A 70,663-nucleotide genomic window follows, 5' to 3' on the forward strand; every position below is an offset into this window, starting at 1 on the left:
CCCCAAACTTTTGAACAATAGTGTATATATGGGGGATTGGAAATAATGCAGACAATTACATTGATGGAAGCCACAATCTCTGCAATATTAAAGCTGATCTTGTTTTATTTACATTTTTTTAATTGATGCCCCCCCCCCCCACTTCTAAAACGTTGTACCCCTGTAATGTGTTATCACTGTGCTTCGTCTAATAGCACAACTAAATTACCTGAGATTTCATTAAAAGTACATGGTGCAAGTGATCAATGCTGTTTATGATTTTGCAGATTATTGTGACCTTTCCATTGTAATGGCTGTCGGGAGAGAGAGTAGACCAAGGCGCAGCGGAGTTAGTGTTCATAGAAGTTTAATTTACTAAAGAACACTACACAAGAGAACCGACAGCCAATCAGTCCTGTCAGGTGCAAACACTAAACAGAAACAATTACCCACAAAACCCCAACGAAAAATAGGCACTTGTGTGACTCCCAATCAGTAACAACACTCTACAGCTGTGCCTGATTGGAAGCCACACGGCCAAAATCAATGAAACAAACCAACAGAAAAATGCACATAGAACGCCCACTCAATGTAACACCCTGGCCTAACCAAAATAAAGAACAAAAACCCCTCTACGGCCAGGGCGTTACAATTGTATCTTTGAACATGCACACTTTCTATGATTACATAAGAAGACATTTATAGTTATAGTAACCACTGGTGTAAAAGTACTTAAGTAAAAATACTTTTAAATACTAATTAAGTTTTTTGGGGTATCTGTACTTTACTTTAATATTTATATTTTTGACAGCATTTACTTTTACTCTACTACGTTCCTAAAGAAAATAATGTACTTTTTACTCCATACATTTAACCGACACCCAAAAGTACTCCTTACATTTAGAAGGCTTAGCAGGGCAGGAAAATGGTCTAATTCACGCACTTATCAAGAGAACATCCCTGGTCATCCCTACTGCCTTTGATCTGGCAGATTCACTAAACACAAATGCTTAGTTTGTAAATTGTGTCTGAGTGTTGAACTGTGCCTCTGGCTATCCGTAAATTATAGTAACCTCAAAGTGACCATGGATGTGTTAATAATTTTGAGGTTTAATAAATACTGTCAGACTAGTTTGCAATACAGCCATACCTTTAGGCTATTTACTGTATTAGAAAAGTAATGAATTGTGTTTGGTTGACAACTCAACCAGATATCAACATTTAAAGAATAGAACTAAATAAAATCAGACTTTATTTAAAGTACAATTAAAGTTTATTTGACTTAGATCTATTCTTTAACTTAGATGTTTGGTTGAGACGGAGGTATGAATCCAACATATCAATTATTAATTTGTAGACAAACTGGAATTAAAGCCAGACTAAGTCAGTGGCACAGATGGAACTATCCAAGCAGAAGATACATCCTTTAAATGTTTATTTGGTTGAGTTGACAAGCAAACAATTCAATATCCAGTTTGTCCACAAATGAATCATTGATATGTTGGATTCACATCTCCATCTCAACCAAAAATCTAAGTTAAAGAATAGAACTAAATACAATAAAATCAAACTACACTTTAAATAAAGTTTTAGATTTAGTCCTATTCAATATTGCACAATAATGAGACTGATGCGCCAACAGGATCATCTACTACAAGCTCAATGTATCTTTATTGACAGAAAATTCAGAAAGCAATGGCCCATCTCATCTGCTCATTTTACACCCCATAACCTGGTCAAAGGCAAACAATGACTGTCAAACCCATAGAGATCCTATTCAATTACTAGAGGGACTATGTCATAAACCCTCAAAGTTCCATAATGGGGCAAAATGGCAGCTATCTTGGTCAGGAATAAATCCAAAACCAGTCTAATTGGAATGAATGCTGATGCATTTCCTGCTTTTACATATGTAGGAAAATAAAAGTAAGGCATGTGATGTCATAAATTGTGAAATTAAATTATAGTCAACCTACAATATTGTCATATAATTATAAATAAAGATTATATGGATTTATACCAATTTTCTGCATAAATAGCCTCTAAAATATATGTAAACAGAAAGCTGTGAGTGCCGTTATATGATGCAATAACAGTACTTGTTGCATTTACAACTTGTCTAAGTCCTATCATCAACTGATTTAAGCCAGTGTATGACTGTGGATTGACTGTAGTGTTTGAATGGAATGTTGCCATACTGGCAGTTAATTAGAACACTTCATGGAATCATTCCTCTAAAACTGGCTGGCTAGCTAGCTAACACACATACTGTGCAGATAAATTCATCACATTCATTATTATACACAATATTTTATCACAGCACTGGTAAACCATGGTTAACCAACTCCCTCACCAACATGGCTGACCTTTGGACCATCATAAGAAGGTTATTTTCCATTCTAGTATTCTAATTCCTAATTCTATGGTCAAATCTCTCTTAGCCATTGTTAAAATTAGGACTGTGTGTAAAGGAATACTGACTGAGCCAGTTAAAATGCAGATGGGGGAGGGGGGATTTGTAATTAGGCTTATGCGACCAGGGAAGGGCGATTGATGGAGATAAATGACATTATCTATACAGTCATCACAGATCTGATCTGTCAGGATAGCCTTGGTTCAGACTTCTGAGGGGCAACTATGGGAGGAAACGGAGAGGTCCTTGTACAGAGCCCGGTCCAGATCCACATCCTGTCCCTGGACCTGGATCTTCTCCAGACAGCCCTTCAGGTACTGGATGCTACTGTAGGACACTCCATCACCTGAGAGCGGGAGGAACCACAGAAAGGGGGACGGGGGGATGGAGAGAGGGGAAAAATAAACAACATTTCAAGATTCTACAGCATCAATAAGAGTGTAGACGCCTGGTAGCTGTTAGCTGTAACTTAGGATAAATCTGGCACCTGTCAGAGGAGGCTGGTGGGAGGAGCGATAGGAGGATGGGCTCATTGTAATGGCTGGAATGGAATCAATTGGACGGAGTCAAGCATGTGGTTTCCATGTGTTTGATACCATTCCATTTATTCCATTCCAGCCATTACAATGAACCTGTCCTCCTATAGATCCTCCCACCAGCCTCCTCTGGTACAGGTGTATCCTCAAAACACTTCAAGTATCTCCTCACAAATTCACCTGGAAGCCCCCCAAATGCAAGGATCATCCCCTCTTTCCAGCGTCTAGGAAAGTCAGGTATACTGTCGATCTCAAATGTTAGGTGCGTGTCATCGATGTCCATGTTCACTTGATTCTTCAACAGGGTAAGGGACAGTTTGCTGAAACTCTGTTCGGTGATGGTGTCACGCTTGAGGATGGTCAGTATGACTTTCTGCCACACAAAAGTTGGAAAGCATGGTTGTACATTTGTATCAAATTTGTATTGCACTGGTCAAAGAACCATGATTACGAACTATGATTGTGACTGTTTACATGCTGAAATCCAACATTCATATTGTCCTGAAATTAGAATGGTGGGATTGGTACCTTTGGGCTATTGTTGATTTTCACTGTTACTGTGGGCAATTCCTGCCCAGGGGTCTTCAAGCTCAGAACTGTTCCTTCCATCTTAGTGGAGTCTCCATGGATGTCAATAGTAATCCCACCCTCCTCTGTCTGGTGGCCAGGGAGGTCTACAGGGGGATAGATATGAATAAATCAATCCCAATATTTGAATATACAGATGTAGGATCTTAATTTGAGCCAGTTTGCTACAGCAGGAAAATAATCCTGCAGCAACAGGAAATATTAATTATTATGTGGATTATAATTAATAGGCATTTTGTAGGGGTTAATATATTTTTTTGCAAGGGAAAATCAAGTGAAATTTCAAAGCGAAAATGACAAACTTCAGAAGCCTTTTTAAACCTCAAATACACTACAAGTGTAACATTTCCTGCATTGCGGGAAAGTTCCCCTGCAACAGGGTGATCCAATTAAGATCCTGCATCTGTATATGGACATATACAGGTAAATTGGGTAGACCCAGTACTGTTCAGGCTATGTGTGGCTTCACAACCTGTTCACTACACTATCAGATCTCCTTTGGTATATAGTGCCTGTCTTTACAGAAGATAGAATAGGGATCAGCTCTTTCGCTTCAGTTAAAATTACAAAAGGATGCTGATTGGATCCAAGGTGAGTAGCGTTTTGTTGTTGGCTACTGATTTTGTTTGCTAATTTGTTCTTAGACAGTCACCAGTCTTTATTGTGTGTGCCCCACATTAGTTTCAATATATATGTACCTGTGGTGTTGAATGCAGCCAGCCCAGCTCCGGGGAAATAGCTCCCTGGCTGGATGTTCTGGTAGCAGGGCCAGGGCTCCCCAATCAACTCTGTCTCCCAGGGGGTGCTCAGGTTTAGCCAGTTCCCCTTCTGGATACATCCATCCATCTCTGGCTGGAACTGGAGACCACCCAGACACACAAGTACAGTATTAGGACCGTTTATACGCACACACTTAGCACACTTAGCACACACAAACATTAAAGCTAGCAATTAGACTCATTCACAAGCACGCATGCTCTCACACACACCCATTTTTAAACGAGACCAGTCCATTTCCAAGTTCAGTTAATCAATCCCATCTACACCAAACGACAGACAGATAGCTCCAGCATACCGGGAGGAGCAGCTTGTCCAGGCTGACCAGGATTCCCCCGAGGGCGAGGCGGATCTGGCCTGTCAGAACCTCCATGGTCTCTTTGGACCTCAGTCCCACCACCAACCCCTTCTGGCCGTCCACCTCCAGCACCACAAAATCCCCCTGGCTACTGATCTCCACCTATAGTATGCATGAAGAACCAGAAACAGTACATTATAGCATGTATACCACAGAATAGAAATGTATCATGTCAGCTGTGAATAAGCCTCAAATACATTTGATACACTTGTGTATAACGAATTGAAAGTGATTTCCTTCACATTGCTATAGGCCTTTATAACAGCTCATTGCTCCTCATAACAGCCTCTATAAATGAATTCATAATGCATTACACACAGGTCTATTAGAAGTGACTGGTACACACCTGATTTGACGCCTAGACTTGCGTGCCAGGCTTCTATAGGTTACCCATAATGCAGAGGGAATGTCACCTGGCTTACCAGATGCCACTTGCCGTCGTTGAGTTTGGGTCCCCCTTGAACACTGACGAGGATGTCTGCTTTCCCGATCTGCATCTCAGGGATGCCGTTCCTGAGGATCAGGACAAACCAGTCCTCTCCCTCCTTGGTGTCCCCATAGAACACCACCCCCTCGGGGTCAAACGTCCGGAACTGGAACATGGACTTGATGCTGTAGACCAAAGACATTGGAAAAAACTCTGTATCACTAGTCATTCATGTGTCTTCCTAATTGCTACTTTGACTGATTGTTGCTTAGAGTGAATGTTTTGGTTGTTTCTCCTTGTCAAAATGGATGATTAGCAAAATAGATGGTTAGTAAAAATGGATGGTTAGCAAAATGGATGGTTAGTAAAATGGATGGTTTGTATGATAGAGCACAGAGATGTAGGAAGTATAATTTAAGGAAAGGAAAGTTGGGCTCTCTTTGAGTAAGTATAACATTCAGATGTTATGTATGCATGTAACCCATGCTTACACCTATCCAATCGTCTTTCAACTTTAATAAAGGAAGGAAGGGTGCATGTTAAAAGTATTGGAATGGGGCCTAGTGCTGTTTTTTCCCCTATCATGGTCATGTAAAGCAGACTGACCTTTTGACCTCTGTCAGGTTTTCTCTGGTCTGCATCAGGGGCCACCAGGTGCCTCGTTGTTGTTGGCCAAGGTTGATAGGGCTACTGCCTGATATCTCCTTCTGTGTGTCAAAACATGACACATGTTACAGTATGTACAGTGCAACACATGTTACAGTATGAACAGTACAACACGTTACAGTATGAACAGTACAACACATGTTACAGTATGTACAGTACAACACATGTTACAGTATGTACAGTACAACACATGTTACAGTATGCTCAATATACTGCTCATTCATTCACATACACACCCCTAAGTTTCAATGTTGTCTTCTTATAGGCAGGGAATACGCACAGCACACCGACACTCTTATGCTTGTGCATCTATTGAACATGATGCCAGATGTATGGAAAAAATAGAAATTTGAACATATGGTATTTTCCTTTGTACAATGAGTCATAAATATGTTAGTAAAGTGATACAGCAAAATGTGGGTGAGCTCAAATCAGTGGAGTAGACTTAGGGTGACCTGGCACACTGTTTTCCGCCCACAGACTACTGAGCAAAGTCCCCTCTCTTTCACTGCGCAATTCAAGTTCTCTGTGTTACTGTCAAGGTAATCTAGGTCAGATGTTTACATAATCTCTCAAGGACAGACTAAGGCAATACTACGACCAATATTGTATATTTTCCCTTGGGCCAATCTAATTATCATTTTTATGTTTTATTTAACCTTTATTTAACTAGGAAAGTCAGTTAAGAACAAATCCTTATTTACAATGACGGCCTACCGGGGAACAACTGCCTTGTTCAGGAGCGGAACGACAGATCTTTACCTTGTCAGCTCGGGGATTTGATCTAGCAACCTTTCGGTTACTGGCCCAACGCTATAACCACTAGGCTACCTGCCGCCCCTAAATGAACCACGAAAATCAATTTCATGAGAAAAACACCTTGGTTACATATTAAACCTGTACATTTTCAGAGTGAGAGAATTTTGACGTACCTTGGGGCGTCCGTTCCATTGTCCCTCAGCTCCCCATCCCAGCAAGGTGAGACAAAAACCCAGCAGCAGTCCACCTGACATGGTCTTTAACGAGCCCATTCTTCAGACCCCTGACCCTCAGTAGGCTTACCAGTGTCCAGAACCTCACAGCGGTTGGTCCACTCACTCTGAACTAGCCCTGAGGTACTAGTGGTGGGGCTAATGGTCTACTTTGACACTCTGACGCCTGTTTTGGAGTGAGCCAGAGCTACGTGAGCCCGCCAGAGAGCAAACATGTCGACATCGTCAGCGGTGATTGATTTCCTGGAAAGTTGTTGCTTGTTTTTGTCAAACTGTTTGGGTGTTTGGGAGAAAGAGAGGGAGGAAAGTGCAATGCAGAAAAGGAGAAATAGAGGTGCAGAGGCAAAAGAAAGCGAGAGACCTGCTGTTTCAACTCTCTCTGTCCCTGACCTGCTGTTTTAACTCTCTGTCCTGGACCTGCTGTTTCAACTCTCTCTGTCCCTGACCTGCTGTTTTAACTCTCTGTCCTGGACCTGCTGTTTCAACTCTCTCTCTCCCAGACCTGTTGTTTTAACTCTCTCTGTCCCAGACCTGCTGTTTTAACTCTCTCTCTGTATAGCACTTTATGACAACTGCTGATGTAAAAAGGGCTTTATAAAATACATTTGATTGATTGAAGTTTCTTTAGTGATTAGCAGTTGAGACCACTTCCAGATCAGCACTGTTCTACTCCTGCAGTGCAAATCAAATGCTCTGATTAACATTTTGCGCCAGTCACCTTATGTCCTGTAACCAGACAGACAACCTGGATTCCATAGTTCACCGGAGAAGAGTCCAAGGGTTTAACACTAGAGATAGAATATGTAGCAGTTCCTTCTTGTGCCACCGAGTGTCACTCGTCAGAGCGGATTCAAACAAGAAAATGTTCTGAAAATTAACTTCTGACCTCAAGCAAAACCTTTCACTAACCAGCTAGAAACCCTTTCCTTTCTTGGATTTAACCCAGTATCTCCCTCTAGTGGAAAACTATGCATAATTATGATGAGCTTGTAGTGCAGGGCTGTCCAACCCTCTTCCTGGAGATCCACTGCCCTGTAGGTTTTCAGTCCAACCCTAATTTAACATATCTGATTCAGCTTTTGGTCTTGTTGAGCAGCTAATTAGCAGAATAAGGTGTGTTAAATTAGGGTTGGACTGTAAACCTACAGGACAGTAGATCTCCAGGAAGAGGGTTGGACTGTAAACCTACAGGACAGTAGATCTCCAGGAAGAGGGTTGGACTGTAAACCTACAGGACAGTAGATCTCCAGGAAGAGGGTTGGACTGTAAACCTACAGGACAGTAGATCTCCAGGAAGAGAGTTGGGCTGTAAACCTACAGGACAGTAGATCTCCAGGAAGAGAGTTGGGCTCCCCTGTTGTAGGGGGAGAAGTCATGCATATGCAGTGGTGTAAAGTACTTAAGTAGTTTTTTGGGGGGGGGTATCTTTACTTATTTTTGACAACATCCCTGGTCAACCCTACTGCCTCTGATCTGGAGATATTCAATGATTTATACTTGTACTTTTGATACTTAAGTATATTTAAAACCAAATACTTAGTCTTTTACTCAAGTAGTATTTTACTGAGTGACTTTCACTTGTCATTTTCTATTAAAAGGTATCTTTACTTTTACTGAAGTATGACAATTAGATACTTCTTCCACCACTGTGCATATGTTGATTTATTATGCATAAATCAACCCCCCCCCCCCAGAAGTGTAACAGCTGTATTGCTTGGTGGGGTAGTACAACAACAGCTATTGTTATGTAATATACATGCATAACCAACCCCCACTTTACCTTACGGAACTTTTTATTTCTTGTTGAGGAACAAGTTACATAATTATTGAACAAAAATAACAGCGCATATTGTTTTGTCTCGGAGGAGATATTCAAATCAGACATGAGACTTCCTGTTGGGTCATCAGGTTAATACTTTATTTGTTTGATTGTAGCGAGGAGAAAGAGCGGGAAAGAGGTGAACAAGAGGAAAGTGTTAAAGAAACAAACAAGGGACTTTGGGAGAGCTGTGGCTACAAGCCTTTGTATCAAATCCAGACAAAGTTATCAGGCAACATTAAAACATTTCATATATTTGAAGAAGAAGAAACAAAACAATAACGTATTGGTGGACTCTAAAAACTATGACACAGTATTTACCTAAACAGACACAATACCAAACCGTTTAGCCACACCCCTAGAACTATGACCAGCTTCATAGCACATTAAAGCCACAACCTTTCTCCCGGTTATTTGACATTTTGATAAATTCACCCATGTATCATTTCCATTTCTTAAGCCATAAAAAAGGCACCTTGTCTGAAATCTGGAAGATCCAAACCATTTGAATACAGCTACGTTTAAATATACTGAAGCGGAGGCACAATTCATTTGAACTTACTCGACATAATGGAAATATGTATATCGTCAGCAGAATTCACTATGTCTATTTGCAGGCGTTTGGTCAGTGACTGATCACCATGACGGCAAAAATATGTTAGAAGATTTTATTTTTACGAAACACAAAAACATGTCTATCTAGTGAAATGGCCTCGATGGGTACAGTATGGTGAGTCTTTACAGCTGGGTAGGGACGGGGGCGGACTCTGGAAGGAAACCACTGAAAAAAACAACAAAAAAAACACAGGCTGTCCATATACAGTACCTCGAGGGATATGCTGCTAAGAGGCAGATGCGTTCTGGTTTTCCTTTTTTCCCCACACACACACACACACACACACACATACCAGTGGAGGCTGCTGAGGGGAGGACGGCTCATAACAACGGCTGGAAAGGAGCTGCTGGCATGGCTTTAAACACATGGAACCCATGTGCTCGATGTATTTGATACCATTCCACTTATTCCGCGCCAGCCGTTAACACGAGCCTGTCCTCCCCAATTAAGGTGCCACCAACCTCCTGTGCTACACACAGACACACGCATAGAGACACACACACAGAAATACACACAAAAGGCTTGTAACCACAACCAAGTCGAGGCCGTGAGCCCCTGCAGTTGGTCACTCAGTGTTTTCGTCCTCCTGCCCGAAACGAACAGTGCAGCAGTTTCAGCACACACACACACTCCAAAAAGAGGCTGTGTAAAGTGTGTGCGTTTGGGGAGGAAAGGGGATAATTGGACAGCTCCCATACGGATTGTGAGAAATAAACGTGGCAGCTGCTCTTTTTTTAGGGAGTTATACTGCAGAACAAATACAAACCAAGACAAAACAGAGATGGTGAGCTGAGATAGTGGGGGGGGGGGAAACGACAGAGGATGAGGAGCCACGGGAAGGAAAACGTGAGAGATTTTGGATATCGAGAATAATACAAACTGTTAGGAAGCGAGTGTTGCTCATGCTTTTGTGGATACAGAACCTAAGTTTCTTGACATGTTCCTAGGACTACTGTAAATATGCATACCAGACTCAATAACGGCTCTCCACGTGTTATTTTTCAAGTCGGAAAAACTGAAATCCATCGAACTTTATGCACTTTACCTCTTGACTAAAATGACATTCATATTCATAAGTGTACTCAAAACCCCTTTAATTTGCTGAAGCCACTTCTGTCTCGCTAGCAAAAGGTGATATAAAAGTCAAACAAAACAAATGTAACGTACAGAGAAAGACATTACAGAAAAAGTCCCACACGACATCTGGGAAACTCCGAGCCGCACAACGGATGGTGCTAAGCCCGGCCCTACAACACCAGCTCTGAGGGGCCGGTGACGTCACCCTTCTCTTCTCTGCCCCAGAAGAAGAGAGGAGCTATTGGGAGACGAAAAGCTGTTTTACACAAGCGGGCCCCACTGTGGCGCCATCTGACTCGATTTCCGTTGTCCTTTTCTATGCCCTTTCAGTAAGAGGGGAGGGGTCATTTTGATTTGACCCGGAAGCTTCGTCGAGGGTACCCTGACCTAGGTGCGCCTGGCCTCTGTGATTCTCATTTAAATCTCCCTCGCTCGCTCTTTCCAGATATCACAGGAATTGCCCTGCCCTGATTCCATCCCTCTGTGTTTTCCCTTCCACACTCCCCCTCACTTCAACCCGGCCTAGTAGACGGACTGTGTCTTTGTTGGACACCAGGAGGCATCAGGGGGAGGAAAAAGGCCACCGAAGATTAAAAGATCGACCTATTCTTATTATTTTTTTTCAATCCTTGGAAGAAATGAGATGAGTACAAGGAGAACAGGAAGTGCGTGGTCTACACGAACCTGTGTTTCTCCCCCAGTGGTCAGCTACAGCTAAAGTACATTTACAAATCAGCTACAAGACTTGTCAAGTCTCTTCTCCCCCCCCCCCCCCCCCCCCCTTTTTATAGGAACTTTTTGCAGCTGTTTTGCACAAGGTAAAAGCTAACATGAACCCCTAAGCAAACTCATCTGGCCACTAAAGTAACATAAGCCCACAAGATCTGCCATTGTCTCAAGTACAGACTCTACTCCAGCCATACGGTTCGCTAGCATTGCTACTTTGGGAACTGGTAATAGAAGAACTCCTTCTACTGAACTATGCACTGACATATAAAAGGGCTAGTCTAGTGTTGGAATGCTGCTAACACCTCCGAACCCCCATGGAATGATCAGCACTCGGATGGCAGACTGCAGCCGTACAGCCACTCGCATTCAGACACACCAAACGAACAGAAGCCAACCCCAGCGTGCACAACTGAATAACTCCTACATACAGGTCACGTGCAGCTCCCACAAACACCTGGAGCACACGTTCACATAAGCAAATCACGCGCCACACACTCATTTGATGTCATTTCAAGCTGATCCCTTTCCTTCCCTAAAAAGCGTCCACCTAGAGCGGTGTGTTCATGATCAGTATTACGCAGTCACTATAAAAGGGAAGCAGAGTGAAACATTTTCACACCCTGTTAGCTGTTATTATTATTATTATTATTATTATTATTATTATTATTATTATTATTATTATTATAATAGATATTATCATAACGAGTCGGAGAAGACAATTAACCAAGCGCTAGTGTAGAACTAGTACGACAGAAAGTCATGAGAACAGAAGCCAGAGGAAAGGAGAGGGGGGGATATCCGTCTGTAATGATGAAATGTGTCCTTTCTTTCCTCACTCATCCTCCTCCCATCATCCTCTCTGCCGATTCAACGCTTAGGCTCTGATTGCTACTTTACAAAAGAGAGGACTGTGCGAGTGTACTCAGTAACCGAAGGGGACGATTCCACCCCTTCTTCGACCACAGGCCTGGTCATCCACTTATAAAATAAAATAAAAGTGTCACTTCTCTTTACAACTTCTACGGCTTGCCGTTGCTGCTGTCCCGCTGTTTTTTGCTGCTGCCGCCGCCGCTGTTGTAGAGGCTGGGGTTTGCCACTAGGTGGTGTGGCACCATGCCAGTGTAGGGACCAGCTGCAGCAGCGTAGTTGAAGAGGGCAGGGAGGAAGGGCAGCGGCGCCACCTTGTCGTCCCCAGGGGCCATCATGTTCAGAGCCATGGGCAGGGAGGCCAGGTTGTAGGGGTAGGCCAGCAGCTGTGGCCTGTAGAGCAGATGGTACGGGTCGGGGTAGAAGGGCAGTTTGCCTAGGTCCCCGGTAGGCATCATCTTCCCCAACGGCCCAAAGGCAAGAGGCCCGGTTGGGTAAGACATGAGCAGGTTGTCCTCCTGCTTCTTTCCAGAGCAGTAGCCGCTCTGGACGATGAGGGGCAGGGGGTAGTCCTGCATGGGGTATCCCCTGGCAGTAACCTCCCCTCTGTGAGGGTCTCTGGATGGCACTGGGGAGTGGTCCTGGGGCTCTGCCTCGGACGGTGGGGGGTCCCGTGGGAGCAGTAGGGCGTGGGCCGAGGGGCGGTCGATGCCACCGACCGACCCAGTGGGCAACTGAAGCCTCTCGGGGCCCCGTGTGCCACACATGGACTGGGAAACTTGGCGGTTGGCCTGCATCAGCAGGTCCATGGCAGTGGGGGAGAGGCATGGGGACATGGTGGGCCGCCTCTGCAAGGGAGGGTTGTTAATAGTGGTTTGAATGGGTGTGTGTATAGGGGACATTGCGGGACTAATTGGCTCCTCTTTGGGTACCAGGAGGATCACCTCCTTGTCTCGGAGTTGCTCCTGTGGGGGGTGAGATGCCCCCCTAGTCTGCTGAGCCCGCTCCATTTCCCTTTCTCTCTGCCTCTCCCTTTCCAGCACTCTGTCCATATTCCTCTCCCTCTGTTTCCTCCTTTCCAGCTCTCTCTCCATATCCCTCTCCCATTCTCTCTGCCTTTCCCTCTCCACCTCCCTGGCTAGGATTGAGGACATGGTCAGGTCTTGTGCTTGGTTGGGACTGGGGCTCCTGGACAAGGGTGGGACCCTGACATCTTGGGCCACTGGTGAGTCCTTAAAACCAGCATGATGGAGGAGGCCCATCCCACATCCCTGCCTCAGTCCTTTCTCCACACTATCTTCCTCCCGCTTCACGCCACAGACCCCTCGGAGGGGCACTGTTGTCATGGCAACGGACGGAAGAGCAGCAGTGTGGTTGATTCTCATCTGCGAGGTCAGGTGCATGTTCGGAGAAGCGGTGGGTGGTCCCGTGACAGGTGCAGGGCTGGTCCTCCTGTGGCTCTGCCCCTCCAGACTCCTCTTCCTGGGGGTCCGGTAGTCCAGACATTCAGCTCCACTGCTCATGACCAGCACACCCTGGAGGGCGGAGGTGCAGGAGGAGGGAGAGGGTGTGGGCCTGTTGGAACTGGGGATATCGGCCATGGGGATCTCTGAAGGGGGCTGAATAATCAGTGGACTGGGCTCTCTGTCAGGAACAGGAGTTGTGAGTTCATTGAGTTCAGGGCTGCTGCACAGTGTTGGAATATGGTGCTCTGCTTTCACTTTGCTAGGCTGGCTCGCGCACTGCTGTGCCTCTATGGCCTCGCTACTATGCTGTGGTTCTGGGACAGACTGAACAACGGGAACATGGCCACTCATAGTGTCTAGGTATTTGCTAGCAGTGCTAACTGTACCCTCTGCTGCTGCTTTTGGCTCTGGCTGGGTCTCCTCCCTTTCTCTCTCCGGGGAGCTGCTTAACTCGTGGCGCCTCACGTGGCGGTTTAGCGCCGAGGATGTCTTGCATACCTTATGGCACTGCGGACAGGTGTGTCTTGCCAACGACCTCCTGCTTAGGCGACTTGGACTTCCCTTCCCTAGTATAACCCTCTCCCTGTCTACTTCTGCCAGCTTAGTCTCCCACTCCACGCCCTCATCTCTGGACTGAGGTCCCGCTCGGGGTGGCACGGACAGGGGGTCTGGGGCTTTGGGGTGCCGAGTTCTCTGGTGATCCTCTAGCTGGTCCCTGGAAGGGAAAGGGGCCCTACAAATGAGGCACACAAACTCCAGCAGGTGGCTGAGCTCGTGTTTATCCCGCTTCCTGGAGCTGGAGAACCAGCGGCCACACGTATCGCACTCCGACGCGCTCCCATCGGACCAGGGCCGGCGTTTTGTGTCCATAGGGGAGACTGAGGTAGCCAGAGGGGGTTGGGGAGAAGCCAGGGGAGGATCAGTGGGCTGAAGGTGGGCCTCCTGGATTTCTTCCTCCCCCTCTTTATCTTTTGAAGGTATAGGGGAAATACTGAGGGATTCAGGTACCTCTCCCTTCTCTTGCTCTGTGTGACCTTTCACCTCCCCCTCCACCTCATCCATCGTTTCATCCTCCTCGTCTTGCTCCTCTGCCTCCTTATTTACATGGTCCACGATTCCCTCCGCCCTCTTCATAAGCCGGAGGGAGCGTTTGTAGTGCAGTTTGGCCTGCCAGTTCTTTGCTTTGTGGACGTGCGGGGCCTTCCTCTTGGGTTTGTAGGAGTAGTAGGGCCTCCAGAGGTTGTCCTCATCGTCCTCACTCTCCCCCTGCTTGCGCACCTCCTGGCGGAAGTAGTACTCTCTGACCTTGCCCGGGGCTATGGGACTTTTCTTCCTGCTCTCCCCATCTCCTCCTCTCTCCCCCTCGGCGCCGATGCTCGAGCTGCGATGGGAGCGGTGTTTGTGGTGATGGTGGTGGTGGTGAGAGTGGCGAGGTTCCTTGGTCTCCTGTGGGGAGGGGTATGTCCTTTTGGAAGGAGGAGGGCTCCTGTCCCTCTTGAGGTCCGTCTCGGAGATACTGCGCTTGACCATGGCCTCCTCACCTATCCGCACCGTGATCTGACACAGCGGCCCGGCTCCTTTGCCCTCTGACCCCGTGGACGACTGTTTGGCTGAGGAGCCGTCACTCTTGCTGGACTTATGATGGGACCTACCCGTCTCTGATCTCCTCTCCAACTCCTCTGTGGCGTCTGAATTGTCCACTAATTTAGCTCTCTTCCTATGGCTCTCCGTACTTTCCCTATGCTTTTTAACAGGCTTCGCACTGCTCTTGGCGAGTGTCTGGCTGTTGCTAGGTTCAGGGGAGGGACTGCTCAGGGGGCTTTTCCCACCCCCGGAGGTGACCTGGTTGCTATGGACAATGACGGATGACACTGCTGTGCCGTGCACTATGACTGAGGGCTTGGGGTGGCCGTACGTGATCACGGATGACAAACCCAACTCTGGGCTACCGCTGACCTTGGGAGTTTTAACTCGGTTGCCAACGGATACCTTGGAGCTGCTGCCACGACTACCTACCTTCTTGGACGCTGCCTCTCGGTCAGCTACTCTCCCTAGGGCCATGCCTGTTAGGGAAGGGAGCCGGATCTCTCCCTGCTCTAGAGCTACTGTGAGGGGGAAGCCGGCAGGGAACTCTTCAGGGTCAGGCTTCACACCCTTGGGTAGAGAGCCACTGATGAGGCTGCGCAGGTCACCGGGGTCCAGGGAGTCAGGCAGGCTGCAGTCCAGGGGCAGAGGGACGGGAGAGGGGTCAGAAGGGGGCAGCTGCAGGCCATTGGCCAGGGAGTCACTGTAGGTCTTGTAGGGTCTCTTCTGGGAACGCATGGGGAGCAGGCGGTAGAACTTGAGCGCGTTGACCTTCTGCTTGTAGCCGCCGTTAGCCGTCTTCTCGCTGGAGATGAGGCCCGGGCTGATGCCGTGGAAAGCCTTCTGGTGGGTCTTCAGGTTGTAGTACGTGGCGAAGGCCTCCCAGCAGAAGATGCACTGGTAGCGTCGCTCGCCCGTGTGCCACACCTCGTGCTTGGTGCGGTACTCGGCCAGGGCGAACACCTTGTCGCAGAAGTGGCAGGGGTACTTGCGGCGCCACGAGTGCACGTTGGAGTGGCGCTTGAGGCTGGACAGGGTCATGTAGGAGCGCTCACACACCGAGCAGAAGTAGATGACGTGGCCGTCCACCACCTTGACGAAGTGGTCCTCGTCCCCCACCAGCTCGGACACGTCGCCTTCGTGTCGAACCAGGAGACCTCGCCCTTTCTTCCCTTTGCCAGGCTTCATATCTTCCTCGCCTGCCCCCAGAATCTGTCCACCCTCCACCCTAACCTCCCCTTCCTCCAGGGGCTCCTCTTTTGGCTGGATGGGGAGAAGGGGGAGGCTAGAGGGGATGGCTGGGGTCAGAGCGTGCCTGCAGGAGGCCTCGTGGGACTGCAGTCTCTTGTTGTGGATGAAGGCTTTGCCACAGTGCTGGCAGCTGAGGGCCCGGCCGCCACGGTGCAGCCGCATGTGGGCCGTGAGAGACGAGGCGGAGCTGAAGAGGCGGTGGCACACCCCACATATCAGCTCCGCCTTGGGGCCATCTGGGGGGGTGGAGGAGGAGTGAGGAGGAAGAGGGGGTGGGATGAAAGAGTCAGAGGGGTGAGGAAGAGGAGGAAGGTGGAGGGTGGGCGGGTGGAGGTTTGGTCCAACTTGTGGGCTGCCCACCCTCCCTCCTTGTTTTCCTGTTTTCTCCTTTCTCTCTGTGCCCTGCCTCCCCTGGCTCTGATAGGCCACGGCGCTCAGGTTGAACAGGATCTGTGCAGTGTCTGAGGGGGAGGCTGTGCCATTGGTCAGTCTGTGACCCTCCCCTGGGTAACCCCCTATAGGCCCATTGGAGGACCTGGGGGTGAACCTGTGGAACTGGGAATCCAGACCGGCTTTGAAAAGAGGTGGGGGGGATTTTGTGTCCTTTTTGACCAGTGCGGTAAGATCCATGGGAGAGGAAGAAGAGGAATGGGAGGAGGAGGAAGAGGACGGAGAGCTGTCATGTCGGGGCTGTTTAAACGGCCGCTGTCTGTCCGTGTTGGCGGCGGCGGCCAGTTTCCATGACGACCCCTCATTTGACCCCTTGGAGCCCGAGGAGGAGTGTCGGCAGCGGGAGGAGGACATGGCCGAGGAGGGGCGGTGGTTGTGAACGGTGAGGGCGGCGGGCAGGGCGGCACTGAGGGGGAAGCTGAGGGTGATCTTAGCGTTCTCTGGGCCGTCTGCCCCGTCCTCCATCATGGCCACCCCTCCTCGGCCCTGCCTGCTTTTACCCTTCATCTCCCCTGGTTCCTCCTCCTCTTCTTTAACCAGGTGGGTCAAGAAGGGCACCCCGAGGCTGAGGCCCGCCTCTGAGAGAGGCCTTTTCCCCTTGTAGTCCCGGCGGGGGAAGCGGGAGGTGTAGATGAAGTCGAGCAGGTTGGACAGCACTCTGGACTGGAGGTGAGGCAGCTCCAGGACTCGCTCAGCCCCCCAGAAGAGGGGGTTGATGACGGGTGTCCAATACCGGATCCGAAGGCGGTGGGGAAGACGTCGACAGCAGCAGCTGGCGGAGGTACTGGCTGCAGGCGGTGAACTCGGCGAGGTCGACGTCACAGAAGAGGGTGGGCCCGGCGGCCAGGTGCTGCTTGTTCAGGTGCAGCAGGAAGAGGCTCGCGTGGAGAAGGTCGCACACCTCCGGCTGAGGCACCATGACCAGCCCTCAAAACCTGAGAAACGACAAGAGATGAGTGTTACAGCTAGAATGGATCCCTGCAGGCATTTTTTTGTAAAATGCTGTAGATAACCGCTACAGTTGAATGTATAATACCAGAAAAACTAGATTCTACTTCAAATATTCTGCCACGCTAAGAAAATACTAGAAGTAGCATAAGAAACGCAATAAAACATCAAAACATAATGTTGAATGCGTCGAGCTGTCTGTTTGAACTACTTAGCAAACAGCTCGGACACCCATGCACACCCCACAAAACCTGCCACAAGAGGTCTCTTCACAGTCCCCAGTCCAGAACAGACTATGGGAGGTGTACAGTACTACATAGAGCCATGAGTACATGGAACTCTATTCCACATCAAGTAACTGATGCAAGCAGTAAAATTAGATTTAAAAAACAGATACACACTTTATGGAACAGCGGGGACTGTGAAGCAACACACACATAGGCACAGACACATGCACACACACACACACACACACACACACACACGCATTTTGTACTGTAGATATGTGGTAGTTGTGGAGTAGGGGCCTGAGGGCACACAGTGTGTTGTGAAATCTGTGAATGTAAGTGAATTTATTAATTTTAAAAATGGTATAAGCTGCCTTAATTTAGCTGGACCCCAGGAAGAGTAGATGCTGCCTTGGCAGCAGCTAATGGGGATCCATAATAAATACAAATACAAATTTAAAAAAGGGAATGGCGAGAGAGGGAAAGAGAGCTAGAGGGAGGACTGTGTGGCAATGCTGGTTTAGATTTCAGCACGCAGAGACGGGAAAGGCATTCCAAGGATCCATCTCGGCTGTACCACAACATTCCCGTCGCCTAATTGGAAGGCATTCAGATTTAATCAAGAATCCCCGAAATAGAGTGTTGACTTACATCCCATAGCCCTGCTAACTTAAAATAGGTTCCCATTTGGGGGGGGGGGGGGGGGGGGTGATTCCCATCACAGCCTGCTGGCCCATTCCTGGCAGTGGTCAGAATTTGCTGGCCATGACTCCAACCATTATTTGTGAAAGCAGAGGGAGGGGAGGGAAAGTGGGAGCGGGAGTTTTTTTTTCCTTCCGCCCACTGCATCCGGTTCTGTCGCAGTTAAGCTCGAGAAGACGAGCAACGGTGCGCTTCCCATTTCAACTCTAATTTGAAACGCCGATTGCGGCGGATCCACTCGCCTGCCATCTATTCATATTCAGCTCGCAGATTCGCAATAGGCAATTATTTTGTTATTACATATTTAGTACAGGCCGCTCTATGGACTCCACAGATCGTGGAAGATGGCTGTTGAGGCCTAATGGTGAGGCAAGAAGAAAAACCCTCAGTCATGCTTTTCTGCCTGTGTTTTCAAGCAGCAAGGCAGGCAGGCCTCTGTAAAATTCCACAGGCAGCCCTGAACAGGCAGGAACTAGGTCAGCACTGTTATTGCAGAGGGAAGAGGAGGGAGAGAGAGAAGGGGAGAGAGAAAAATGGCCAGGCTGGAAACAGAAACACAGAAACGCACAGCACACACACACACACACACACACACACACACACAGCAGTACAGACAGGCAGACAAACACAGACACACCCCCATGGGCACAAATGCACGCAACCATACATACAGGCACCAGCAAGCACACACACGGCCACAAAAACAAACTACTGATGTCGCGGATGGCCTCGCTTGTAAAAACACATGCAAAACAATGGGGTGAGGCAGAGGAGTACCCCGCAACAGAGAGTCTGTATAGGTGGAATGAACTGAATTTACAGGACAGAATAAGCAGAGCTTTGAATTAAGTGGATTAAAAGAAAAAAAGAAGAAAAAGCAGGAGAGGGTCACATCACGCACACCCACTAAAATCGGCCCACGTGATACGCAACGAAACAGATAAAGTCGCACAGCTACGCACCACTGCTCTTTATTTACCCAGATACCCAGGCGAACACGGTGACTACGCGGATTAGCAGGGAGTGTGCACATAGCTAAACGTAGATACCCTGGATGTTTACTGTGCAGTGTGCTGTGATAAAGTATTGTCATGCGGGAAACCCCTGTTATTAAGACACCAGCTACTCACAGGCCAACACAGCGTGAAACGACATGAGGACTAAAGACGTCACGATTTCATCTGGTGCGCCGCGAAGGGGAAATTAATCTGGCGCCCCCTCGCTCTCTCTCCTTCTTCACCTCGCTGTGACGCACACAACTGCATCGCCACAACCAGGGCCTTGAACAACAAACCGGCCATGCGTGACATGGGGGGGGGGGGGGGGGGGGGGGGTGGTCTTCGCACACACAGGCAGCACACACAGTAGTACACACCCTCCCCCCACACACAAGCGTCTGACCCCCAGAGTGCCAAGGACCCAGCCTCGCCCCCTAAAAATAACGTGCCCTTTCTGAAGTATGGTGTTCCGCTCAAACAGACACGGTCGCTGAAGGAATGTGTCCATCTGCGCTCGCCGTGCTGCGAAAAAAACTGAACCACAAACAAACAAATATATATATATATATATATATATATATATATATATATATATATATATATATATATGAACGTGCAGGTACACTTGTTGTGGGACAAATGACTCACTGTGATAGGTAGAAGAACATTAGCCAGAATCACATCAGCGACAGGAAGTTGGTCAAAGAAAACCTTCAATGCTACACTCCAGGGTCCCAATGACCACTTTACTATTAAAGTAACTTGAGTCCTAATCAGTTAGTACGCAATGGCTCCGACCCCATCGCCTTCATGTGTAGAGCCAATCCATAGATTAGTTACTGCAAGAGACTGCTGGGTGGGTTTCAGCTAGCACGCAACGGAGAAATGTGTGTGTGTGTGGGGTTCACGCTGGAGTGGGAGTTAGTTTGCCTGTTCCGCACCGTGAGCGAGTGGAGTGGGGTTGTGGAAATAGGATGGTGTCGGTTGGGCTCTCCCTAGTGTGGAACGGCCAGCCAGGGGGGCACCAGTTGGGCTGTGAAAAGGGGGCTGTCGCTGGAGACAGAGACTGAACTCTCCACCCCCCCCCCCAGCCCAGAAAACATGGTGGAGCCAGCCAGATGGGGCAGAGGGAGTAGAACGAGGCGGTGAAAAGGAGTGGAGGGCGGACGTGTCAACATGCCCCCCCCCCCCCCACTCAGTGTAAACTGTAGTATCTCTACGATATTGCATGCCACTCCACACACCAGCTAACCTGCCCCAGGTTAAAACACCACCCTCTCCATGGCCTGTTAGCTCCCAACCCAGCACGTAATTCCTGGAATTCTGACCCCTGTAATTGAATCACGGGAACCATTAAGGAGGAAAAGGGGATGGCCCCCCCAAAAAATGTACCTTGAGTCGTAAGAGTGGAAACACTACACCACTGACCTTTGAGGTAATTTCCCCCCAAATCATTGTTCAATTTTGCACACAGTCCCTCTTAATACACCGCGTACACACACACACACACACACACACACACAACGCAGGCCTGTCAGTCATGCACAGCGTAAAAAGGCTCAGGATTGTTGGAGATGTAAGCAGCTACCAGACACTAAAAATCGGCATTGATAGCATGAGGCCACGTAAACGAGGGGACGACTCTGATAACATGGACCGCTGCTCCAACGTCCCCAGAGGGCTGCTGCTGTGGCCGTAGCACCGTTGCTACAACACAGTGCAACGCCGTTCAACCAGAGTGCATCACCCAGCAAAAGGGCCAAATCATGACTTCATAGACACTCGCTTCTGCTTAAATTCACTCCTATTAACGAGAGATTTATGCCAAACGTCGCAATCTCAATTTCAAAAATTAGACAATTGGAATGGCTTAAACGGAAATTGCACGTAAAAACAGCATTGGTTAGTCAAGTCTTCCAGTGGATACCAGTGGCATAGAGTCTAGCCAATATACAAACAAGTCAAAAAGAAAACCTCTACCTGAAAACCAACAACTGCCACGAAGCAACAAGGCCCCTATAACTCATGACCCCTAAAGCCTCGTGGTTTTGTGGGTCATATATCCCATACAGTGAAGCCAAAGGCTTGGCATGGCAGACATGGTGACCCATGAGGAAATATTTGAGACGGACCCTTTTTTGTTTGTTTAAATAAAAGGAGGGTTTAGTTAAGGAAACAATAGGGCTGTGATGTCAAAATGCCCTCCAAGGTTTAGCAAGAACCGCCTTCCGCTTCCAAAATAACCTGGCATAAGGAGGATATTATGACACACCAAAGAACCAGGGAACAGGAGAGACGAGAACAGCATAATCTCTGCACTAGATTATATATCAGGGACATGCATGTTCAAGTTATTCCCCAACTCTCTGTGTCCTTTTGGGAGTTAAGTTCACGGAGGAAGATCGTCCCGACCGGTCACAGCGAGAAAAGGTTTCCCTAAAATACAAAAAAAAACATGTCATGTCAATGTCTATCGCCTGGATCAGACGAGCGCTAGCTCAGACCCTTTGATCTGGGCTGATTCACGCGGGCGCAAAAGACGCCGAGAAATGTGAAGTTTCATCACAACCCCTGAACGAGTCATCGCTCCTGAAAAAGAAGTGCGTGGTGCGCCAGCGAGGACAGGGGAGGATGAGGGAGACGAGGCCTCTTATTGGCGCCACACAGTACACACACACAGTGCACAGGCACACACACACACACACTTAATAAAATCTTCCATTTCTCCTGACATACAAAAACAACAACAACCCCGGCGATGGAGACTGAGGAAAAACAGGCAGGGGAAGAAAAAAAAAGAAGAGAGCAACATGTCAGCCCCTCACTGCTAGGCAAGCACACAACGAGACAACGTACCTCGGGAAACCTCCTGCTGCACCTCTGCTGTGATCTGTTCTCCCTCTCCCCTCTCTCTCTCGCTCGCTCTCTCGGGCTCTCTCTCTCCCTCGGTCTGTGTGAGCGCGCCGCTGTGTGTGTGTGTGTGTGTGTGTGTTTGCGCGCGTCTGTGAGAGACGGGGCACACACAGGCAGCAGTGTGTAAAGACAAGAGGGCAGGAGCGACTCTCGCACTCTGGCTCTTGCTCTCCCTCGCCTTCTCCCTCTCTCTCTCGCTCGCTCACTTCAGTTTTGCCTCTGACACATGATTCTCAGTGTTTTTGTCTTTTTTTTTTTCAGCAAGTGAATTTTTTCACCCCCCCATCTCTTCTATTCTCTCTCCACCTCCTCCCCCACCCCCTCTGAATCCAATCCTCTTTTTATTTGGAAGTGTTGTTCTCCAGCCACACACACACGCGCACACACAGACACACAAACACGCACACTACTTTATATACACAAAGCCTGGCGAGATAGGGAGAGAGGGAGAGCAAGGCAGAGGACGCCATTTAAGCAGTTAGTTACGAGCACTGCCAGTCCCCAAAATGGCTGAAAACAAACAGGACCAATGCCAACAAAAAAACAAACCTGGGAACTAGGATAGATAGAGAATTGGGGAGGGGGGGTACAGACAATAGTCTGATGGAAGTACTCTTAACTGAAGAAAAGGAAGAAGCAAAGATCAAAGAGAGAGAAAGAGAGAGATTAGGGCAGGGACACACTGCCTTCTATTTTTATTGCCTCTTTTAAAAGGTTTCAAGTTTATGGGGAGCGAGCGATGGCGACAAAAATCAGGTGTGTGTTTCGGGTTCACTGCGAGTGTGTGTGTGTATGACCCTAAGGCCAACTCTACCCTGCTGTACGACTGACTGATTGATTGATTGATTGACAGCCAACAGAAACCGGCGTGGCCTTGCCGTGTTTGTTTATGTCAAAAAGATCAGTCAACTTACCTGGTAAAATAAGGGTAAAATAAATAAATAAATAATTTACTAGGAACCAAATGGAAGAAAAGAGACCGAAGCGGGGAGGGTATACAGTGCCTTCAGAAAGTATTTACACCCCTTGACTTCATCCACAGTTTGCTGTTTTTCATCCTGAATTTTAAAATGGTTTAATTTAGATTTTTGGGGGACTGGCCAACACACAATACCTCATAATTCCAAAGTGGAATGATAATATATAGCAGATGCTTTTATCCAAAGCGACTTAGTCATGCTTGCATACATTTTTTTTTAAGTAAGGGTAGTCCCGGGATTTGAACCCACAATTTATATATTTATTTTGTACCTTTATTTAACTAGGCAAGTCAGTTAAGAACAAATTCTTATTTTCAATGACGGCCTAGGAACAGTGCCTGCCTTGTTCTGGGGCAGAATGACAGATTTTGACCTTGTTGCAAGATCGAATCCCCGAGCTGACCTTTCGGTTTCTAGTCCAATGCTCTAACCACTAGGCTACCTGCCGCCCCCTATCTTGGCGTTGCTAGCATCGTGCTCTACCAACTAAGCTACAGAGGCCCAGAGAACTATGTCATTGTATTTTATTTATTTTTATTTTTTTTTTACAAACAAATTAAAAACGCAAAGCTGAAATGTCTTGAGTCAATAAGTATTCAACCCCTTTGTTATGGAAAGGCTAAATAAGTTCAGGAATAAATATTTGCTTAACAAGTCACATAATAAGTTGCATGGACTCACTGTGTGCAATAACAGTTTAACATGATTTTTGAATGACTACCGCACCCTAGTCATAGACTGTTCTCTCTGCTACCGTACGGCAAGCGGTACCGGAGCGCCAAGCCTAGGTCCAAAAGTCTTCTTAACAGCTTCTACCCTCAAGCCATAAGACCCCTGAACAGCTAATCAAAGGGCTACCCAGACCCCTCTTTTACTCTGCTGCTACTCCCTGTTTATTATCTATGCATAGTCACTTTAACTCTACATGTACATATTACCTCAACTAACCGGTGCCCCCGCACATTGACTCTGTACCGGTACCCCCTGTATATAGCCTCGCTTGTTATTTTACTACTGCTGTTTAATTATTTGTTACTTTTATTTTCTACTTAATACTTATTTTTCTTAAAACATTGTTGGTTAAAAGCTTGTAAGTCACATTTCACTGCCTGTTGTATTCGGCGCAAGTGAAAAATAAAATGTGATTTGATCTCTGTACCCCACACATACAATTATCTGTAAGGTCCCTCAGTCGAGCAGTGAATTTCTAACACATATTCAACCACAAAGACCAGGGATGTTTCCAATGGCTAGCAAAGGGCGGCACCTATTGGTAGATGTGTAAAAAAAAATAAGCAAAAATGTAATATCCCTTTGAGTATAGTGAAGTTATTAATTGCACTTTGGATGTTGTGTCAATACACCCAGTCACTACAAAGATACAGGCGTCCTTCCTAACTCAGTTGCCGGAGAGAAAGGAAATCATGAGGCCAATGGTGACTTTAAAAAATAGTTAGAGTTGAATGGCTCTGATATGAGAAAACTGAGGATGGATAAACAACATTGTAGTTACTCCACAATACTAACCTAATTGATGGAGTGAAAAGGAAGCCTGTACAGAATAAAAAATATTCCAAAACATGCATCCTGTTTATAACAAGGCACTAAAGTAATAACGCAAAAAAATATGCCAAAGCAATTAAGTTTGTCCTGAAAACAGTGTTATATTTGGGGCAAATACACAATACATTACTGAGTACCACTCTCCATATTTTCAAGCATAGTGGTGGCTGCATAATGTTATGGGTATGCTTGTAATCGTAAAGGACTGGGAAGTTTTTCAGGATAAAAAAGAAACGGAATGGAGCTAAGCACAGGCAAAATCCTAAAGGAAAACTTGGTTGTCTGCTTTCCACCAGACAATAACCTAAAGCACAAGGCCAAATCTACACTGTAGTTGCTTACCAAGAAGACAGTGAATGTTCCTGAGTGGCCGAGTAACAGTTTTGACTTAAATCTGCTTGAAAATCTATGGCAAGACCTGAAAATGTTTGTCTAGCAATGATCAGCAACCAATTTGACAGAGCCTGCAGAATTTAAGAATAAATGGGCAAATGCTGCACAGCCAGGTGTGGAAAGCTCTTAGAGACTTACCCAGAAAGACTCACAGCTGTAATCGCTGCCAAAGGTGATTCTAAAATGTATTGACTCAGAGGTGTGAATACTTATCAAGATGCATTTTATTTTTCATAAATTCTAACATTTTGTAAAAAAGTATCTTCCACTTTGGCATTAGTGGACAAAGATCGTTGACAAAAAAAATAACAATTAAATTCATTTGAATCCCACTTTGGGATACTTTCAAAAGCTAAATTGTCCAACAAGAACCTATAATTTCCATTGCAAATGTTTTGCTAGTGTGCATTAGTGAATACAACGCAGGGGTGTATTCATTACGCTGATCCTGCTGCAAAACGTTTTGTCTGCTGGAAAACGTTTTGCAACAGAAACCGTTTACTCCAATCGGAAAACGTTCTGCAACAAAAACGAGTTCCTATTTGACAAATTCAGAGAGGTCCCTCCCAGTTTCATTACGCTTGCATCCATTTGGTTCTTAAAACGGTAAATGGTTTCCGTTGCAAGACATATTGAATACACCCCTGACTTGACAAACGTTATCTCACAACCAAATGGGAACCAGTCAAAAACAGCACGAATCTTCAGTTCTGGAAACGTTACTTGTTAGACGGGATACCACCGCCATCTTGGCCCTGACTAACTTCTTACAATTCCACACGAGACAAAAATCAATGGCATTCCACATACCCCACATCTCTAACTAACTACCCCAGACTGCTCTGCTTCTCAACGGGGGGGGGGGGGGGGGGGGGGGGTTCAGTAGAAAGAGACAGGGGCAGGAGAGTGGGGGTGGGGGGGAAAGAATGTTCAGAACTTTACAGCCATCACACATATCCTACTTCCCCATCCTCTTACACTGCTGACACATACACAGCAGCAACCCCCCCTTGCCACCACTCCCTCCCCTCCCCCCTACTCCTCCCCCATTGTATACTAGCACACTTGTCTCCATGGGAACAGAGCTGGGATTGGGTGTTGTTGCTGTGACCTCTCCGGCTCTGCAGGAACTTTGTTGCTTTTTTTCCTCCCCTCCAATGCACTTTTTCACCAACCGAGAGAGAGAGAGAGAAAGAGAGCGAGTGTGTGGGGGACAGAGTGTGAGTGTGCTTGTGACAGGGAACATGTGTATGTGGCACATAAAGTGCATGTGTGTACGTATGAGAGTTGGGAGGGGTGGGTAATATTGGCCGTTGGCGGTCATAACAGTGAGGGGTGTGTGCGCGCACACACACTCACGTAACTGGAGTGTGGCCAAACAGTCCCACACATGTGTGCAGTGTCCCGTGGCAGCGGCGGCCAGCCCCCCCAACTCTGTATTCAGAGGGAGTCCCGTCGTCCAGCCGTCCCTATTCATGGGCGTTTGCCCAAACGTGATCATAGCTTTTCATGCTGTGCTACCAAGCGACACACACATCTGAATGCGCAACGATGGAAGCGCCAAGGGAGCCATCTTGCTGGGAAATCAGAGGCATTACGGAGTGCTACATTCAAAACCATTTACCGTTAATAGGGAAAAGCATCGTTTTAGAAACTCTTGACAAACAAGTCTTGAAAGTAAATGTATTGAAAACAGCACGAGAACAAAGAAATGTTGGGTGTTTCGGTTTGCAATCTATAAAACAACAAAAATATATTTTCTCTGAATTGTTAAATGGTTATTGAGTTTGACGGTAAGACTGAAAAATAGGGACCTGAAAACTATTGAATACTTTCAACAGTGTAATTGATTTCAACAGTGAGCGGGCCTCATTCATTCACCAGCGCTTGACAATGTATTAAATAGAACTTAAACATAAACTCATCAGAGTCCTGCTTGAAACCGCCATAACTGATACTGGTCCAGACACTGATACCTAAGCGGGTGCTGCTGCATATACAATAATTTAACTTGCAGCCTTGAATTCCAAGTTTACTGAAGCCTAGAGAAGGAATATAATCAAGACAAACCCTAGAGAGACTGACCTGCTTAAGTGGTAAGTCCAGAGGTGTTGACCTCAGGTTTAAAGGTCAGGGGTCATCTTAAAAGGGGAACAGGAAGTGGAGTCGCTCCACGAAGGGGTCAGGTGGCCGGCCATTCGCTCTGGCCTGCAGACAGGAAAACGTTATAAGAAAATCAATTGCTATACTTGCACATCCACACACACGCAGAATTGCATACAAGCAAACTTGCAGACACACTCCTGTGCACCACATGCAGACACATACTGGAACTATTAAACACACAAATACATAGTCTTGTACAAATGCACATGATTAACTGCGCACATGATGTCTGTCACATGATTAACTGCGTATGCTCGGCAGATGCCCCAGAAGCAGCAGTGTGTCACAGCGGGTGACTGTGGCGGGTGGATACATTAGAATATCAGATGACGGAAATGGAGTTTTAGCACTAAATGGCTACTAAGTGATTCATATCCCCACGGTGAATGAATAGGGCCGGAGCCAGAACGCTTGTGTGAGCGCCGAGCAGGCCTTGTGTCTGTGCCAACACAGCTAGCGTTAAGTCACACAACCTGCGCCAGTGAAATCTGGAAAATTAGAGCTGAACAACACTGAATGGAGGTTACTAGAGGATAGTGACTAGCTTTAGTTTAATATGCAACCCGAGAGCAAACCTAAAATGCACGCACGCTCGCGTCGAGGGAAAAAGGAAAGGAAATGCTGCCAAAAGAGACTGGATAAGATGGGTGGAAAATCATCTGGGAGGGGTGCCTGATACGGTTCGGGGTGGTGGTGTTGGGGAGGGGGTTGGTTTTTCCACTGCCAGGGAAAGAACTGCTAAATCAAATTAATTAGCTTCTTCATCTCTAGGCAGCTACCCAGGCATGCCGTAATGGCAAAGAGAGTTGGAGGGAGGGGGAAGTAGGGAGAAAGAGTGTACACAAGAGAGAATTTGGTGAAGGGATGACTAGCCTGTTGTGTAGGTTCAGGATAGCTGGGAGGAGGGTTAGTGGTGAGGGAGGATGTCATATTTCTCAGAGAGGGTTGTTTTACTGGTGTTCAGTGGTGAGGAGGAAGTGGCTGTATGTTGACTGTGTAGCAGGCGTGCCGGTAGCGCTGCACTCCGGGCGTATGATACTTCCTGTTCTTAAGATGGCATTGTTTTTCAGAGTGGTGTCAACATCCCTGCTCTTCCACCATGTCTCTTTAAGAGAGCTATGGCAGAGAGAGCGAGAATGGCCGTAAGGGACAGCGATAAAAAAAAAGAGGGAGCGTGTGAGGGAGGGAGGAACACGGAGGGTGAGACAAAAATCAAATCATTCCCCAGTAATAAAGGACAAAAAGCACTATGATAATACCGTTGACGTCGGGAGTGAGGGAAAAGAAAGGGAACGAAAAAGGAAAAGTGAGAAAGAAAGAGAGGCAGATGGTCAGAGGCTTCGGCACCGTGCCAGGGAAAACACTACAGAGGCAGAGCAAAGAAACTAAAAGAGAAAGATTCAAACCCCAAAAAATTGGAACAGTGGTGGGGCAATGGGAGAGCCTGCAGCCAGCATGTGGTTGTCTCTACAGATCAGTATGAGAGAGGGGGGCAGAGAAGAGAGGGGGAGAATAGGGGTGAATGGCGGTGGTAAGGGGGCGAGTGAGAGGGCAGAGGACATGAGAAAGAGGCAATGAGGGAGGGAGAATTAGGGAGAGGGGAGGAGGTAAGGGAGTGAGGAAGCAAAACCAAAAAAGGGAGGTAAAGAGAATTAGGGAAAGGGCAGGGCGTGAAGGATAGACAGACCCGAGAGAGGGAGAGATGGCCAGAGCCAGTCCTCTGGGGGAGGATAGTAGGACTCGGTGGTGCTGCTGGGGCAAAATTTGGCCGGCGCCGAGCGGAACCCAGATTAAAACTAAACCGATTGCGACGGGAGGTGGGATCCAGTGTAATTAATTTAGCACCTCAGATAGTTCTGGGAGAGGAAGAGGCTCCTGAAGCCTTCGCACAAAGTTCGATCATGTGTGTGAATCGCCTCCAAAAGCTATCTGTGCGTCCTCTAAAAAGTATCTCAGACTTGGACCGTTAAATATCGAAGCGTCTTAGATTATTAGATTAGTTTGCCAAAGGACGCCAACATCCCTAGAAAAATATGCCCACATGAGACAGAGGTTTGATCTGGAGGGATAGATGGATGATAATAAGGGACGCATAAAAGATGGAGCCACTTGGCAACATCATCAAAACAAACAGTAAAGGGAACAGGACATTCCCTGCGCTCCCACTGGAATGCCTTTCAAGAAAAGTGCTCACTTGTTCCGCTGATATTTTTTTAACAAGCGAGAGCGTGCCTCTTAGCCAACGTCATGATACATTTTATTACGAAACAGCAGGGCCAGTGTATATACACTTAAGACTGCAGGGTCTTTTTTAATTGAGTTGGAAGCTAAACATTTATGCTTGACCACTTGGTCTGTTAGGTACTGATATTACCAGAGCGGGCTGAATTTTTGGGGATCATGTAATCGCAATTGAATCCTTGCAGGTACTGCTTTGTCGTGAATGGAGGGAATTCGCGCTTGATTTAGAAACCTGTCTGAGAAATCAGACACACGCAACAGGACTGATATTTTATTTGCTTATCCATATTTTACTCAGTGGCCTGATGGAACAACCTTAGCATGGTATACACAAAGCATGTCATTTTGTTTTTCGGCGGGATGCTTTATGCGTACCTTTAAAGTGTGACAGACAAGGATAAACACAGCAAACCAAGTCCACGAATTATAGGCCTGCATTACTGGTGCATTTGTAGCTGGGACATCAGTGGCCAAGGCGGTGAGAAAAGCCACATAATCTAGCACATCTCCTATGTCTCTTACCTTCCGTCGCAGACAGGAAGGATGTTTAAATAAGGGTCCAGAATCTCCGTGTCAAAGTGGAGTAACGGCTCCCTCTCCCTGGTTGTCTCTCTTCTCCCTCCCCCATTAAAAGGGGCTGCGTGGTCATTCTGACGTCTGCAATTGGTCGTGCAGCATTTACCGTGATATGGCCTCTGCAGAAGTCTGGGCATTTATAATTATTGCGCTTCGCAGAGCTGTTTTTTTGTTGAGCTGTTGTGAAGGAAGTTGTCAAGGAAGTGAGTTTGTGTTTATACAGGACCTCCCGCCCCCACTTACCGTTAACCAATCATGTCAATGCGTTGCTGTACAGAGCCCTCCGCATCGTTACAACATTTGAGAAGCGCACCGCGAGCATTACAGAGCTCAATTTGGTCTCTGCCTGCCTCCAGAGACTTCGCAATTGCGTCACATCATCCATACCGTGCCTCCGAACACGTTTTGGATAAACGCATAAATAGGCTCTTACTGTGCTATGGAGGACACGCTCAGCTCCAGGGTTCTCCCTCGCACTTTTTTAAAAAATGTAACCTTTATTTAAATAGGCAAGAAAGTTAATGATAATTTATTATTTACACTGACGACCTACCCCGGCCAAACCCTCCCCTAACCCAGACGACGCTTGGCCAATTGTGCGCCGCCCAATGGGGACTCCCGATCACGGTCGGTTGTGATACAGCCCGGAATCGATGCAGTGCCTTAGACCGCTGCGCCACTTGGACGCACCAAATGTAAAAAAAATGACCCCACTAAAATGTAAACAACGTAAGAGGCGTTACGCCATCTTGTGGACTGGCTATGCCATAGTTTTTTTTTACTTTGTCATCATAGAAGGCAATGTTTGTTTGCTCTAGATTGCAAGAAATGGAAGTTAAAGGCGTTTAAAAAATCTAAAATAGTCCTCCTGGGCTCCCTCGGCCATACTCCGCAGAACCACCTTGTTAAAAAAAAATCACTTGCTCACACAAAACATGCACTGCCAGGAGGCAAACACTGACATCACCAAACGAGAGCTCCCTCTGAATAAGGGCATCTATCTCCACATAAACCAAACACACAATGACAAAAACAGGTACACTCATGTACGTCACCCATCCCACTGAAAACACTATGCCCCACTCAAATGTAGTTAGACACACAAATAACATGTGTTGGGAGAGGTATTAAACATGTTATCACCCATACTCAGAGATCAGTCTTCACATAGTAGATTGGTGTGGGCCCTCCTATATGGCTAAACATCAAATTTGAACTAAGATGGGCCTATATCCAATGACAACCAAAGACATTAAAATCCATTGAGAGAAATGCTTTATAACCTCCATTCAAGAGGGATGGTGCTGATGAATCAACATTAATGTACAGTATATTGACCAGGTAAACGGTTTTGAATGTAGGCAAACTAGGCATCGAATGATACATATTATGCTAAGCTGCTGACGTACAGCTGTTATTGCTGCCATTTCCCACCATGTCACTTGTCTTGTTGCCAGTAGAGGGGGCTGAGAGCAGGTAGGGGGCATTTGTGCACTTGAACTGTTGAGCAAAAAAAAGCATGCCATTTGCATTGTAGACCACAAGAGGGAGCCAAAAAGCTGATAAGTGCTTTTGTATGACAGCACCATGTAGAAGCCTTTGTTTAACAAACATTGACTTGTAAATAAACAGATCACAATGATATGGCCAACAGGAATCTCTAACGTGTGGATAACATAGAAGAAATCAAAAGCAACATCCTAACCCAAGTGCTTGGGAGTAATAAGGATACAGCTGATCTACAACAGCTTCCCAGTGGGAACTTGAGAACTGTGTTCCTCTGTCGTGGCTAGAGTCTGCCAAAGAAAAGATGAGGGCAAAGAGGCATGTTCATAATGGCGAAAACCATTCAGTTTCCCAAATACATAAACAGAGTCAAGAAGTAACTTCAATTTCTTTATTACTTTAAACAAGAAAATAGCTACAATCAGTTAATGTCATCTAAACAATAACTATGAGGGGGGGTACATTAGCAACCACCATTAACACTTAAGAAATGTATTTGCCAATTGACATGCAGTTTAAAGTTTCCGGGCCTCCAAAGTGGCGCAGTGGTCTAAAGCACTGCATCGCAGTGCAAGAGGCATCACCACAGACCCAGGGTTCGATCCCGGGCTGTATCACAACCGGCCGTGATCGGGAGTCCCATAGGTCGGTGCACAATCGGCCCAGCTTCGTCCAGGTTAGGCCGTCATTGTAAATAACCATTTGTTCTTAACTGACTTGCCAAGTTAAATAAAAATAAACAAGTATAGCGCAATGTTATAGTATCTGTAGTACTGCCCTTTAAAACATACTTTCTCTTCTCCAAAAACCCTCCTGCATCCATGTAAGGCTACATATTTAAGCAAGAACACACCAAAAACTAGTTAAAGCAAAGGGAGAACATTCTAAAATATATTTAGGCGCTGTAGGGTATAAACTGTATTTTTTGTTAAAGCCCTCTTGGCATTGGGGAAATGTGCTGTAGCTAGAGTTGTGTGAACAATGTCTACAGTAGCCGTCCTTGGTCCAACTCCAGATCTAACAAGATTATTATATTGTGTAACAGGCTATAGTGAAAACACCTCTGGTGCCTAGTGAAGTATGCTACTTGTTGATTAGTCTGGAACTTATAGTTGAAATGTAGCCTAACTTTTGCAACATGTAGAACAAACAAAATTGGCATGCAAGCTTGTTGACAAGACAGGATAACAAGAAGCTAACTATATGCACTGTGGAAACAGGCAATTTGTGAAACGGAGAAAATCTAGCACTTTACTTGATTAAACTCAATGTATACATTACCTGACTAGCCAACATGAAGCAATCGAACGTTACACAATCGATCTTGAACTATTTTCAAGGCATGCTCATTACATTCTGGTGAAGGCAAACTTTCAAGTTAGCTGGTACTTAACAAGACTCCATTTTTCTTGCCAACAAGAAGCACCAGTCACAACACCGCCATGTTGAGACGAGGTTCCAACGAATGTACAAAGTTAGCAATTTGGTAACTATTGTTACTAGCAAGCAATACTGACAGGGAAACAAATATTCGTGTAAATAGTCAAGTGTCCTATTCAATATTTGTACATATTGAAGATATTAACAGGAAATGTCATGAGTTGTTATCTGCTCTGACAGTGACAGACAAAACCATGGCCATAGTGGTTTGACCATGTCTACAACTCGGTTAGCTAGCCAGCTAACAGACCACGCAACATGTGGATAAATAACTAAGTCAGGTAGTTAACTAAATTATCAAAACGAAAATTAAATGCCACCCTGTATTTCCTATGAATTTACAAGCCAAGTTATGCCTTTGAACAACATGGCACATAGTGTTTGAGGTTGGCTTGCTAGTTAGCGACACGGTCTCCCAGGAGTCCCGGTGGCCATTTTTGTTTGCCAACTAAACAACATATTAAAGCCATCAGATGCGTCTATATTGGCCTCGGTGACATTGTAACAAATAAATCAGCGCTAATAATGTTATCTAAAACAAGTTGCTAATTTACCACCATTAACTAGTTACCGTCTCCAACAGGCGGGTTTCACTGTTTAGCTCGCTTGCTCCCACAAAGGGGTAACGCTGCTCGCTGGCCGCATCTCTAACAAGCCAACGTTACCTACTAAGTCTTCTTAGGCTATTATCTAACTCTTGATGATAATAAAACATGAACCATTGACTTAACACCAACCAAATGTTTGTTTACTAGTTGATGTAACTAATTCATAACTATAAAATTTGAATTTTACATTGACTTTTGTTAGCTAACAAGACACTTCTTACCGCCAAAGCCAGGCTGTGTCACTGCGTTAAACGTGGCCTTCCAATCTCGCCCTTAATTCAGAAAAATCATCAATTTACATTACAAATTATAGCGACGTTTGTTCTAAAAACGTGTATTTCAAGCTTTTCCGTTTGAATTATGGTAAAGTATTTCACGGATATTGTAATTTAACACCGCAGGCTTTTCCCAGACTTTCCCAGTTGAAGTACTGAAAAGAACACTGATCGCTTGATACTTGAGACCGAGGATTCTTGCATAGTCCCGTAAAAACCAAAATGTTGTCATAAAATAACAGTAATTTCGACATATTCTTAAAAAAGGTCGAAAACGAACTACAATAAACTGGTTTTAAATACAAAACAAAGAACAAACTAGTTAAATATGCCTTTGATTTACGAAAGGTCGAGGTAGGCCTCATGCGCAAGCTTCTTTTTCCAGAGTCGTAGCTGATCCAGAGCGAGACGAACGAGACAAGACAGATTTTTTTTAGTTTTGCTTAGAGGGAAAAATTACGAATCGGTAAAGTTCGGCAAAGATCGGGAACAAGGCGGGTTTAACGAAAGTTATCCCAACGCCATCATATCTCTATAGCCATTGGTCAATCTGTATGTACTAATGTGCATTAAAGTTATTATTGACCAACCACACGACATCTTATTGAATATTAATAGAACTACAACCAAATATACATTGTAGCCCCTCCTCTGCTCTGATCTGACCAATGGTGAACATGTCAGCCAATTTAGTGCCCGCCTTATGTTTCAATTGGTTAAAGAAGAAAACGTAAGCTGCCATTGGTCATGCGTCTTAAGAAATGCATTATTCATGTTGTGATCCTGTGTAGCCAATTAACGTTTTACTACACAGATCCATAACCCGCCTCCTGACTGTTCAGCCCCTGCTTCGTTGAGTGTGTCAACCTGTACCAAAGTCTCCAGTCTATATAAACACGCGTTGGCCGTTTTCAAGCTCAGATGCGCTTAGAGCGCGCTGGAGTGTAGATCAGAAAAAGAAAGGGGGACAGCTGGTAGTTATAGTGGATAGGAGTAAAGTGTAAATAAATAGACTCCTAAGGCAGTAAACAACGTGGGTTCTCAGGATATCGCTTTCGGAGACATTCCGGTCACCGTTGGCGGTCTGGCCAGAGTCCTGGTGACAATTTAAAGCTATTCCTTCTTACAAAAGCGGCGTGCCGAGGGAGGACGCGTCTCTTTGAATAGACAGGATGCACGGACCGCCCTCCGGCGACAGCGCATGCCCATTGCGCCTCATCAAGAGAGTGCAATTCGGCATCATCAGCCCAGATGAGCTTGTAGGTTTTGCTTTGGGGTGGGGGGATTCGTTTACTTTCTGAACGTTCTCACATTGATCTTACTTTTACATGACTATACCTAGAATGTATCATTGATGACAATGGATGTGCTACAAAGGAAGTAGCTTACAGCTAGCCTAGCTAACGTTAGCTAGCTAAGCCATGTTGGAGCTTGAGCTAGCTAGCTAGCAACAGCATGTTGTAGGAAGTTCGACAAACTTTCAGCACACACAGTATTTTCCATCTGAGTTAAACCATATATGTCATGAATCAAACTCCCTTTTTATTTTGAAAATACATGTAAACAAATACATTTAGCTACTTTTACTGAACTTGGATATTTTGTTCTGTTCCCAGAAAGTTACATTCACAAACACTAGATGTTCCCTCTTGTTGTAATCTATATGTGGTATATCATAATAAAAGGTAACGTCATTAAAGTCAAAGCTATGCATGTTTTCTTTACGTTATGTTTTATTATTAGTTTAGAATAATGGTGTCTTGGCTAAAGAATACATTGTTTACATAATCCTGTAGTCAATTTGTTCACCTCAATTGATTTTATCCAATTAGTTGGACCTCAATTGATTTGTCAGAGTATCAATACTGGTTTAGAAATGCAACTTTGATCAAAGTGTACCACTGTTCTTATTGAAGCGTCTGTACGGCTGTCATCTTAATTCAAACACTGATTTCGCAGGGGTTATTTGTTTTGAAATAGTTTCACGTGACCTTAAAAATTGGTTTGAGAAATATGTAAGCCATTTTCCATTGTCTGTAAACTTGTGACTGCTTTACTGTTCTATGTGTATTTACTTAGGCTATTCATTTTTTTGGTACTGGATTTAATGTTGACCATGGTTCTCCCTCTAGAAACGGATGTCTGTCACAGAAGGGGGAATCAAGTACCCCGAGACCACAGAAGGAGGGCGTCCCAAACTCGGTGGGCTGATGGACCCCAGACAAGGGGTCATCGAACGATCCGGAAGGTGTCAAACATGTGCAGGTACAGGAAGTTACCAGGATGTTGTTGTAATTTTGTGGTTAGGTCACCACTTCTGTGCTGTAATGTAAGTCGCTCTGGATAAGAGCGTCTGCTAAATGACGTAAATGTAAAACATTTAAATGTAATGTCGTAAAAAAAAAAAAAACATTGTTTTTGCTGTTCAGGTAACATGACAGAATGCCCAGGCCACTTCGGCCACATAGAGCTGGCGAAGCCTGTGTTCCACGTGGGCTTTGTCAACAAGATTATGAAGGTCCTCCGGTGTGTCTGCTACTCCTGTTCCAAGCTGCTGGTCGACACGGTCCGTAACCCTCCATTTCTTCCTTCCCCACACTACCGCTACACAACCTATATGTAACATGTACCAATCTGCTCCCGTATTCAATACTTGTGATGCTCACAACATGGCACACTCCAGGCAAAAAAAAAAACAATACCCCTACTTCCACGCCGTGCGGCATACACAGAATATTTAACACGGCATATACTCCTGATATATCTAATTGATTTTTATTTGATGGGTATAAGAATTATGGATCAAGGCATACTAATGATTACATGTTAGTCCTTACATGGAATTACATTACACATATTCCATTGACTTGTTGATGGGGTGTGTTCAGCAGGATGTACCGCTTTGAAACGTTCAGATATAAATATGCTATGTAGAACGAACATGTATCTCTGACATGTAGAATAAGGAATCATGTCGTCTCTATTTGTGGTATTTCTATCTGCAAAGTTAAAGAATGGCCCTGGTGTCTCCTTCCTTCTAGAATAATCCAAAGATCAAAGACATCCTGCAGAAGTCCAAGGGGCAGCCCAGGAAGCGTCTGACCCACGTGTATGACTTGTGTAAAGGCAAGAACATCTGCGAGGGCGGAGAGGAGATGGATAACAAGTTTGGAGTGGAGCACGACAGTGAGGACATCACTAAGGAAAAGGTACTGTCAGCAGGGACGCTTGTCATTTGTAGGCCATCAATACTTAAACGCATATTTTTATTTTCTTTGTGTGCTCTCATCTCACGTAGTAACAGCTTTTATTTCCTCATGGTCCTCTTGTAACACACACTCTCCTTCACTCTCCCAGGGCCATGGTGGCTGCGGGCGCTACCAGCCGCGTATCCGCCGGTCGGGCCTGGAGCTGTACGCCGAGTGGAAGCACGTGAACGAGGACTCGCAGGAGAAGAAGATCCTGCTGAGCCCCGAGCGTGTCTACGAGATCTTCAAACGCATCTCGGACGAGGAGGACGTCATCCTGGGCCTTGATCCCAAGTTCTCCCGGCCCGAGTGGATGATTGTCACGGTACTCCCTGTGCCGCCGCTAGCTGTCCGGCCCGCCGTCGTTATGCAGGGCTCCGCCCGTAACCAGGTGAGGAAGAATTACTAACTGTTGAAGAGTTTAAACCGAAATGTCAAGAATTGAAGGAAACTCGTTTGTTTTACCGTCGTCGTTTAACCGCGTCGTGTCTTTTTTTCCTGTCACCCAGGACGACTTGACACACAAGCTGGCCGACATAGTCAAGATCAACAACCAGCTGCGGCGGAACGAGCAGAGCGGCGCGGCGGCCCACGTCATCGCTGAGGACGTGAAGCTGCTGCAGTTCCACGTGGCCACCATGGTGGACAACGAGCTGCCAGGCCTGCCCAGGGTACGCACAGTAGCAGTGACGCTTGAGGGCACCAATTGGCACAACATTACTGTACTTCTTACCCATGCCGATGTGGATTGTTACTATAGAGATGTACTCTTACTGTCTTTGTTTGAATTGAATACTGTCAAAATACATTAGAAGTAAGACTAAAGAATACTATTAAAAGTGCTCTTTTGTTAGACCCATAAGACCACCTATTCAACCCATAATAACTGGGTTTATTTAATTTTCAATGATTGCTGATAGTTGTGAAGGATCGTCAGCTCTGTTCTGAATCTGCTTGTGCTGATATTGAACTTTCTCTTAACTCCCAGGCAATGCAAAAATCGGGCCGCCCGCTCAAATCCTTAAAACAGCGTCTGAAGGGGAAGGAGGGGCGAGTCCGAGGTAACCTGATGGGGAAACGTGTGGACTTCTCCGCCCGAACCGTCATCACCCCCGACCCTAACCTGCAGATCGACCAAGTGGGCGTCCCGCGCTCCATCGCCGCCAACATGACTTTCCCAGAAATCGTCACACCCTTTAACATTGACAGGTACGGCAGAGAGACTAAACCAATTGTTTACTGTTTAAACTGACAGTGTATTGGTTCTAATGTTGACGGTCCTATATGTCACCAGGTTACAGGAGCTGGTGCGCAGAGGCAACAGCCAGTATCCAGGAGCCAAATATATCATCCGAGACAACGGGGACAGAATCGACCTGCGGTTCCACCCCAAACCAAGTGACCTTCACCTCCAGATCGGCTACAAGGTGACCCTCAAAAGACTAGATGGTCGTCATTTATTTGTGGAATGTTTACCGAGTGACTTGGACTTGATGTAATGCAATGTCACTTTTATGAACTCATTTTTGTCCCCATCAGGTGGAAAGACATATGTGCGACGGTGACATCATCATCTTCAACAGACAGCCCACTTTACATAAAATGTCTATGATGGGGCACAGAGTCCGAATCCTTCCCTGGTCCACCTTCCGAATGAACCTCAGGTACATCTATCAAGTCTTGAATTATCCCTTCAAGTCTGTCAGACTGGCCCAGTTTCAGATTACACCCAGATACCTGAGAAGGTGTTTGCTGGCGTTAACACTGACGAGAATGTTGGGTAGAGAGTTGATACAGAAGTACACAAGTATCATTTCAGGATTGGGACTAGTGTTCATATAGTATCGGATGATTTTTCTCTGCTCAATTCCCCCCCCCCCCAAAAAAAAATGTAAAAGCAAATGCGAACACATTGCACACATTGACTGTATGACACAAAACGGATCCAGGATGGTGACGTTAACGACTCTGCTCATGTTCCACAGTGTAACCACTCCGTACAATGCTGACTTCGACGGGGATGAGATGAACCTGCATCTCCCTCAGTCCCTGGAGACGAGAGCTGAGATCCAGGAGCTTGCCATGGTGCCTCGTATGATCGTCACCCCCCAGTCCAACAGGCCCGTCATGGGCATCGTGCAGGACACCCTCACCGCCGTGCGCAAGTTCACCAAAAGGGACGTCTTCCTAGAGAGGGTAAGGAGGGGAACATTTTTAAAGGGGATAGATCAGCCCCAAACGCACACGTCTTTCCTCCACTTATTCGCTAATATGATCTGTCCCTCAGGGCGATGTGATGAACCTCCTGATGTTCCTGTCCACTTGGGACGGCAAGGTGCCCCAGCCAGCCATCCTGAAGCCCCGGCCACTCTGGACTGGCAAGCAGATCTTCAGCCTTATCATCCCGGGCCACATCAACGCCATCCGAACACACAGCACCCACCCAGACGAGGAGGACAGTGGGCCCTACAAGCACATTTCTCCTGGGGACACCAAGGTAGGAACACGGAACACTAAACTGGCGAAACACCCTGAGATTCTCAAGTGACAAGGAGGATTTGTATAACCAATGTTGTGGTGATAGTGTGTGCAGGATACAGGCTTTTATTGTGTACGTTCTTTAGTTACATTGTGGTTTATAAGTTCCCATCTTAGAATGCTAGCACTTTACTACAAATGTGTAAAAAGGCAGCCATTTTGTGCCAGAACGCTAGCCACACCTAACAGAACCATGAATGGATCCTAACCCAATGTGCGTAAAATACTATGATCTAATGTCATGTCTGTTTCCCCAGGTGATAGTGGAGAACGGGGAGCTGATCATGGGCATCCTGTGTAAGAAGTCACTGGGTACCTCTGCTGGCTCCCTGGTCCACATCTGTTTCCTGGAGATGGGCCACGACGTCACCCGCCTCTTCTACTCCAACATCCAGACGGTGGTCAACAACTGGCTGCTCATTGAGGGTAAGGACCTGGGCTGAGTGGGCACTGGGAAGAGGGCATCAGTGGCTAGAAAGGCAACTCCTTTGAAATCCACTTGAAGTCATAAATGAATCTGTTCTATTTTGGGGTTAGGGGTTAAATTCCTCTAAAAGCAGATATTTTAGTCACTGTTACCCGTTTTGCTTAATATTCATATATTTTTCTCTGTAGGTGCCTCTATCGGTATTGGTGACTCCATTGCTGATGCAAAGACGTACCTGGACATCCAGAACACCATCAAGAAGGCCAAACAGGATGTAATAGAGGTAAGTCTCTTCCGTCATTGTGACTCTAAAATATACCTTCAAACTTCCAGAACATTCCTTGAAAATAAATCCTCTTGTATTCACGGTGGGGACATCCTCTGGAAATTCCTTTTGAGATGATATGGAATAAAAGATGTGAGCCCCTCTGTCTGGAACTCCCTTAATTTTCTTCCCGTATTCCTCTCCAGGTCATTGAGAAGGCCCACAACAACGAGTTGGAGCCCACCCCTGGCAACACGCTGAGGCAGACCTTTGAGAACCAGGTGAATCGCATCCTAAACGACGCCCGTGACAAAACCGGTTCCTCCGCCCAGAAGTCCCTGTCTGAATACAACAACTTCAAGTCTATGGTGGTGGCCGGCTCCAAAGGCTCCAAGATTAACATCTCTCAGGTACGACCAAGGATCCCCCCAAAAAAAGTAAAATAAATGCACGTTTTTCCGTTACAAGTGTTTTAAAACGCTACACTACGGTGTACCCTACTGAACACGGTCCAGGATTGTTTCAGACGTCGATGGATTTTCAAATGGCACACGGTGTTCCTCTAGGGATGACAGCGGACAACTGGCTTCGATTTACACCCCTTAACCTCACACACTTTTTCTTTCTCGACCATCTGTCTCTCCCTCTCTCTGGCCCTCAGGTTATTGCGGTGGTGGGGCAGCAGAACGTGGAGGGTAAGCGTATCCCCTTCGGCTTCAAACACCGCACGCTCCCCCACTTCATCAAGGATGATTATGGCCCTGAGAGCAGAGGCTTCGTGGAGAACTCATACCTGGCCGGCCTCACGCCCACAGAGTTCTTCTTCCACGCCATGGGAGGCAGGGAGGGGCTTATCGACACGGCTGTGAAGACCGCCGAGACTGGTGAGTGAAGGAGGGGAAGCAAGAGTTTATTTTTTATTAAGGAGCCCCATTAGCTGTTGCGAAAGCAGCAGCTACTCTTCCTGGGGTCCACACAACATGAAACATGACATAATACAGAACATTAATTGACAAGAACAGCTCAAGGACTACACACATTTAAAATAAGATCCTGTACTGACAAAACATACTGAAGGTCAGAGGGGGGGAAGAGGAGGAAGATGTTGTGGACAGCGACTGGTGATTGAAGGGGGAGAGGCAAGGGGTAGAGGTTAGGGTCAGGCTACAAGCTGATTAGAAGCACTTGTTAATGAAGGGGTGACTGTTACGACCCCTGCACGATTAGGGAGAGGAGACGCATGACCGCAGTGATAGTTCAGTAGGTAGATGGATTTTTTTTCCCAGGTTTAAATACTCTTCTAACCTCAGTCGTTATCTGATGTCCTTCAGGTTACATCCAGCGTCGTCTGATCAAGTCCATGGAGTCTGTGATGGTGAAGTACGACGCCACGGTGAGGAACTCCATCAACCAGGTGGTGCAGCTGCGCTACGGAGAGGACGGCCTGGCCGGGGAGGCTGTGGAGTTCCAGAACATGGCCACGCTCAAACCCTCCAACAAGGCCTTCGAGAAGAAGTGAGTGGAGAGAGAGAGAGAGAAAGGGGCGGGGAAGTACAATGATGGCTAGAGCTTTGGTTGTGGATAAGGGTACTAGATTCGTTGGAGCTGTCGGGCCAATTCCCAAAGCTGGTCACTGTCATGCCAACGACCATACGAGTTGGCTTTACAGGAAAACCAGGCTTGTGCACTCACTGAGGTCTATGAAAGTGGTTTAATGCCGTATTCCATCTTAGTCATTCGATGATTGATTGTACTCGTTTTTTGTTTTTTTTAACTAGTACAAGCTTTCCTCTCCTATTGGTTGACAGTGTGACATTGGATATCATAGACTTGACCTCTCCACGACCTTAATCACCCCATGCCCTAACGCTAAACCCTCTGTCCAGTCACTACTATATGACGGTCTTAAAAGCAGCAGCTCACTGTCCACGGTCAACTGGCTTAACTCTCTACCGTCTGTGTCTTATCTCATCCTTCCCTAATCCACCCTCGGCCACTAGGTTCAGATATGACTGCACCAACGAGCGGGCTCTGAGGCGCACCCTGCAGGAGGACGTGGTGAAGGACGTGATGACCAACGCCCAGGTGCAGAGTGCCCTGGAGAGGGAGTATGAGAAGATGAAGGAGGACAGGGAGATTCTGAGGGCCATCTTCCCCACTGGGGACAGTAAGGTGAGGGCGAGAGAGAGAGAGAGACACACACACTAGCACAGGGGGTCTCCAACGGGTAAATCTCAAGCCTTAAAGGCACAGTGCAGCCGTTATTCTTCTCATCAAATAATTATGGTTGATTTCAATAAACAGTCACATTTTTGACTACACTGGGCCTTTAAGCATTGACATGGACAGAAAAAATATTAAAAATAGATGTTTTCTCAACGTTTCATTGTAATATTGAGATGTGGGGTGAATAAAACAGGAAAAATGAATTAACACAGTTCTGGACACCCTTGCACATGTGTACACATCCTGGCTCATTCGCACACAGGCATATCTGCGCATACACATGGCGTACATCTCCAGGTTCTCCACACGCACTCGTCTCCGCGCGCACACATGCATAACTCATTCACTTCCATGTACTCCCGGGAACTCTCGCACACTTCACACGTCACCACTGCTAGCATATCCCACTGATTCAGACCAATGCAACAGGGATGTCCAACACTAAAGGCGTTATGTCCCTGCTCCCCACTAGGTGGTGCTGCCGTGCAACCTGGCCAGGATGATCTGGAACGCCCAGAAGATCTTCAGGATCAACCCCCGCACCCCCACAGACCTCAACCCCCTACGGGTCGTACAGGGTAGGTATCTACCACACTCGTACACTTTGCAGCCACCATTGACTCATATTTGAAGAAACCCCCTAAAGATGTGCCATGTCGTCTTGGTTGATTACACGTTTTGGTGTAAACCGCATCTCTAGCTACGAAAGACAACAATTTGCAACACTTTTTTTGTTCAGTAACCAAGTAAATCTCGTTGACATTTCTGCAGCCTTGGTACCAAATCAAAATCTCTCGAAGCAATTTTCTCTGGACCACTAGCCAGGCTAAATAACATATACAATGACCCGTACGACCTTCTTAAACGTCTCCCTGCTCTTGTCTGCACGCCGCAGGTGTCCAGGAGCTGAGTAAGAAGTTGGTGATTGTGAACGGCGAGGACCACCTGAGCAGACAGGCCCAGCAGAACGCCACGCTGCTCTTCAACATCCACCTGCGCTCCACGTTGAGCTCCCGACGCATGACGGACGAGTTCAGACTGAGCACCGAGGCCTACGACTGGCTGCTGGGAGAGATTGAGTCCAAGTTCAACCAATCCATCGTGAGTTGAATCTCTTTCGCGCTCACACACACACACTCACACACAGTGTGCTGGGAGAGTATGAAAGGGGGAGATCGAGTGTCAATACCTAAACTGATTGCTATGAACTAAAGAGATGGGATTAGATGTACATGGACAGTGTAGAAAACCAAGCCTAGAGCATGATCTAGGATATTTTTTACAGCATAATTTAGGAAAGTATCCATGCTTGGCTTTTCCGTCGTTACAGTAATCTAATTCCGTAATTTTAATCTGAACACTTGTTCTCTATCCTCTAGGCCCATCCGGGCGAGATGGTAGGGGCGTTAGCTGCCCAGTCGCTGGGAGAGCCCGCCACCCAGATGACCCTGAACACCTTCCACTACGCCGGCGTGTCGGCCAAGAACGTCACCCTGGGCGTGCCGCGTCTCAAGGAGTTGATCAACATCTCCAAGCGGCCCAAGACCCCGTCCCTCACCGTGTTCCTGCTGGGCCAGGCGGCCCGCGACGCCGAGAGGGCCAAGGATATCCTCTGTCGCCTGGAACACACTACCCTCAGAAAGGTGAACAGTGGAGAATATGTGATATGGGGGGGGTAGACGGGCTATGTGAAGATTTCCACAGTTAATAGCGTTATATACTTGAAGGCAGTTCCTCATCAGTGGTTTGTCAGACCGACATTTATTTCTCAAGCCTCGTTTTACTTTAAGAAATGATTAAATGTTCTTAATAAATTAAGTTATTACAATATCTGCTTTTATAGGTTGCATACTGATTTTTACGAACCATCCTCCCTCCCTACCAGGTGACGGCCAACACGGCCATCTACTACGACCCTAACCCCCAGAGTACGGTGGTGACGGAGGACCAGGAGTGGGTCAACGTCTACTATGAGATGCCCGACTTCGACGTGACCCGCATCTCACCCTGGCTGCTCCGCATTGAGCTTGACCGCAAACACATGACTGACCGCAAGCTGACCATGGAGCAGATCGCTGAGAAGATCAATGCAGGTGGGGATGCACACAGACACGCGCACACTTCCAATACTTCATTTGGATATATAATGAAGCATTCTGGTAGAAAGGACCCACACGCACCTTATTGCTAAACGCGACCTCTCTCCCTGAAGGTTTCGGAGACGACCTGAACTGTATCTTCAACGACGACAACGCCGAGAAGCTGGTCCTGCGAATCCGCATCATGAACAGCGACGAGAACAAATTCCACGAGGATGAGGAGGTGGTGGACAAGATGGACGACGACGTGTTCCTGAGGTGCATCGAATCCAACATGCTGACGGACATGACGCTGCAGGGCATCGAGCAGATCAGCAAGGTAACGGAGGGGGGTCACACAAAACGCGTAGTTTTGTTCCTTTTTTAAAACTGCGCCGTGGCACCATTTTAACATCTCCGCACCCAATAGTCTTCGATATCTCATACACACTGATTGACCTAAACAACATGGCAGTAACCTACCCAGATCATGAATGACTGTAATACTATTGATCTACAGTACTTCCCCCTGTCTCCTCTCCCCTAGGTGTACATGCACTTGCCCCAGACGGACAACAAGAAGAAGATCATCATTACGGAGGAGGGGGAGTTCAAGGCCCTGCAGGAGTGGATCCTGGAGACAGACGGCGTAGGACTGATGAGGGTCCTCAGCGAGAAGGACGTGGACCCCGTCAGAACCACCTCCAACGACATCGTGGAGATCTTCACGGTACGGTTAGATACCGGAGTTGGATAGCTACGCAAGTTATGATAGTAGCCGATTGATTATAATAGTACCGATTTAGACTAGGGTCACCGATGGTTACAGATAGCTACGATCGTTACAAGTGGCTGTGATAGTTACAATAGCTAGCTACAGTAGTTTAGGTAACTATTGTAGTTACCGACGGTTCCGACTGATTTTTTTTTTCTTCCCCCCTATGATTTCTGATTGGTATTGTTTAAATGTCCGTTAATTTTGGCTATGCTTTCAAGTTTATATTCACTAAAGCACTTTTTGGGAGTTAAACAAGGAATTCCAACTCGACATTGTTAAGCCTATTCATCGCTACTTTACTGCTAAACCTGAGAAGTACATGAATAACAGCATAGCCAAAACATGTCAGTATTTTTTGGGGGGGATATCATTACTCATTCCGGTCCCCTCCTCCTTTCTAGGTGCTGGGTATCGAGGCGGTTCGCAAGGCTCTGGAGAGGGAGTTGAACCACGTCATCTCCTTTGACGGTTCCTACGTCAACTACCGCCACTTGTCGTTGCTTTGCGACACCATGACGTGCCGCGGTCACCTGATGGCCATCACGCGTCACGGCATCAACAGACAGGACACGGGACCCCTCATGAAGTGCTCCTTTGAGGAGACTGTGAGTGTTCGGACAGGGGAAAGTGGAGGGAGGGAAGGGGACGATGGGACTTGGTGGTTTTGTGGTCCAGTATTGTGTTAGTCGGTCGTACTTACCGTTTTACGACAGTCGTCAGTTGGCTCTTCCACTAGCTACAGAATCCATAAAGCTACTTCCTTTGAGAACTTCATAGGAGCGTTCTAGTTACCAACCTTGACTAGACCAACACGTCTCTGATGACAAAGCGACTTAAAAAAAAAATCAGTATAAACAAAGGTTAAACAATGAATTTAAAATGATAGTGTAGATCAGTCAGCACCCTGTATACTCCACCACTCACTGTCAACATCTTCCCTGTCCCAGGTGGATGTGCTGATGGAGGCGTCGTCCCACGGGGAGAGTGACCCCATGAAGGGTGTGTCTGAGAACATCATGCTGGGCCAGCTGGCCCCCTGCGGGACGGGCTGCTTCGACCTGCTGCTGGATGCTGAGAAGTGCAAATACGGCATGGAGATCCCAACCAACATCCCTGGCATTAGCGTGGCTGGACGTGAGTGGCCGAGAATATCATGGAGAAATTGTTTTACGCACAGTGTGACTTTAAACGTAGTTGTTCACGCGATGTGGCTGTTCCCATCACCATATCAACTCCCAAGGTTTGAATTCAGACAATGTAAAGTCAGAAATGGTCTGGTGTAGACCAATTTGTCTAAGATTAAGTGTAACTATGTTGGGAAAAGCCTACATTCTAAGCAAAATATATACACAAAGTATCCAGACTTTTAGATAATGAGATGTCGGTACTTCTCTATTTCCTCTTGTTAGCCACCGGAATGTTCTTTGGCGCTGCGCCTAGCCCCATGAGTGGCATGTCTCCAGCCATGACCCCCTGGAACACTGGAGCCACCCCCGCCTACGGTGCCTGGTCCCCCAGCATCGGTAAGCCCCAAACTGGGTTGACTTTGACAATATCCTGGTAGTACAGCGTATTCCATACCACCTTCTACTGTACTGTTCCATTAACTCATACTCTGACTCTTTGACCTCCAGGCAGTGGGATGACCCCTGGAGCTGCAGGCTTTTCTCCGAGCGCAGCGTCCGACGCCAGTGGCTTCTCTCCGGGCTACTCCCCGGCCTGGTCCCCTACCCCTGGATCTCCTGGGTCCCCTGGACCAGCCAGCCCCTATATCCCCTCTCCAGGTTAGTCACCATACAAAACACCCAGTTTGGTTTGAAATATCAACTGACACGGGACCTTTTTGGAATGAATGAATTAATGAATGAATTCCTTGTTTACTTTTCCAGGAGGTGCCATGTCTCCCAACTACTCCCCCACCTCCCCGGCCTACGAGCCCCGCTCTCCTGGGGGATACACCCCGCAAAGCCCGGGCTACTCCCCAACGTCCCCCTCCTACTCCCCAACCTCCCCCTCTTACTCCCCCACCAGCCCCAACTACAGCCCCACCTCACCCTCCTATTCACCCACCTCCCCCAGCTACTCCCCGACCTCCCCCTCATACTCCCCTACGTCCCCCAGTTACTCCCCTACCTCCCCATCTTACTCCCCCACCTCACCCTCTTACTCCCCCACATCTCCCTCCTACTCCCCGACCTCCCCCAGTTACAGCCCCACGTCTCCAAGCTACAGCCCCACATCGCCTAGCTACTCCCCCACCTCCCCCTCTTACTCCCCCACCTCCCCCTCCTATTCACCCACTTCACCCTCCTACTCTCCTACCTCCCCCTCCTATTCCCCTACCTCCCCCTCTTACTCCCCCACCTCTCCAAGCTACAGCCCCTCTTCACCCAACTACACCCCAACATCGCCCAGTTACTCCCCCACCTCCCCCTCCTACTCCCCCACCTCCCCCTCCTACTCCCCCACCTCCCCCAATTACACCCCCACCAGCCCCAACTACTCCCCCACCTCCCCCTCTTATTCTCCCACCTCTCCATCCTACTCTCCCTCTAGCCCGCGCTTCACCCCCCAGTCTCCTAACTACACCCCCAGCTCTCCCTCCTACAGCCCCAGCTCTCCTTCCTACTCGCCCACCTCCCCCAAATACACACCTACGTCCCCCTCTTACTCCCCCAGCTCTCCAGAGTACACCCCCACCTCCCCCAAATACTCCCCCACCTCGCCCAAGTACTCCCCCACCTCTCCCAAATACTCCCCCACCTCCCCGACTTACTCCCCGACGACCCCCAAGTACAGCCCCACGTCGCCCACCTACTCCCCCACCTCGCCCACCTACACCCCCACCAGCCCCAAGTACTCCCCCACCTCCCCAACCTATTCCCCAACCTCACCCAAATACTCTCCCACCTCCCCCACCTACTCGCCCACTAGCCCCAAAGGGTCCACCTACAGCCCCCTGTCACCGGGCTACAGCAACCCCTCGCCCAGCTTCACCCTCACCAGCCCGGCCATCAGCCCAGATGACAGTGACGAGGAGAACAACTGAGGGAGCCAGGAGGAAGAGAGGGGGCTGAGGAGCCTCTCCCTGCCCTACTCAAAGCCCCTGGACTGGGGCTGTAATACTGAAGGATAGCCCCTCTACTGGTAGTGCCGGTGGTGTGGCCTGGAGAGTCATGACAAAGAAAAACCCTGGGGGTCCCACTTGTGAATTTCTTTTATTTTGGGGACCCTCCCTCAGACCACTGTACCCCAGCCTCTTCCATCTCGGGGGAGGGCCCCCTAAAATATTTACTACTATGTATTTGATAGACTTGAACTGTTTAGCAAGGGGGAAAGGCTGCCTTTTGAACTACACATTTTGTTTTTGGTTTTTAATGTTCACGTGGGTGTTGAAGCAGAGTTAAGAACCTAGGAGAAAGCAGAGGGAGAGCGATGTGGTTACCACATTGACAAAAACGTCCCTCTTTTCACCCCCACCCCCCCTGTTTACCTGCACCCAGTCTTTCTCTCTCTGAACTCTTCAGTGTTGGATGTGTAGTTGTACGGGGGAGCGCGAGTATTGCCAAAAGCCTTTAAAAAGCTACCAGTGGATTGTATTTATCTCCTTAAAAAAGCTTTTAAGCTTCCCAAAAAAAAGCGAAACTAGAGGACTTGAGCTGATTCTTTATTGCATATTTTACTAAAACGTACATAATCTTTAGTAGATTTTTTTTTCTTCTAAATGTAAAGTTGTTGTTGCCAGTTTTGGTTGGGAGAAAAAAGTTGAGTGGATGTATTATTTTTTTATCAGAAGACAGGCCAGAGTTGAAGGAGATGAGTTGACCGGAATTGGATTGAACAGAAATGAAACACTATTACTAATCTGCAGTTCAGAACAGTGGAATTCAAGTACTACTGGAATGGGTTGCCTGAATACTGCAGGTGAAAAGGAGTAGTCGTATTCCTTGCAGCACTTAGTACAGGGCTGCAAATTAAGATCGCCTAGGACGGGAGAGGGTCAGGTCATGGATGCTGAGAGAGAGACTGGTGTACAGGGCAAAATATGCTTTCCGTGGAGATGTTATTGCCATTTGTGTAACCTCTCCACGACGTTCCACATAACCTTTTCTCCCCTCAACCCTCCCCCACCTAAAGTCATGCCTGAAAGATGTCAAAACACCCACCAGCATCCCTGTACCCTTCACCGTTAGATGAGTTGTGTACAACAGCAAAAAGCAGATTTTTTTTTTCTTCAGCAAACCACTTTTTTAAAACACTGGTCAAATTGGGTTTATGGAAGACTTAGTAATAATATCTGACAATTATCATTCTGTTTTAACAGAGAATGGAGTGTTTATGGGTGGACGAGGGATACTAGTTGGTTGGCGTCGCTGCTTTTGTCATTGTTTTATGCATGAGTAGCAACCTGTTAATATATTTTAATCTTCCCGTTTTAAGTTGAAGATCTCTTATTTGAAATCCCTCCCACCTTAAAATAATACTTGTTTCATAATTCTAATTAGCAAATGTAAATGAGTTCTCTACTTTACTTTGCTTGGACTCGCTCATAAAATGTATTTAAGAGGGAAAAATACTACTATTCGTCTGTGTGAGTAAGAATGGAGAAATTCAGATTCAATTGTTTTGTTTTTCTATTTCCTGTTTTTTGTTGCTTCTGGTGACTTTGTAAGAGCTGTTTGCAAAGAGGGTCTGTGTTCAGGTACTTTGGATGAAGGGGCAGTGGACGGAGGGGAGTAAGTTAAGTTCCCCCGTTATCTCTTTTCCATTCTGCTTCCCAATGGCTTTGTTCAGTTTCTGCCATTCCGGCTCGAAGTTGGGCCAAGATGGCCCTCCGCATTCTCATTTAAAGGGGAAATCAGCAGTTGCTACCTCCATTTTTGGATACATAAATTGATATATACCCATTGATTCTATAAGAATATAACTTATAAATAAATGCTGCGTTAGCTAAGTTCAACAATCGTACCCCATCAGAACACAAAATATAAAACTTAACATTGTAAACAAAGTAAATGTAAACACTCTATAGCCTTAACATGATTAGAACTCATTTTGATATAATGGATGGTCAGTCCTTGCATCCATTTCTGTCTTGGAATTTGAGTGGTTACATTTCTCCAGCCCCATCCCCCAGCTTTTTACCGAAACGGTGGGGAGGACGCTTTGTTTCAACTGCTGATTGCTGCTTTAAGATGTAAAAAGGAAAATGTTGCATGCAGTCCATTTGTGACGCTTCATAGCCTACTGTAAATGTTACTGCTAATTGGCTATACTACGGTTCAGGCAGAAAATACAAAGTTCAGGTTGACAGACAGGTTCATGTTTAGTGTTTGTCAGTTACGCTCTTGGACACTGGAGGGCGACTTAAGCCCTCGTTTGGGTTAACAAACCTCTCGAAGTTTCAGTTCAGTGATTTTAACAGAGACCAGACATTTCAGAGCACTTTTGGCCTCTAACCCTCTACCCACTACATTAGTGTGACAGTGAATCCTTGAAGATTATGAAACTCACCAAGCATAGACACACTTTGCATTTACTTCCAGGTGCTCTTACGCTTTACTAGGCCTAGTTTGATAAAGGTGATGAGTGTTTGATTCTCGTGCCTGTTTGACTATGGAACACGGATACTCCATCCAAGCAATACGACAAGTTCCCCCCCGACTTTTGATTGGACTAGCTGGGCCTCCTCCCTGCCCTTGTTCATCCACAAGTGATCCTGATTGTTTTTGAAATCGGTGTTTGTCCTTTTTCTACTAGTGTGCGTACCTGTGATTGGGAATCTCGGGGGGGGGGGAATTCTATCCCTGTAGAATTCCATGATGGGACTGGAACTTGGATGTGTTCTGAATTTGTCACGGTTTTTATCCGGTTCGTGGTCGGGAACGTGTTCGGTACAACTTGCCCTGTCTACCAAATGTGTTTTCAACAGAAGTGATTTTGAATTGACTGGACTGTACCACCTGCAATGAATACAAGTGTTAGCAATACACTGTTGAAATTCATGCAGTTGGTCTCTTCCATCATCGCCTCATGACATGGTGACTTTGTCCACTACCACCATATCCCATTGATTTACCTGTGTGGTCCAGTCAATTCAACATACCACGACTCCCATGTGTGCGTCAAAATAGAGGGTTTTCTTGATTTCTTGAGTTGAAAGACTGGGCAGGGTGTCTTGGGAGTAGGAATGTTTAAATTAAAAATACGTTTCCACTGTATAGATATCGATCCAATATCTCATTCTCTGTATCTTTTGATTTTTTTGACTTGAGAAAAAAATAAAAGTTTTACTACAGGTCGTGTCTAATTTATGAGTTGCTGTCACCTACCAATAAACTGAATGAATCCCTTCATAATTGGATATATGAAGTATTCCATTCTAATGGGTAAGACAAGGATATGGGTGAGGGTAAACAGATTCTAGATATGAGGCTTTACCTTGACGAACTGATCAATAGTCCCCATATTACTATGCAATAAAACATTTTCCATCCCTGTAAGGGCAATTAGTTGCTATCGCTATACTGATTATCATGACTGCTGCAATAATGTGAATCACATTTGTTAGTAAACAAACTTGCATGACAGGAGACTAGGATTCATTTCCTTACACATCCCCACTGTGGTTTAGTTACACAGAGCCAGCTGTCAGCATGGCTGCAGATGTTAGGGCCTTGTTCCATTTCAAACATTAGCAACAGAAAGTTCGGTGTCAACAGATCTGAAAATAATGGATAAGTGAAAGCAACATGGTAGACACCCCATTAAGCCTATGAGAGGGCTTGGTGGGAAAGTTGCAATACTAAAAACGAAGGTTCAAATAACTATCAATTTATTTGAGATCTGTGAACATAAAGTGTAGGTGCTAAGGGAAGAGGTTAGGGGTCAAAATGGAATTGGGCCCGAATACTGATTGAACATAAAACATTGTTTTATTTGCTAGTCACTTGATCTTCTGAATTAGTCACAAAGTAAGCCTATTTAGACATTTGACTTCTCTTTTTTCCAATGTGGTTGGTGTATTTGGTAGGCCTGATGAAATACACTGCTTCCCTATAGAAACCAAAAGAGGATGTTCCAGGGATGTTTTGAGGATGCAGACAGACCTCAAAATATGCTAAGGAATGAATATCAATAGGCTATAACAGTCAGCAAAATTGACCAAACGAGTGAAATTAACGATTTACACACGCCTCCGAATATCCATACTAGAGTACTACAGTAGCGGCTCCTGATTGGCTGAGTAGGTGGGGCGGTTAATGCATCGCATTAACCAGCCCGATAATAGATGATTTCCAATTTGATGAATTCCTCTACTCTGAATAGAATAGGAATGGAGTTATAGGCCTGCTCAGGCTGGTTATAGACAGACGATCACAATCGACCTATACCGTAGTAGATCCTATTGCCTAGCCCATCAAACCTATTTCATAAGGACTGAAGACAGAAACAGATCATTTGGTTCCAATTCAACATACATATTTATTAGTAAAACCAAAGTGCTGTAACGTGTATAAATTCAATGAAATAGCCCAGTACACACACCAAAACTTTTCAAATGTTCAAATCAAAAGGCTATTGCACAGAAAAATGTGAACAGTCGGGTGCATTGCGAATTCAGAACCGCTGGACAGCAACATAATAAACTAAAGCGCTGATTATTGGGAACTAGATCAGAATGACTGCTAAGGCTTGATCCATAAATTAAAGCTGCAATATGTAACTTTTTGGACGACCCCACCTAATTCGCATAGAAATGTGTGTTGTACACTTAACAAAAATATAAATGCAACATACAAAGTTTTGGTCCCATGTTTCATGAGCTGAAATAAAATAATATAAAAATGTTCCATGCACACCAAAAATGTATTTCTCTCCATTTTTGTGCACAAATGTGTTTACATCCCTGTTTGTGAGCATTTCTCCTTTGCCAAGATAATCCATCCACCTGACTGACAGGTATGGCATATCAAGAAGCTGATTAAACAGTATGATCATTACACAGTTGCACCTTGTGCTGGGGACAACAACAGGACACTTTAAAATGTGCAGTTTTGTCACACAACACAATGCCACATGTCTAAAGTTTTGAGGGAGCGTGCAATTGGCATGCTGACTGCTGGAATGTCCACAAGAGCTGTTGTCAGAGAATTTAACGTTAATTTCTCTGTAATAAGCCTCTAACGATATCCCTCTAGTGGTGTGGGGGCTGTGCTTTGGCAAAGAGGGGGATGTTATGTCCTGCCTGTTTGGCCCTGTCCGGGGGTATCATCGGATGGGGCCACAGTGTCTCCTGACCCCTCCTGTCTCAGCCTCCAGTATTTATGCTGCAGTAGTTTGTGTGACGGGGTCTAGGGCAGTCTGTTATATCTGGAGTATTTCTCCTGTCTTATCCGGTGTCCTGTCTGAATTTAAGTATGCTCTCTCTAATTCTCTCTTTCTTTCTTTCTCTCGGAGGACCTGAGCCCTAGGACCATGCCTCAGGACTACCTGGCATGATGACTTCTTGCTGTCCCCAGTCCACCTGGCCGTGCTGCTGCTCCAGTTTCAACTGTTCTGTCTGTGGCTATGGAACCCTGACCTGTTCACCGGACTTGCTACCTGTCCCAGACCTGCTGTTTTCAACTCTCTAGAGACAGCAGGAGGGGTAGAGATACTCTCAATGATCGGCTATGAAAAGCCAACTGACATTTACTCATGAGGTGCTGACCTGTTGCACCCTCGACAACTACTGTGATTATTATTATTTGACCATGCTGGTCATTTATGAACATTTGAACATCTTGGCCATGTTCTGTTATAATCTCCACCCGGCACAGCCAGAAGAGGACTGGCCACCCCTTATAGCCTGGTTCCTCTCTAAGTTTCTTCCTAAGTTTTGGCCTTTCTAGGGAGTTTTTCCTAACCACCGTGCTTCTACACCTGCATTGCTTGCTGTTTGGGGTTTTAGGCTGGGTTTCTGTACAGAACTTTGAGATATCAGCTGATGTAAGAAGGGCTATATAAATCAATTTCATTTGATTTGATTTAACGCCATTTTAGAGAATTTGGCAATACGTCCAACCTGCCTCACAACCACAGATCATGTGTAACTACGCCAGCCCAGGACCTCCACATCCGGCTTCTTCACATGCGGGATGGTCTGAGATGGGGTGCCCCTGCCCAGTCATGTGAAATCCACAGATTAGGGCCTAATGAATTTATTTAAATTGACTGATTTCTTTATATGAACTGTAACTCAGTAAAATCTTTGAAATTGTTGCATGTTGCGTTTATATTTTTGTTCAGTATAGATCTGTCATTCTCATTGAAAGTAAATCTAAGAAGCGGTAGATCTGTTCTATATGTGCTATTTCTATGCTTCCCGTTCTTAAGATTCACCAGCTTCAAACAGCTGAAAATAAAATATTTTTGGTTACGGGAAAGATATTTCACAGCGGTTTAGATGGTACAATAACTCTCTACACTATACTTGCTTGTTTTATCACATAAACTGAAATTAGGCGAACTATTAGAATTTGAGCAACCAGGAAATGGCGGAGTGATTTCGCCATAGTGCATCTTTAAATAATTAAATAGTTAGCCTACAAAACTAAAACAATCCATATGTTCAAATCAAAAGGCCTGATATGTCATGTGACATAAATAACGCAGCCACATCCGAGTCTCCAAACGTAACATATACTAATTTGAGTGGCCCGGATTGATGTTTACTATGTTATGTCTAGTCTATGACACCAGGCTGGAGACCTAAGTGCGGACACATTCTGAAATCAAAAGATGGTTTAGTATTTGGTTTAAAATCTCAGGGGAAGGTCAGGAGAACAATAAATACTTTTCTTTGAGAATACAGCAATCTGCTTTGGGTAAAAAATAAATAAAGGCTTTTGTTTTCATAGAAGTTGCCTACGATGCAATAGGCTTACTCGTCATCATTTTAAGGATAACAAAAACTACTTAGCATACATTTGAACGCCGCAGAAGCTTCGGATATCTTCCCAGTTAAGTAGCCTAGTTTTGTTGTTTGGCTACTTGAAAAGAGCTAGGGCCTATCACTCGCAGCTCACCTCTTCCTATGCATTGTGGAAAAGTGTGCATCATATTCTAGTAGATGAAGAGCCGAAATGAGTAGGCCTATAACATCCTGGCATTTAAACCATACTCGATTTTTGAAACGTTGCATACTATTAACATTATATTTTCGTATACTGATAATGCATAATGCGTGATTGCGTTGTTTCCCGCTATTCGTTGATTTCGGTAGCGCATCCCCATATCTAATTCATCAGCTGTTGTCAAAGCCGAAAATAGTATGACATCCAGTAATTTAAAGTATGCCTATACTCGACTTTCGAAATGCCACGTACTATTAAACTTAATTTTTTCGCATACTCAAACGGCCAACAATTTAGGACGCAAGTATGGGTATTCTGATAAGGCCATTAAAGACGAGACACCATTGTCCAGACTGACTACAAGCAAACATAATATGGGAAAGAAGGTTTAAATGATGGGGTTTGCTGGACACTGCTCCTGTAAATCAGTTCCCCAAATAAAAAATAGAAACATGAGTTTCAAGAAATATTTGCATTGGTCCAGCCTACCCTATACTTAGGGAATCCCCTGGTTGGTTTGGTTATGTTGCTATGATTCGGTTGCCCTGCTGTGTTTTTGCTGGTGCCCTGCTGTGTTTTTGCTGGTGCCCTGCTGTGTTTTTGCTGGTGCCCTGCTGTGTTTTTGCTGGTGCCCTGGTGTGCTTTTGCTGGTGCCTTCGCTGTGTTTTTGCTGGTGCCTTCGCTGTGTTTTTGCTGGTGACCTGCTGTGTTTTTGCTGGTGCCTTCGCTGTGTTTTTGCAGGTGCCTTCGCTGTGTTTTTGCTGGTGCCTTCGCTGTGTTTTTGCTGGTGCCTTTGGCTTTGTTTTTGCTGGTGCCTTAGCTGTGTTTTTGCTGGTGCCTTCGCTGTGTTTTTGCTGGTGCCTTTGGCTTTGTTTTTGCTGGTGAACAGCAAAACCAACCTCAAAGTACTTTATTATTTAAGTCCATTAAAAAAAAATATCATAAGGCCTTACTTTGAGGGCCTAGTTTTTCCCTAATAGAGTGGCCACATCAGGCCTGCAAGTCACATTATGCTGTCTTGCAAAGCAATGTTTAATTCCTATGGTTCCTATGGTTGAATAGTGTAGCATTAAAATAAACAAACGACTCAGGTCAAACATACTCATGCCACAAAGTCATTCACAACTCTTTCTTAACCTTTTCTGCAAATATTGTCTCCATGCCATACCCTCGCACTCTCACAAAACGTATTCATACTCTGTTCAGCTCTACTCTCATGGTCTATCTGTTTCCCTAGTTTCTCTCTCTTTACTTTTAGAAAAAAACTTTTTCTGAAGTTTCATTGTTCTGTAAACCACAGGGCTGGGCTATGATTGCATGAGACAGAGACAGGAAGAGCTTGTGTCTGAGAGTCTGTTTCTGTGTGAATGTGTGTGTGTGTGTGTGTGTGTGTGTGTGTGTGTGTGTGTGTGTGTGTGTGTGTGTGTATATATATGCATGTGTTTTTTTGCATGAGTGCATTTCCTCTCTCTGTCTGCACCGACGTGTCCTGATCCATTTCCTCCTCACCTAAAGTTGCAAGGTAAGTGCTCTACAAAATAACTTTAACTTTTAACTACTTTTTCCCCATTTCCCTTATTTTCATTGTCTTTCTTTTCTCCACAATTTGGGATGCCTAGCAGGGACATATTTTCCTAGGTACTCCATTTTTTTTATCTCTCCATTTTCCCCCTCAAATTAGCTGAGGAATCTGAGACGGAACAATAAAACTAGTCACACTTCGCTTGCCTCCCTCTTTTCATCCCTCCCTCTAACTCTCCTTCCCTCCATCCTCTCTCAATATCTCTATCAATCATAACATGTTTAGCTATCTCTTTATTCTCCTCCCTATTTCTCTCTTTCTGTTTCGAGATTGTTTATGGACTCTGCTCTGCACGTAGTCCTTTATCAGCTGTCTCAATGTAATTATTCCCCTTGTATTTCATCCCTCTCTACTTCCCTGCTCCTCTCCTCTCACCTCATTTTTTTCTCCCGCACGCGCACGCACGAGCATCACGCACACACACACACACACACACACGTGGCAAATTGCTCTCATATCTCCCTCTGACACTCCCTCTGTCTGCCTGTATTTTGTCCCCGCTCATATTTCTACCTCTGATTAAAAGCGCATGAATGATCTGATTAGCTCAATGACCCCAGTATCCTATCTCTGACGCCCATTTCTCTCTCTATCTCTCCCGCCATCCCTATCAATCTCCATCTGACTTGAGGCCATAGGCCGCTCTGCTGCTCAGGGCCAAAGGCCTACATTTACATTTACATTTACGCCATTTAGCAGACGCTGTTATCCAGAGCAATTTACAGGTTCCCTGTCTCTTGGGCTACGTCCCAGTTCTCTTATATTGCCTCCTTTCCTTGCACCCTAGTTTCCTTTCCTTGATCACTGATCTGGATGGAAGAGACTGAATGGGAGATGCAATGGGGACCAATTGTCCTGTCTTGTCCAGTTCATTCTAATCAATGCTCATGAGAGATGAGACGAGGAAAGGAGGGTGTTAATTTGTTCATGGTCAGGGGCAATCTACAAATTGCCTGTCGCGTCAGAATTAGCTATCTGTCAGCGTTAGGACACATCTCTTCCCTCTCCCTTCGTCTCTCCCTCCCTCCTTCCTCCCCTGGCCCATGGAAAGTGTCTAGGCAGTTGAGATGGGGGAGGCAGTAGAGGGAGAGAGTGGGGAGGAATGCCACAGTAGGCAGGCCCAGCAGTCACGATTATCACCGTGGTGTTTAGCGTTTGTCAGGAACCTGACTCTTCCCCCACAGAGCGCCCTCGCCATGGCCGCTCAGATCACTCCCCAGGCTCACATTACCTTCCTCATATAAGCTAACCAGGTGAGGAGCACCAACACACTCCTCCTCACCCAGGCCCCCTCAGTCCACTCACACACACAGTCACGAGCGGCCATCAGGCAGAATGGAGCTGGAGTCAGGTGCGGTGCCGGAGCTAGCCGAGGGGATCATGCAGTTAAGTGGACCGGGGATTTTTCCTCTTCACGACTCTGTCTAAGCATTGTAACCCTAACGCCTTCCGTCGCCCGCCCGCAGCCCTTGTGTGTGGGGGTTGGTGGTGGCTATTTGGCAGTATGTGTCCTACCTAGGCTAGCATGTGTGTTATATTTACTCTCGCTCTCTCTCTTTTTACCCATTACTCTTTTTCTGACAGGTTACTTTTAGTAGCTTGTTTTGCTGACTTGATTCTCTGGTTTAGTTTTTCAAGTGCTTTGCTAACTGGATTTAATATGTCAGTTCTGTTTTCACAAGGGCCTAATAGCCTTGCTGCTAGATAGCATGAGAGTTTAGCTTCTATCCTCCTCACTGGGATCCTGCAATCCATGATGTGACTTGCAGGCCTGATGTGGCCACTGCATTGGGGAAAAACTAGGCCCTTAAAGTAAGGCCTTATGATCTATGTAATGCACTGTCTTGAATAATGAAGCACTTGGATGATGGTTTTGCTGGTCACCAGCAAAAACACAGCCAAGGCACCAGCAAAAACACAGCAGGGCACCCCCCTATGCTGGTCTATGCTGCTGTTTTCAGCAGGGACTGCATGAACTTCCTTGCCGGCTCTTCCTTATACCTAAATCATTACCTGTGATGTATAGAAAGTTATTGATTCAGGTTTAGTTTCACATGTATTGCTGTTTTGTGTTTGTGACACAGTCTCAACAGTATTAATGACTCAGCTCTAGCAGCATCAGGAAAGGGTTTAGCTGATCCGTTAACTGGCTTTAGGCATGTGTTGTGTACCTCTTCTGCTTTGTGGCCCACAAACACTCAAACACTGTATAACCACATGTGAAATCGTTCTCAATTGAGGAAGCAATTATGAACCCGTTGACCTATGTGCTCACACCAAGTTATGAAAGAGCGAAAAGCTGCTGTTGCCATATCAGTGTATATGTATTTTATCTAAAGACGAATCAAGGATGGCGACCGGCGAGTACTTAGCGTGTTTGCGCCACTTTCTTTTTTTCCTCTCTCTCTCTCTCTCTCTCTCTCTCTCTCTCTCTCTCTCTCAGTAAGAACACTCAGTCGGTTGTTAACCACGGTAAGCTCTGTGTGGTTGTTTGGAGGGAGAGAGTGAGTCATAGTTGCAGTGTCCATAGATGCTGATCAAAACAGCCATGTTCTTTGTCTCAGGGGTGGGGCTTTAACTTCAAAAAAGTTGCAGACTCAAGACGTTTGTGAGTGCTCGAAGCTACTGACTCGATCCATGACCTCTCATCGTCATGTAACCTTTTACGATGGGCAATGGTCATGCCAAGCCAATTCAATCCCACTTTATCAGTACTGAGTTTTTTCAGTGGCGCCAGTATAACTGAAAAATGTCAACTCAATGCCATGCCAAGAGTTTTTACAGCTTTAGTAAAAGCAACATTGTTTTTTTTTATTTTTTATGAAGACGTGTTTTGTGCATGCGCTGGATTGTGAGAGAGCGTTTTCGTTTCTTTGGGACATATTTTTCCTAAATGTTGTCATTGCCATTAAGGACTGGTTTCTTTCAAGGTTACTGAAAACCCAGGCCATTTCCCTTCACGCTAATATTAAAAATATAGAGTGGAAACCATGACAAGTCTTTGCCAGTCTGGCTCCCGCTTCACCTGGTAGTTACCTACAGTGTAATTATAGTGCAGCTACACATGTTCTGTGAGAGTTGGGTGAACTCTTTGGTGAGTAGTGTTATTGTAACGTAGTGTACTTACCACCGCTATAATACACCATCGAACCTGCTTATTACCCATAGAGCCCTTTGATTGATTTGTTTTAGGTGTAACGTTACTGGATTGACAGTGAAGCAGCCGCTTTAAGACAAACAACAGGACATCCTGTTGAATGAGGACAGACCATTCAAAACAATCAACATAGAGCTCTGCTCAATAGGTTCTAAACGATAAACATCGATGCTACCGGTCTCCCGTGATATTCCACCTGCCTTCCATTTAAATACACAAACAAAGGTCTGCCAAAGGACATTGGCCACGTTTAGCGTAGTCAGAACAACTAAGGCCAGGTGACTTGAGTGTAGCCTGTACAACATCCAACCTTCATTTACCCTGGAGTATGACTCTATCGCTCACTGAATCGGATTGCTACAGGGAAATGGCAACGGCAGAGGTACTATGAATCGATAAAGCTGTGTATATTATAGCTTTGGAAACTGTGGCTAGAGAGAGACAGAGAAGAGAGCGCGAGGGGGAGATATTTAGTTCAGCGTGTGCATGTGAGACTTGATACGACTCGCCCTGTAGACACACCCTCTTTTGTACAACCACAAGTGTTGTATGGGTCGGTTTGCCTGCTATGTTGTCGTATTACACAACAATGATGTAACCCATCTACCCCTATGGCCTTCATCAAGCAACTTGACCCCTCATTTTGCATCCTCTCTTCTACTCATTTCCACCTCTATCTCCCTGTTTCTGTCTTCCGGCAGAAATAGTGATTGTTATCATGCTGTGGTTATATGAGTTGTCACCCAATCCACTCCATTCTCTGTCTGTTTTCCAATATGGAAATCGGTGTTCTTGCCAAGTGAAAGCAATTTCCCTTAGTTGACTGTTTCTGCCACCTCCAGCGGCAACAACTCCCTATCTCCATTTGTTTCATTTCATAGCAAAGAAATACACCCCTTCTCACAGCCCGGAAAATACAACAGACTCCACTTACATTACACCCTTTCTCTTCCAACTCTCCCTTCCCCAACTCTACCATTCATGTATCCTCCACCCTCACCTCCCCTGACCCAGTGCAGAATGCTCCCTTTCCAGGCAGCCGCCCTCCCCCATAATCCTACATCCTACCTACCATCCATCCATCCCCCACCACCATCACATCCACTGACCCACTCTCTCCTCTGCTTCTTCCCAATGCAGAATGTTCCCCTGCCAGGCAGCGCCGGGCCAGTTTGGACCAGAGACACGGGAGCCGGGGCTGAAGGTGTGGCGGGTGGAGAAGATGAAGGCGGTGCTGCTGGAGCCGGCTGAGGTGGGGGCCTTCTTCAACGGAGACTCCTACCTGGTGCTGGAGCACAGGGGGGACCAGGGGGCAGACCTGCACATGTGGATAGGTGAGGTTACGTAAAATGGGTGCGTGTTAACAGTGCCTTCGGGAAGTATTCAGACCCCTTGACTTTTTCCACATTTTGTTATGTTACAGCCTTATTCTAAAATGGATTAAATAAAAAAAACATCCTCAGCAATCTACACACAAAATCCCATAATGACAACGTGAAAACAGGTTTTTAGAATTTTTTGCACCTGTGGTAGATTCAATTGATTGGGCATGATTTGGAAAGGCACACACCTGTCTATAAGGTCCCACATTGAAGATCCCCAAGAGAATAGTGGCCTCCATCATTCTTAAATGGAAGAAGTTTGGAACCACCAAGACTCTTCCTAGAGCTGTCCGCTCAGCCAAACTGAGCAATTGGGGGAGAAGGGCCTTGTTCAGGGAGGTGACCACAAACCCGATGGTCACTCTGACAGATCTCCAGAGTTCCTCTGTGGAGATGGGAGAACCTTCCAGAAGGACAACCATATCTGCAGCACTCCACCAATCAGGTTCATCTTCCAACAGGACAACGACCCTAAGCACACATCCAAGATAACGGAGGAGTGGCTTCGGGACAAGTCTCTGGATGTCCTTGAGTGGCCCAGCCAGAGCCCGGACATGCACCTGATCGAACATCTATGGAGAGATCTGAAAATAGCTGTCCAGCAACGCTCCCCATCCATCCTGACAGAGCTTGAGAGGATCTGCAGAGAAAATGGGAGAAACTCCCCAAATATAGGTGTGCCAAGCTTGTAGCGTCATACCCAAGAAGACTCAAGGCTGTAATCGCTGCCAAAGGTCCTTCAACATAGTACTGAGTAAAGGGTCTGAATACTTATGTAAATCTGATATTTCAGTTTTATATTTTTAAATAAATTAGCAAAAACGTATTAAAACCTGGTTTTGCTTTGTCATTATAGGGTGTTGATGACGGAAAACAACTATTTAATAAATTATAGAATAAGGCTGTAATGTCACAAAATGTGGAAAAAGTCAAGGGGTCTGAATACTTTCCGAATGCACTGTATATGTCAAATAAGTAGTGTCCAGAGTTTCTACTGACCAGGGCCTGTATTCACATAGCGTGTCAGAGTAGGAGTGGTCTGGAGATTTTGCTGGTTAAGTCACATGTTCATGAGAAACTCATGAGGCCCCACTAATAAGGTACTGGGCATAACAACCTGCAGAACAATGTAGTAAAATACTCCAACACATACCCTTAATTGAAGTACAATGCTTTGATCTATATGGATATTTGCCAGAACTTCAATAGAAAAGGTGTAGGAGCATTTGAGTGTGCTACTCAGCTAACTGTTATGGAATGGGTGAGTTGCAGTCATCATAGGCCATAAGGAGGACGAGGACTATCTGTGTACATTAGAAAGTGGATACATGTAAGAGTGGGATGGAAAAGGATGCCTCAGTCTCTTGGCATATTATCTCCCATGGATGGGGCCTCGTAAGCTCGTATCCAGTACTGCTCTGTGTATCCAAACTACTAGCCAACCCATTGTGTACACGCCTAATTAACCTCCTTGCGGTTGAAAAGCTAATAACCCGCATGCGTTTAGTGATGACACACACGCCACGACGCTGACCCAACGACTGATTATGTGAGGACGGAGACTAAGACTGATGGATGGAAGGATGATGAGAGAATGGGGGGGAATAAAAGAGGAGAAGAGCTCCCCAGGGGAAAGGGCTGGGTTCTGTGTGTGTGTTCATAAAAAATGCAGTAGGGCTGTTATAGTACTCAAATGTGGCTGTTGTTTCCAGCATGTATCGGGTGCTTAGGTGACACTAAGCCAATTGTCATTGCATGGAAGAGGGCTCCCCTCAAAAAGCACCCCCTCCCCTCTCTCCCTGGCCTCTCTGTCGCTCGTGACCCCTCCCTCCACCTCTTACATGACCCCTCCCTATTTTGTCTTTATTTACCTGTCACTCACTCACTCACTCACTCGCTCACTCGCTCACTTGTTTAGTCTATGCACCCCATTTCAACCAACCTCTCTCTCCCTTTACCGCCTGACCATTCTCTTTTTCGTAACTCTCCCCCTTTTCTCCCTTTCCCTACCTTCACCCCCCCCCCCCCCCTCTCTTCCTCCCAGGTGAGAAGTCATCTCGTGACGAGCAGGTGGCGTGTGCCATGCTGGCTACCCAGCTGGACAACTTCCTGGGTGGTGACCCCATCCAGCATCGCCAGGTCCAGGGCTACGAGGCCCCAGAGTTCATGAACCTCTTCCCCAGGGGGGTCAGCTACAAGGTGGGCAGGAGGAGGGAGGATACTCCTAGTTCATGTTTACTGACAACACAAGGTCCCAATCCTATCTTGAGAAATGCATGTGTATGGGATTTTATGTGCAAACTTTCCCATGGACATCAATGTGTGATTTACTGTATCTGGAACTTTGTAATCCGTGTGTTTCCCACATTAGATTTGGGCCCACTATGAGTAATGCATGTTTATCCTAACGTGTTAGGAGTGAGTCCTATATTGCCAGTAAATGTAGTGTTTTTCCTGTAGAAGCACTACTTTGCATAATTTCATCATATGCTGCTGATTTCTTACCATATCATTCCATATCTCTCTCTTTGAAGCGTTAGCCAGTAAATCCCCAAATACTTCCTGGTTAGATACAGATAAGAAGAATCGACCATAAACAACATTTTCAGATTGTCACCGTTCTCTTTTCTTCTTTCTTTTCCTCTCTTCTATTACTTTTACTCACTTTCTCTCAAAAACACACATACGTACGCACGCACACTCACACGTGTAGGACGGTGGTGTGGAGTCGGGTTTCAGGCGGCCCCAGGGCGGGTCGGGGCCGGTCCACAGGCTGTACCAGATCAAAGGGAAGCGCAACATCCGTGCCAAGGAGGTGGTGCTGAGCTGGGAGAGCTTCAACAAGGGAGACTGCTTCATCCTGGACCTGGGAGAGGTGAGCTAGAGGGAGAGAGAGAGAGGGGGAGAGGTAAAAGGGGAGAGAAGGGGCAGGGGAGAGAGGGGGGGGAGGGGTGAGAGCAAGGGTGGGGAGAACATGACATTGTTGCCTTGCAAATTCCAAAATGTCCAATTTCCCCTCATTTAGTGATCAATAAAGTAGGCCTAATGAAATAAAAAAAAAACATGTCTGTTTATGTCTTTAGACCATATTTTCGTGGATCGGCTCGCAGGCAAACATGTTTGAGAAGCAGAAGTCGCGTGAGATCGCTAGCCTGATCCGCGACACTGAGAGGCACGGTAAAGCACGCATCACTGACATCAGTGAGGGAGAGGAGACGCCGGAGATGCTCAAGGTAAAATGGCCGACATAGTCCTTTCCTCCCAAAGCAAATTAAAACAAAGTCACAGACCTAGAGACTTGCCATGCCCTAATGTCTAAGCATATTTAGAGACTTTGCTATTGAGGTATAGGAAGGTAATGGTTCTATAGTTAGTCAGACATGTTACAATTTCTTCCATTCTGTCACAAACTAGTCTACTCACAAACACTTTTGTTTTGTGGACTGAGGTTGCTGACATGATGTTGAGGATCTAACTGACTTAAAAAAATAAAAATAAACCTCACCACAATCCATGTTCCACTCTGCCATGTGATTGACAGGTGCTGGGACCAATGGTAGAGCTGGCAGAGAGCACTCCAGAAGAGGACAGTCAAGCAGACGTCTCCAACTCCGCCTCCCTCTACAAGGTGGCTGGACATTACAATTCTATTATTAAACAGTGGTGTGTCTCATGAAATGTTCTATTGCATTACAACAGTACTATTGTAAACGGATAGCTCACCCCATTTGAGGCATTTTGGAACAGCACAGCTAGCTATACTTTGGGTCTCTTTTTTCCCCAAGAGCAAACGAGGTGAACTAGTTCACAAATGAACTAAAAGTCATGGCCGGTGTTGTTGTCCTCCACAGGTGTCAGATGCGACAGGTAAGATGAAGCTGACCAATGTCTCTGAAAAAAGCCCATTTGCCAAGGACCTTCTGATGCGTGAAGACTGCTTTATTCTAGACAACGGGGCCAATGGAAAGATCTTCGTCTGGAAAGGTGAGGAAAACATGTGAACCTCAACTAACATATTTCTGCTCCATGAAATGTATCCCTAGAATACGTTTTTCGATATCCAACTAGATATCCAGTGTCTCATTAAAAACGAATTTAATCAGTGTTTGTATTGAATAAAGTGAATTGACATTATCATGGTGAGACCTTACTGAGACCTCTATGGGTTAGACTGAGGTGAGACATTATCCCACTTGTTATGATTGACAGGTATGGGAGCCAATGCAGAGGAGAAAAGGGAGGCCTTGAAAATGGCAGATGACTTCATCCAACAGATGAACTACCCCAGGATGAAAACACAGGTGAGTCAAGCATGATCTCACAAATGACAAAAACCCAGACATTATGTTCTTATTGTCCACCCATTAAGTCTACCCAGCAGCATAACGTCAGCAAGTGATAGCGTCATGATTTTATTATACCTGAAAACAGTAGAATTTGCATATTTAAGTCCAGTAAGTCAAATTCCATGTAAGTCTTCCTCCATTATAACATTGCACTGCGCAGTGGGTTGTGTAACCACCAGGTCATGAACCCAGTGTCATAAATGCTTTGTGTGTATATAGTAGGGTGGTTTATGTGTATATGATGCACTAGATAAACAGTTATGACCGGGTAGTCAAATCTCTGCATTGTCTTACAGGTGGAGATTCTACCACAGGGGAGGGAGACGATCATCTTCAAGCAATTCTTCAAGAACTGGAACTAAACTACAAGGGTTTTCAGAAAGGGGTCTCAATTAATTGTTGCACTCCTAAAATATAATGAAATAACAACCTGGAATATAAAAGGTCTCAATCAATGTTTAAAAGTCTTCTCATAAGGAGTGAAAAAATCTCAAATTCAAGAACATTTTGTTTTTTTATATGTGTTTACTTATATGTATATATTTGTAAGGTACTGTACTCACAGACAACAACTGTTTAGTCATGCATAGGTCAAATTAACTCAAAATAATGAGAGCATTTATAATGATGTCCCACCAAATGGATCCCTAAGTCACTACTACTGGTTCTGACTGGGAAGGAAAACATGTGCTCACTGGTCTTACTGGGCTCTGTTAGTGGTCTTGTTTAAAGCCAAGATGATATTCCACAAAGCCTATGAAGTGAATTTGTTTGCTTTTGTCTTTTTTTGTTGTTGTTTTTTTTTTTTTTTTTTACATTTGTTTAAGAATTACAGGGACATATTCAAATAATACCTGTAGTAGATTATGAAAATAAATGGAAACTGAAAGAACCCGTACAGAGCGTGGCTTCGTCAACTCTCACAATGACATTGGTTGCGTTCCAAATGGCACCCTATTCCCTATATAGTGCACTACTTTTGACCAGGGTCCATAAGGTCAAAAGTAGTGCACTATGTAGGGAATAGGGTGCCATTTGGAAAACAACCGTTGAGTGACTAAGTTTTTATTAACTGTGCCTATTCTCCCCTGTTTGTTTTCCTCACTGGAATAATCAATCCATTTTGACCTTTCACCTGCATGGTGAGAAGTTCCTTGGTTGTTTCACTTAACGGGTTAGCCCCACCTACACCTGAGGGAATTAACCTTCCATTAACGTTAACCTCCAGGGGCTACTGTTGGGGTCGTCAGAGATAGCCTATGTTTATGTTCTTAAAATGTGTATCTAGCTAATGACTATTGTCTTTGACTGGGTACTGATTGTCTGTCCTGAAGTGGAGGTGACCGTTGGTTTCTGTTGCAACCTGGAGATTATTAGGCTAATATTGACCTTTATTCCTTTGATGTGTGCGATCAACACTCAAAACTGTAAAAGGACCCCCTTCCAATACATGCACCCACACACTCACACTATTACGGGTCTTTAAGGCCCGCACAGACTGTACGATTTTGCCATCCCCAAACAACATTTCCACGTCGTCGGCAAATTCTTAGGTTGTAAACGATTGTCGGACATCTTGGCTCATTCAGTGTGACAGGGTCTAGGTCTGACGATTAAGTACCATTACATGTGATTGTAGGCTCCAACAAAGTTCTGTCAGTGTCTGAAATGGTGAGCCTTTATCATGTGGTGTGGCTGATGTTACGATCCTTTCCCGGTGACTGACAAATAGGAACACCTCCGGCACTGAGTATGCACACAATAATACGATTGTTGTGAATAGTCCGATTATTAAAATAGTTTGATTTAAACATTTACTTGCTTTGCAAGAAAACGATTTCCTAATAATCTTGTTTACATGACACATCTGAAATCAGGTTACCTGATGGGACTTTGATAAATTCACAAAATCGCTAATCCAAATAAATGTTCTACCACAGCAACCATGTTATTTTTGGTAAGCATATTTGATTCTGACATATAAGGTTAGTAAAATGCATACTTTTAGTTTTTCAATTAACTTGTGCATAAGCATAGAGGAGGCTTGAGCTGCTGGTGCTGGCACATGTGCAGATCAAATGCACCGCTGCAGTTGATGTAGCCGCCTAAGTCGGCTGACGTAGGTTCCCAAGCCAACTGCAGAATGTGACGACCAAACTGAAGCAAATTGCACAATCTGTCCAGGTTGATCTAAAGAGTTTAATTTGGGAACATCGCACAGTGTGACATGTAATTATCGTAAAAGACTGAATCTGACGTACAGTTTGTATCATAAAAGACTGAATCCGACGTACAGTTTGTATCGTAAAAGACTGAATCCGACGTACAGTGTGGAAAGGCCTTAATCCTTTCTGGGCCATTCATTGCGACATTTCACCTGGCAAACCAACTATTAGACACTAATTCCCAGTTCCAACTATCGGTAAGTAATTCAGGTGTGATCATGACAGGTCAAGATGATGCATGACGCAAAGAACCATGCAAGCTCTCACCTTTGCATTCATATCTATCAAATTTATGATCGCTATTGCCTTTTGTCTTAGCAACAGCAGGGCAATAATAAGCAGCAACAAAGTTCAGATTGAGTTTGCCAACCAGGCAGATTTATGGTTGTTTATTCAGAAGAAGAGAGATACCCAAACTGTTAGGGCCTACGTGAAGCTGTCCCAACAGCAGAGCTTTCTTTTCAGCACCATGAAGTGAATCCTTACCACCGCTATACCTGGCTATCAGCGGAGCCTTGTCTGGCAGCGAAACTGTTCATTCAGCCTAAATTACTGCCTTTAAAAAAATATAGCTGATATGGCTGACTTGCTTAAAAAATTTGGTTTCTACTGACAATTGAGATGTACAAACTATGGCATAAGGGGACGACAAGCGGATAAGGGGCAATCCATAATTTCTATTAAGACGTTAATGAGCGAGCTAGGACAGATATAGACAATATAACTATTTGTTCAGCACTTTTGAAATGTACAGAGACAGAATTCAAAAGATGAACGGTTCTTACAGTATTCTCCCTGTACAGCAAGTCAGAACCGTAGGATAAACAAAGGATGCTTATATGCAGACAATGAAAGCTCTTACAATATTTGATGATTACATTTCTCTAAAGCAAGCTATAGGCTACATGTGCACCACCAATTCTGAACAGTAGACACATTTACGAGGGGAAAGGGACCAAATTATTAGGGTGAGGCACATGGGCAACTAACAGCTTACTACACAACATACCCTTAGTATTACTTTTTTAGCTACAGTATACAGTTGAAGTCGGAAGTTTACATACACTTAGGTTGGAGTCATTAAAACTTGTTTTTCAACCACTCCACAAAATTCTTGTTAACAAACTATAGTTTTGGCAAGTCGGTTAGGACATCTACTTTGCGTATGACACAAGTAATCTTTCCAACAATTGTTTACAGACAGATTATTTTACTTATAATTCACTGTATCACAATTCCATTGGGTTAGAAGTTTACATACACTAATTTTACTATGCCTTTAAACATCTTGGAAAATTCCAGAAAATGATGAATTGACTTTAGAAGTTTCTGATAGGCTAATTGACATAATTTGAGTCAATTGGAGGTGTACCTGTGGATGTATTTAAAGGCCTACCTTCTAAAATTGGTGCCTCTTTGCTTGACATCATAGGAAAATCAAAAGAAATCAGCCCAGACCTCAGAAAACAAATTGTAGACATCCACAAGTCTGGTTCATCCTTGGGAGCAATTTCCAAACGCCTGAAGGTACCACGTTCATCTGTACAAACAATAGTACGCAAGTATAAACACCATGGGACCACGCAGCCATCATGCCACTCAGGAAGGAGACACGTTCTGTCTCGTTGAGATGAACGTACAGTGGGGGAAAAAAGTATTTGATCCCCTGCTGATTTTGTACGTTTGCCCACTTGCAAAGAAATTATCCATCTATAATTTTAATAGTAGGTTTATTTGAACAGTGAGAGACAGAATAACAACAAAAAAATCCATAAAACGCACGTCAAAAATGTTATAAAATGATTAGCATTTTAATGAGGGAAATAAGTATTTGACCCCTCTGCAAAACATGACTTAGTACTTGGTGGCAAAACCCTTGTTGGCAATCACAGAGGTCAGACGTTTCTTGTAGTTGGCCACCAGGTTTGCACACATCTCAGGAGGGATTTTGTCCCACTCCTCTTTGCAGATCTTCTCCAAGTCATTAAGGTTTCGAGGCTGACGTTTGGCAACTCGAACCTTCAGCTCCCTCCACACATTTTCTATGGGATTAAGGTCTGGAGACTGGCCAAGCCACTCCAGGACCTTAATGTGCTTATTCTTGAGCCACTCCTTTGTTGCCTTGGCCGTGTGTTTTGGGTCATTGTCATGCTGGAATACTC

The 70,663-nt window shown here is 45.8% G+C and overlaps 4 protein-coding genes across 10 annotated transcripts; 2 read left to right on the plus strand and 2 right to left on the minus strand.

Moving 5' to 3' along the window:
* Positions 1-1,622: 1,622 nt before the first annotated feature.
* Positions 1,623-7,105, minus strand: shbg (sex hormone-binding globulin). The gene is made up of 8 exons (XM_029753619.1): positions 6,677-7,105; positions 5,685-5,785; positions 5,074-5,263; positions 4,592-4,753; positions 4,215-4,374; positions 3,457-3,602; positions 3,109-3,301; positions 1,623-2,738 (listed from the first exon to the last, which is right to left on the minus strand). The coding sequence occupies exons 1-8, from the start codon at positions 6,773-6,775 to the stop codon at positions 2,596-2,598; spliced, it is 1,194 nt and encodes a 397-aa protein (XP_029609479.1). The 5' UTR covers positions 6,776-7,105; the 3' UTR covers positions 1,623-2,595.
* A 1,527-nt stretch (positions 7,106-8,632) lies between these two features.
* zbtb4 (zinc finger and BTB domain containing 4) lies at positions 8,633-34,552 on the minus strand. 7 transcript variants are annotated; one of them, XM_029753620.1, is made up of 5 exons: positions 34,078-34,552; positions 32,035-32,098; positions 30,249-30,479; positions 27,405-27,527; positions 8,633-17,530 (listed from the first exon to the last, which is right to left on the minus strand). In XM_029753620.1, the coding sequence occupies exon 5, from the start codon at positions 17,100-17,102 to the stop codon at positions 11,997-11,999; it is 5,106 nt and encodes a 1,701-aa protein (XP_029609480.1). In that variant the 5' UTR covers positions 17,103-17,530; positions 27,405-27,527; positions 30,249-30,479; positions 32,035-32,098; positions 34,078-34,552; the 3' UTR covers positions 8,633-11,996. The 7 variants fall into 7 exon arrangements, 6 of the variants coding, with proteins under 6 accessions (XP_029609480.1, XP_029609481.1, XP_029609482.1 ...); XM_029753621.1 differs by lacking the exons at positions 30,249-30,479; positions 32,035-32,098; XM_029753622.1 differs by lacking the exons at positions 30,249-30,479; positions 32,035-32,098; positions 34,078-34,552 and adding an exon at positions 30,102-30,233.
* A 494-nt stretch (positions 34,553-35,046) lies between these two features.
* Positions 35,047-51,989, plus strand: polr2a (RNA polymerase II subunit A). Its single transcript, XM_029753626.1, has 28 exons — positions 35,047-35,390; positions 36,264-36,396; positions 36,561-36,697; positions 37,173-37,340; positions 37,489-37,770; positions 37,889-38,050; positions 38,368-38,588; positions 38,674-38,806; positions 38,919-39,043; positions 39,365-39,575; positions 39,667-39,876; positions 40,175-40,343; positions 40,533-40,627; positions 40,816-41,019; positions 41,271-41,493; positions 41,941-42,124; positions 42,610-42,781; positions 43,308-43,413; positions 43,731-43,936; positions 44,215-44,478; positions 44,721-44,928; positions 45,048-45,253; positions 45,461-45,643; positions 46,093-46,296; positions 46,639-46,825; positions 47,101-47,214; positions 47,326-47,475; positions 47,581-51,989. The coding sequence occupies exons 1-28, from the start codon at positions 35,304-35,306 to the stop codon at positions 48,738-48,740; spliced, it is 5,904 nt and encodes a 1,967-aa protein (XP_029609486.1). The 5' UTR covers positions 35,047-35,303; the 3' UTR covers positions 48,741-51,989.
* Positions 51,990-57,212: 5,223 nt separating this feature from the next.
* Positions 57,213-67,174, plus strand: LOC115194169 (macrophage-capping protein-like). The gene is made up of 9 exons (XM_029753628.1): positions 57,213-57,331; positions 61,689-61,882; positions 63,975-64,129; positions 64,644-64,805; positions 65,014-65,163; positions 65,472-65,558; positions 65,782-65,914; positions 66,140-66,231; positions 66,573-67,174. The coding sequence occupies exons 2-9, from the start codon at positions 61,690-61,692 to the stop codon at positions 66,636-66,638; spliced, it is 1,038 nt and encodes a 345-aa protein (XP_029609488.1). The 5' UTR covers positions 57,213-57,331; position 61,689; the 3' UTR covers positions 66,639-67,174.
* Positions 67,175-70,663: the final 3,489 nt, after the last annotated feature.

This window comes from Salmo trutta, chromosome 5 (genome assembly GCF_901001165.1).
Source record: "Salmo trutta chromosome 5, fSalTru1.1, whole genome shotgun sequence".
Lineage (NCBI taxonomy): Eukaryota > Metazoa > Chordata > Actinopteri > Salmoniformes > Salmonidae > Salmo > Salmo trutta.

Coding starts and splice junctions, on each gene's coding strand:
- shbg (XM_029753619.1), bottom strand. CDS start 6,775: ATGGGCTCGTTAAAGACCATGTCAGGTGGACTGCTGCTGGGTTTTTGT. Junction 5,786..6,676: donor AATGGAACGGACGCCCCAAG/GTACGTCAAAAT, acceptor TTTGACACACAG/AAGGAGATATCAGGCAGTAG. Junction 4,375..4,591: donor TGGACAAGCTGCTCCTCCCG/GTATGCTGGAGC, acceptor GGTGGTCTCCAG/TTCCAGCCAGAGATGGATGG.
- zbtb4 (XM_029753625.1), bottom strand. CDS start 17,102: ATGAAGGGTAAAAGCAGGCAGGGCCGAGGAGGGGTGGCCATGATGGAG.
- polr2a (XM_029753626.1), top strand. CDS start 35,304: ATGCACGGACCGCCCTCCGGCGACAGCGCATGCCCATTGCGCCTCATC. Junction 35,391..36,263: donor TCATCAGCCCAGATGAGCTT/GTAGGTTTTGCT, acceptor TTCTCCCTCTAG/AAACGGATGTCTGTCACAGA. Junction 41,494..41,940: donor TGTGAAGACCGCCGAGACTG/GTGAGTGAAGGA, acceptor GATGTCCTTCAG/GTTACATCCAGCGTCGTCTG.
- LOC115194169 (XM_029753628.1), top strand. CDS start 61,690: ATGTTCCCCTGCCAGGCAGCGCCGGGCCAGTTTGGACCAGAGACACGG. Junction 65,164..65,471: donor AGACGCCGGAGATGCTCAAG/GTAAAATGGCCG, acceptor TGTGATTGACAG/GTGCTGGGACCAATGGTAGA. Junction 65,559..65,781: donor ACTCCGCCTCCCTCTACAAG/GTGGCTGGACAT, acceptor TGTCCTCCACAG/GTGTCAGATGCGACAGGTAA.